This window comes from Peromyscus eremicus, chromosome 8a (assembly GCF_949786415.1).
Source record: "Peromyscus eremicus chromosome 8a, PerEre_H2_v1, whole genome shotgun sequence".
NCBI lineage: Eukaryota > Metazoa > Chordata > Mammalia > Rodentia > Cricetidae > Peromyscus > Peromyscus eremicus.
Window position 1 is genome coordinate 91,324,533 of NC_081423.1, and position 71,753 is coordinate 91,396,285.

General features: G+C 44.7%; 1 protein-coding gene across 1 annotated transcript; it reads left to right on the top strand.

The window, feature by feature from the left end:
* Positions 1-1,318: 1,318 nt before the first annotated feature.
* Positions 1,319-43,263, top strand: Gna13 (G protein subunit alpha 13). Its single transcript, XM_059272028.1, has 4 exons — positions 1,319-1,776; positions 4,009-4,235; positions 34,304-34,354; positions 37,974-43,263. Exons 1-4 carry the CDS (start codon positions 1,494-1,496, stop codon positions 38,544-38,546), a joined length of 1,134 nt encoding a protein of 377 aa, XP_059128011.1. The 5' UTR covers positions 1,319-1,493; the 3' UTR covers positions 38,547-43,263.
* Positions 43,264-71,753: the final 28,490 nt, after the last annotated feature.

The following is a 71,753-nucleotide window of genomic DNA, read 5'->3' on the forward strand; positions in this document are numbered from 1 at the left end:
ACTGACTGACTTAGTGCTGGTTTTGAAATTTAAATGTGTGCACAGGCCTCTCACTGTGCTGACCTCTTACCCCCGGCTCCCTAACACACAGGAAGTTCTCAAGTTGCTCGACCGAGCCCCAAACCAGGAGCAAAACACTGAGACAAAACCAGACAGGCACCAACCGCCTTTCCCTTTTGAAACTGACAAAGAATGAAGAAGTTGGCTTCTGAGGTCCTTGCTACACAGTCACTCAGGCAACCCAGCTGTCATTTGTCACGTGGGTCTTCAGGAGTCTTTTCAGGTGTCCTGGCCTGATCTGCTGTTATGACAGAAAAAAAAAGAGTCTCTTGCCAGTCATATCCTCTGTAATCTGGCAGGAAACCTAAAATGTGCCTGCTGGAGTCCTAGGCTTTTCGCTTATCTGCTTCCTTGGGAAGAATGTGCATCACAGTGTCCGGTTTAGGGGGATTTTCACCATGACCTCACCCTCTCCACCATTCACTGACCTCAGAGGGCATTACCCAAGTCATAAACGGAGCTCGGGTGGGATCTATATTAGTGAGCCAGCCACCAGCGACCTTCCTAGCATATCTCACATAAGCTGCAACTCTCCTCACACCAGGGCAGGTATCAAAAGTGCCCTGAATTGCTAGAGAGGGGGTGTTGTTCTATAAGACATTTGACATCTAGCTATCCTTCTAGACTTAGGATGGTAGAATGGCAAGGGAGTCGCTTCTAATTAAATGCGTGAGCTTGGATTAAAGCGCTTGCCTGGAATCCCAGCAGCAGAGAGGGAGGATTGCCACAAGTTGAAGCCAGCCTTTGTTATAGGGTGAGATCTTGTCTCAAGAGTTTAAAAAAAAAAAAAAATAGGCAAAATGTAACGAAGGAAGAGCGGGAGGAGAAGGCACTGAGGAACCTTCCAGGCTTGCACTGGTCGGTGCGATAATGTCCCAGCCAATGGTCCCCAAATAGGGCGCCTAGAGGTGACAACAGGCGGCGGGCGAGTAACTATGGAAAGGGCAGTGGGAACTGTTGAGTGAAGGAGCCGGTAAAGAGAATGGTGTCGGGATGGGGTTACTCGCCTCGGGGATCCGGGAAGCCGCTGCACTAAAGGGAAACAGAAACTCTGGATCCGCAGGCGCGCGCCCAGCCCGGCCCACGTGACCCCGGGCCCCGCCGCTCTCCGCGCGCGCGCTCCCGGCCGCAGCCTCCCCAGCGCGGCGTGCCTGCGTGCGCGCTCCCGGGCGGGCAGCGGGCGCGCGCATGCCCAGAGGGCCGCCGCCCCTCCCTGGGCCCGCCCTCCTTCCCTCCCTCCCTCCCACCCACCCTCCCCCGGCCAGCGCGGCCCGCCCTGGCGAGTCAGTCCTCGGGTTCCCTCCCTCCCTCCCCGGGCGCGCTCGGGCCGCCGCTGCGCTCCCCGCCCTCCAGCCGCCTTGCCGGAGCCACTCGCTGCCGGAGGAGGAGGTGGAGGAGCCGCAGGGGCCCGCCGAGGCGGCGGCGGCGGCAAGATGGCGGACTTCCTGCCGTCGCGCTCCGTGCTGTCCGTGTGCTTCCCGGGCTGCGTGTTGACGAACGGCGAGGCCGAGCAGCAGCGCAAGTCCAAGGAGATCGACAAATGCCTGTCGCGGGAGAAGACCTACGTGAAGCGGCTGGTGAAGATCCTGCTGCTGGGTGCGGGCGAGAGCGGCAAGTCCACCTTCCTGAAGCAGATGCGGATCATCCACGGCCAGGACTTCGACCAGCGCGCGCGCGAGGAGTTCCGCCCCACCATCTATAGCAACGTGATCAAAGGTGCGGAGCGCGGCCGGGGGGCTCGGGGGACCCCGGGGACCCCGGGGGAGCGGAGCCGGGCACCGCCCTCACCCGCCGGTCCCAAGTCTGAGGAGACCGGACCGGACCAGATCGGACGGGCGAGCGAGCGAGCGAGCGGGTGGGCGCGCCTCGGGCACCGTCCTGTGCGCCGCTGTGCCCTGGTCCCTGAGATCCGGGACGCCCCGCTGTCCCCCGTGCTACCCCAGTGAGGGTCACGGTCGGCCCCGTACCCGCCGCTGGCCTCGCCCCCTCCGAGAGGGAAGTGCGGCGAGCAGGGTGACTCCGGGCAGCAGGGCGACAGACAAGACCACCCATCAGCAGCCCCAGGTCCTTCCCGCATCTTCCTGTCCCTGGTGGGTGACCCTAGTAACCGGGTCGGATGCCCTTCCAGCTCTTGCCTTCCCAGGCCACCTCTTGAGTTAAGCAAGTTCTGGAACCGTCGCAATGAGGAAACTTTTTTTTTTTTCCCTGAGACTCTTGTCAAGGGCATAGAGTGACAGCCTCTGAGGCCTTTGGGGGCAAGAGTATGAAACTCAAGGGTGTCGCGTATACTGAACTGGCATCAGGAAAGCCTATTTTAAAAAATACTAACGCGAGTGGTTTTATCGCCTCAGTGCTACAGGATGTTTGTAATCACAGTTCAACATGTTGCACACTTTTTTTTTTTTTTCAATAACTCGAGACAGGAGGGAAAAAAGGCATCATTTCTAATACTTAAATGAATGTATGTTTAACTACCAAGACTCTGGCTTAAAAGTCATAGGAGACCGTACAGAAGTTAGTGATAGTGAGTATGTGTTGGGTTGGATCATGGACTTTACAAATTCTGTTTGACAGTATTTTAAAATTAAAGTATTGTTCCTCAGTGAAAAACACATGAAGTTTTTTTTCTTAGCATTCAAAGAAGTCGTGGAGGTGGCCTTTATTTTGTCATTTAAAATGTCACCTTTCGTATTTTTTCTTTAGTGTCAAGTGTCTTCTACATAAAAGACATTGTCAGAATTGAGGCACAGTGCCCGATGTTTTGAGTGATTAAGGAGTCACCCTGTTTTATCTGGGACTTTAAGATTGTAGGTCTTTTCAGGTTGTTATGTGGCTTTTTTTTTTTAAAGTGGGTTTTGTTGTTGTTCAGGAAGTGCATAAAACAAACCCCTTCATGGCTCCCCCCTCCTCCTCTTTCAGGATTTCAAATGGGAAAAACTGGAGAGGGGCGCATTGTAGGGCAGTGAGAGTAGAAGGCTAGGCCAAGAGCTCACAGCCCATGGCTCTTAGCCTTGTACCTCTGCAGTTAAACTGTAAAAGATGGTTGTATTTAGTCTGCCTTAATGTTTAGCACAAAACTAATTAAGGTCTCTTCGAAGGCTGTAAACTGTACCTTGCTAGTCCATAATTGAAGGTACCTTTGTATCCTGATGCAGTTGAACTTAAAGAATTATGTTAATGAATAGACTCAAGTATTCACTGAAGGTAAACACCTGGTTTTTGATATACACTGGGCCTAAGAATTACTTTGAGCATTATTGTGTGATCAAGTCTAACTAGGCGTCGTCTTTTCTTGAATTGGTGTGGCCCGAAAATTGAAAGCAAAACAGTTTTTTCACGTATCTAAAGAAATGACTTCCTAATACAGACAGAGTAACAGTTTATTGACAGTGTTGAGTTTGAACTGACCTGTGTCAGCGGGAGCCTCTGGGTATCATTTTGCACTTGTCCTCCTCTTAGGTAACTGTAAAGCCAACGGGGTGCTGCACTGATTTGTGCCATGGGCTCGGGAAGCTTTGAGTCCAAGTGTGTCCTGAAGACAGTGTGGGTAGGAGCTGAAGGACTCTGAACACAGCAAATGCGTGTGCCAGGCTGTCTTCAGCCTGGACTTCAGGCCGGGCAGGATTATTTCTTTTTTCCGTCTCTGGTTTTGACTGACTTCCACTCCAGAAATGATTTTATGAATCGCAGCGTATTGAAACCCTTCTGAGAGAGTGATTTTTGTTACTGATATTTACTTTCCAAGTTTTTAAAACAGAACAATCATTTTTTTAAACCTCTGAGAAGATAATGGTTCTGTTTTGATTTTTTGTCTCCATTTTGGAAGTAGGGGTTCTGTAATAGCTAAAAAAAATTAAGGAACCAATACTGAATGACACTGGGGTGAAAGATTCTGATGGTATATTAATGACTCTTCCTCACATTTTTTTTTTTTCTTTTTCAACAAAGGTATGAGAGTACTGGTAGATGCCCGAGAGAAGCTTCATATTCCCTGGGGAGATAACAAAAACCAGCTCCATGGAGACAAGCTGATGGCATTTGATACCCGGGCCCCCATGGCTGCCCAGGGGATGGTGGAAACTCGAGTATTTTTGCAGTATCTTCCTGCTATAAAGGCCTTGTGGGACGACAGCGGTATACAGAATGCCTACGACCGGCGCCGGGAATTCCAACTGGTAAGACATTCATTCACTTCTCTAAAATGTTGTTTATTTTTGTTTGTTTGTTGTGTTTTTGTTTATGTGGGGGGCATCTGCATACTATAACACATATGTGGATGTCAGAGGACAGTCTGTGGGAGTTGGCTCTCCTCTAGCATGTAGGCATAAAGCGCAGGTCTTCAGGCTTAGTGGCAAGGGCCTTTACCTCCTGAGCCACCCTAGCTCCGAAGGGCACTTTTGTTAAATGACTTTTTGTAATGTCTGGTCTAGCACACTCTTACAGACTTCCACAGTGTAATCTATTAGTTCAGAAACATAGCCTCAGATCCTTGGTTTGCTGTGTGTGTGCTTTTTACTAACCAAGATTAAAAAACAAGGTCAACTCCATAGATTTATGAAGCTAGTTTACTGGTTAGAAAGGAAGGTCGTAATGACTTTCTGATGGCCTTTCTCTTTTTAGAATAAGAATCCAGTGAGTCTGGCGGTTCACATGTGCCAGTTAGCCTTTGAGGCACTTATTTTATGACAGAGATGAGTTTGATAGAGAGAGATTGGAGCCTTTTTTCCTCCTTGCTCTGTAGACCAGGCTGGCCTTAAACTTACAGTGACCCTCATTTCTCTGCCTCCTAAGTGATAGGATTACAGGCATGAGTCCCTATGCCCAGGCGAGAGACTAAACTCTTTAGCAGTAAATACTCTATAAAATATTTTATAAGAAACAAAATACTATTTTTGTGTTCTTGTTTCATATGGGAAATCATTTCATTTGTTTTTCCTCCTTTATCTTAAAACAGATTATAAAATACTTCATAGCCTTTATGCACTACGAAGGGTAGGGAAGAGGGACCCAAGGATAAAGATACACAAGGGGGGCTTGGTGGCTCATGCCTGTACTCTTAGCTCCTTATAAACCAGCAGCAGAAGAATCACAAGTCCCAGGCCAGCCTGGGTGACACAGCAAGGCTCTAACTTAAAAAACAAAATACAAAACCAAGAATTGAGACAGAATTTTTAACCTAATGTTTTGTAATTTAATTGTGAGCACTTTGATTGTGTTTGGTTTTGTTTGCCAAATTCCAGAAAGGGTCCATCAGCAGTGGCAATGTAGCCAGTGTGCAGTTTAGAGATAGTTCAGATCTGAAGTGCTTCCCTGGAATAGAATTAAAGTGACAGTTCAGAGTACAACTGCTTAGGAAATTGTTTGATGATGTCACTAACGTCCAAGTGATCCCCATGGGTGTGGGTGTACAAGGATGTATAGCCACCAGTCTTCCTTGGTACAGTCTGTGGTCAGTAACAGTCTAGACTGTTCTAGAAAAGTTACAAGAAAGGTTTATGATATCTTTTTACAAAACCCATGTCTTATGTCCTTAGTATATCCTATGTCATATGCTGGCTAGTACAGTTCTTTCATGTATGCATCGTTTCAAGTTCTTGTATTGAGCATCTGAATTTAACTTGATACATGACATTCATGGAGTCACCAGATTTCTGGTTAGCTTTGACGTTTGGTCCCTGTTGTGATTGTATTTTCTGCAGACTTGCTCGAGCTCCACATATCCCTTCTCATCCCTTCTCATTGCTGTCTTCTGCCACCCTCCTGTTTAAGGCAGCTTATTCTCTTTCCTGGTTAATTTTCTCAGTAGACACGCTTTCCACTGTTTTCTCAGATGTTTATCTTCCCAAGGCCAGCGAAAAAACAACCCACTACATAGTCAGCAATCAGTACACCCTGAATGAATAAATGAACAACAGTGTGTCTGAAAGTTCCCTGTGGAAGGAAACTTCTCCATTTGTTCTAGGCCTGTCTAGGATGCCACCGACAGATTTTGAGTCCGGACTTTCACATCTTCCTCTCGTATCGGGGTCTGTGTCATTGTTAAGAAGGGTGCATGTATATATTTTGTTTAACCAAGAGCAAACAGGATGAAGACCTGTGTATTCTTGACTTGAGGCAGCTAGTGTTTCAGCAGAAGAATGCTGTCAATGACAGGGAAAGGCGCGTTCCAGAAATAACTTTTTTTTTTTCTGATTAAAAGTAGAGAAAAGAGAATAAAGTGAGATCTACTAGTAAACTAGAGGCAAGGATTTCTCTACCCTGAGTGTATTTCCAGCACTGGCAGTGGTATCTGGCCCATGGTAGGGACTTGGTTATTGTATTTTTGAATGGGCTGTGGTGTTTGGCACTGAGAAAGCACACCGCTTATTTAAACTCTTCCCCAGTCACTGTCAGCGCCTTACCCCCACACAGCAGATCCCAGGTGCTGTCTTTTCTCTTCTGTGACTTTTGATGCACTTGGCTCCTTCTTTCTTTCTGCATTGTTCGGTGTTCCCCTTAGACTCCAGAAGAAATCTTGTTGGAACAGCCTGAGTTACTCAGAGAGACCTGCTAGTTTCCTCTGGCTTTACTTCTTGTTGTGGGGAAAGGCTCCAGCTAGCTTACCCATGATTTCAACAGTATAATTGATAGGCAGCTGGACATACCCTATAACCTCTTAATTCCCATGTGTTCTGATTTTCCACTTCCCTAGCTCTCTTTATATAATTCTTCTGCCAGGGTTTTTCCTTCATTTGGAGCTAATGGTATAATCAGATTTTAAATGTTTTTTAATTAATTAAAAAACATTATTTTATGTTTATTTTGCCTGCATATATGCTTAGTGCCTGTGGAGGTCAGAGGAGGATATTGGATTTCCTAGAACTGGAGTTATGGATGAAAGTTTTTAATTTCAAGCAGTGGTTGATAATATTAGACTTCTTACTGCAAATTAAAATGAGAAAAATCACTGACATTTTTAGAGACGCTTTCATATCTTACATTTTGTCTGAAACGAGTGAGTGCCTTTTGATTTTCAGACAAGGGGTAAGGGTAGCGATATTGTAATTTTGGGTGCTAATATGATTTTTCTTAAAATTCTCACATCAAACATTTCCTTTTCTGGTTAGTTTCCATTGTGGGTTAAATAAGTAGCTTATGTGGAAAAGAAACATTTCAGCATCATATTGCCCAATTATCAGGTGCCTGTCCAGTTGTAAGCTAGCATGTCGAGGGTGATTTGTTGGAAGAAGTGGTCTCTTTTTAGCTACTTACACTTTACCTTGGCTGTCAGTTCCTGGCCACCTACCACTGTGCTTGTGACAGATCTTGTCCTTTGAAAAACTTGTAAGATGACGGTGACTAGGGCGTCTGGTAATGTGGATGACTGCCTAGGTGAGGTTGGCTGTGTGGAGGACTGGCTGGATGGGATACAGCTGGCAATACAGACTGACAACATGCCCGGGAGTCACCGCCTACTAGTCTCTTAGTTCAATTTACAGTTACAGTTAAGCAGTATAAGCAAGACTGGCCACAGAGGACAGGACAGGGTGTGTGACAGGGGACAGCTTCCTAGTTTCTGTAAACAGTTTAACTTGGTCAGCATTAGTACAGCTTCCTGTATGGCCAGTCTGCCTTTGCAGCTCTTGAAATCAAAACTATTCTTGTTCATCATTCATTGTCCCTTCAGTGCGACTTGAGTTTTCCTGCTCAGCTAGGACAGTTTGTGCTTGATGGTAGCTTCACTTCTCTAAGCTGATAGGGTATTGGTGGAGACAGATTCTCCTGCAACCTATGTAGCAAAGTAACTATGATACGGGTATTGGTGGAGACAGATTCTCCTGCAACCTATGTAGCAAAGTAACTATTTTGCTTCATGAGTGGTCTGTAAAAAGGAGCTGAGTGTCAACTAAGTAAAACTAGGAACTTCAGTTTTGAATGGTAAAGTTTTTTGTTTGCACTGCAGCCCATATTGGAAATAGAATACCATTTGAGTCTTTTGATGATTCCTTAACACAAATTTGGGTTCGCTTCAAAAGGTGATTGAGGCCAGGCTGAAGCAGAAGGATCTTGAATTGGAAACCAGCTTGGCTGCGTAGAAGTTCAAGGGCTGTGTTTGAGACTCTGGACAGAGTCAGGGGAAGAGAGCCAGAGACCCCAGGGGATGCCTGAGCACTTGACACTTTAAAGGGGAGTACAGTGCCTTCAATAGTGTCTTTCACCTCTGACAGAAAACAGTTACTGGGAAGTGATTGGTGCTATTGCTAATGTGTTTATTAAATAGGAAAGCAATGGAGCAATAAAGTAGTCTCACTATGACTAGGTTAGTTATAATTGGGCTTTAGTTTCAGAATTCTACTTCGTGTGTGGATCTAATCCAGGACAAAAGTTTATGAGCTCACTTTAAAGAAAACAACAGCCCAAGCACTTCCTGGATGGACTGTTCCCATTCTCCCTTTACAAATAGGCTGCAGCTTAAACAAGTTGGGGGTGTCTGTTATTTTTCTAGAGAGTTAATAGTGCTGATAACTATAGTCCCTGTTTAGTACCCTAATGTTTGGGACAATTGCTTGGTATTTTTCCAATCACTGTTGCATATATTATCCCCTGATTCCTCAGCAGCAAACAGTGACAAGCTACTTGCTGTTGTCCTCAGCTCATAGATGGAAAAAGAATGAGGCCTGGGCACAGGCTTCTTGATACTTTGGTTCCCAGACCTAGTAAATGATAGTAGACTGCAGAGTGGGAGTCCTGTCTGCTCACCCCTGGCCCGTCACTCCTTGCCCTGCCACTGAACCCTTCTGCAAGCATTTAAGCATTATGTCCCTGGAACAATGTCTTTCCTCTCGTTTCCAGCCTTTTTAGATTCCCTTTTCCCCAAATAACTAGCATACCTCTATTGAGTTCTAGTGCATTGCTTTGAGTGTGTGGAAGGTTTTGTTAATGTTTGGCATTGCAGTGATCTTCACATGTCCGTTTTTGCACTCTGAGTGTTCATAATGTTCTGTTTATTCTTTTTTCTTTGTCAACTAACTTACAGCTAGGATAGAAGTACTCTTACCTGACGTAGATAGCAAGCTTGCCTACTTTGAGTGGTTCATTGGGTGCATAGTTTATCTTGGCAGGCTCAGCTTGAGACTTCCCTTCCTCGAAGCTCACTGTGGCAGGAATCCTCATCCAAGGTGCTATCTTCTCTGGAAGTGTCACTGAAGATTACCTACTGCCTGTCTTGTGTCTGTTTCCCAGATTTGCTTTTGCTTTGGAGAGAGGAATATCAGAATGGGCTATTTACTCCTGACATGCTTCTCATGTAGAGACTTTATGTGCCCATACTGTGTGTGCATGAGCATCCCAGATTGCTGCTTGTTACAAATTTGTGTATCGGTCTGAAATGACCTAATTTTAAAAATTGTATTTCTGTTTATCTACAGTCACTTTTATTTCCTTGTTTGAACATACTTCATTCTTAGTTCTGGCCATTGGTACCTTTAAACTCTGTCTATATTATGAGCTTATCTTTTTTACAAGATACTGCTTTTTAAAAGAATTTGTTACAGCCACAGGAGCAGAGCTGTATTAGAGTGGGCTGATAGAGATCAAGGAAATAGTTTTGAGAACTGGACTTTAGTGGACTTGGCTAAAGTTGGTGCTATATCATAGTGACGGTAGTTAATTTTTCACAGTTAATTGCTCTTCTTTTGGAAAACTGCATCCAAATTTTGGTTCGTTTGTTTGGGGTTCCCTGTGATCCTCTTGCTCAGATTCCTGAGTGCAGGGAGTACAGGCTTATTGTACCATGCCCAATTCAAGATTTTAAAATCAGTGCAGTGGGTGAACTTTTTCATCCTTATTGTGTCTGTGATGGACGTAGATCCCTTGGGTAGAATTTCTCTGTTGTTTTATTTTGCTTTATGGTCCAAGTAGTCAGACCTGTGTACTTGGTTATGCTTTTCTTTCCCATACCTGTAAAAAGTTAACCTCTTTCAAAGAATGAGACATTTTTACATAGGTTTTAACGTGATCCCATACTTTTTGAGGTGGTTGCTGGCTGGTGGACTAAAAATAGAGCAAGGTGGCTAGTCAACCAGAGTCTTCCCTGGCTGTCAGTCTAGATGTGAGCTAGGACAAGTCCCTCAGCCTCTCTCAATTGGTTTCAGTGACTATAAAATACAGATGACTATGGGATCTATTGTCTGTTGTGAGGATTACATAGGATGATCCATATATGACATTAGCGTGATGCCTGGCGTTTTCAGTAATATTATTAATATTCCTTATATGCCATGTGCACATAAGTAGCTGTCGAAAGAAGTACTGTAAGCTTTGATTGGATTTACTCTTCTGAACTTAATTGCTAATATAACAGTCCTGAATTCTGAATGAAATAGAATGTCTAACTTACATTCTTGGTACACAGTGTAATTTCCAAGAGGATCACACATCCAGAGGAACTGAAGTGCTCTTTGGTGCATTGGCTCTTGCTGCCTTTTAATAGCACTTTGCTTCATTTTCAGATAAAATATTTATGTGTGCCTGTGTGAGTTTATGTACAAATTGTATGTACAACATACACATAGGTGCCCACAGATATCAGAAGAGGACATTGGATCCCCTGAAACTCAAGTTATAGGCAGTTGTGAACTGCCATTGGGTACATATTTGTGAATGGTTTTAAAAATAAATTCTTTAATCCTAAAGAACCAAATGTAATTCAGGTTGAATATCCCTTTTCTGAAATTCTTGGGATCAGACATGTTTGGTGTTTCAGATTTTCCATCTTTTCAAATATTTGCATACATACAGTAAGGGATGAAACTCAAGCCTACATATGAACGTCACCTATACCTCATACATACTTTGTGTGCATATATAGTGAAGGTAACTGTGTAGTTTTTCAGTGTGCTTGTGTTTTGACTGAGGCTTGTCACATGATGCCAGGCATGGAATTTTCCACTTGTGCCATCATGTCAGTGCTTTAAAAGTTGGTGTTCGGAAGGTTTCACATTTTAGATACTCAACCAGTATTGAAAATAAAGATGACTTAAATAATAAAGCATTGTATAGATATTCGGTGGACTGACACACCATGATCCCATTTTCACAGTGGCATTTCTAGCCAGAGTTATGTAGTTTGGAAACCTTGTTCCTGAAAGCTTTAGCTGTGTAGGGAGAAGGGCTCAAATCCCCGTTCCCTGCTGGAAGTGTGCCGAGGTGGTCTTTGGCACAGGTGCGGGTGGCCATCCCGCTGGATGCTTTCTCTCTCTTCCCCTTTGTCCCTGTCCCCTCTCTATGGCCCGTCCACACACACAGAGTGTACCCTTCCTGCCATGCCATTTCCCTGCCTGTGACTTGGCAGAGGTCCCCTGAGTTCCCAGATTACAGAGGGTAATTAGCCTTTATTTCCAAGGCTAAAAAAAAAAAATTCCTTGCATCCTTAATTTTTTAGTACTCAGTGTTAAAAATAGTTTTATATTGCTTTTTGTGAGATAAACTTAGCATTTTGTACAAAAATAACTAAAAAAACCCAATTAGTTTAATTGAGAATTTCTACTTTGTCTTGATAAAGAAAAACAGATTTCACATTTGTTCTCCCTAAAGAAAAAGAAAACAGCTATTGATTGTAGCATTTAAAAACAGTATTAATAGCTGGCCTGTGTTGGTGCACACCTTTTATCCCAGTACTCAGAAGGCAGAGGCAGGTGGATCTTTGAGTTCAAGGCCAGCCTGGTCTACAGAGTGAGTTCTGGCACAGCCAGGGCTATGAAGAAAAACCTTCTTAAAAAAAAAAACAAAACAAAACCCAACAACAACAAGAACAACAAAAAAACCCCAACAGTACTAATAAACAAAACTCATCCTGTCTTTACATCCCCAAAGGCCTTTGGGTTCTTTGAACCAGAGCAATTATATTTAGTTTGTAATTATATTTAGTTAGAGCATTTCTTTTTTAAGAAGAAAAAGAGCTGAAATGAATAAGTAGAGTAGGGGACTTTTGTTTTTTAACACCCTGGGGTACCGTTTTCTGGTCTTTGAATAACTTTTTTTTTCAAGACAGGCTTTCTCCATGTAGTTTTGGTGCCTTCCTGTATCTCGCTCTGTAGCCCAGGGTGGCTTCGAACTCACAGAGATCCGCCTGCCTCTGCCTCCCTAGTGCTAGGATTAAAGGTGTGCACCACCACTGCCTGGCTGAATAACTTAAAAAACAACAACAACAACAACAACAACAAAAAAGTGTTTATGAGTGTCTTGCCTGCATGTATGTTGGTGCCCACTTATATGCAGTGTACATGAAGGCCAAAATAGGGTATCAGATCTGGGATACAAGTTCTGGATAGTTATTAGTCACCATGTAGGTGCTGAGAATTGAACCTAGGAGAGCAGAGAGTGCTTTTAACCACTAAGCTATCTTTCCTAAGTAACTACAATTTTTCTTCTGTGAATTCCTTCTGTCTCTACCTCCCTGCTCTGTTTGTTTTCACGTAGGACCTTGAACTGTGTAGCCAAGGATGTTCTTGAACTAATCTTCCTGACTCTATGTCTCAAGTGATGGGAATATAGACATGTACCACCACACCTGATATTTATTCATTCATATGGGGGGTTTACCTGCATGTATGTCTTTGTAGCACATGCTTGCCTGGTGCCCTTGGAGGCCAGAAAAGGGTATTAGATCTCCTAAAACTGGAGTTACAGGTGGTTGTGAGCCAACTTGTGTTGATGGGAATCAAACTTGGGTCTTTCGGAAGAGCAGACAATGTTCCTGATTGCTGAGCCGTCTCTCTAGACCTCACCTGTCTGTCTGTCTGTCTGTCTATCTTATCTACCTGCCTACCTACCTACCTCCATCCATCCATCCATCCATCCATCCATCCATCATCTATCTATCGTGGTACTAAGGCTTGAACCTAAGCATTGAGCATAGTGGACAAAGTGCTCTACCCCAAACTACATGCTTGGTGCTTTTTTGTTTGTTTGTTCTGCTTTTTAATTTTTTTTGTTTTTGTTTTTGTTTTTGTTTTTGTTTTTCGAGACAGGGTTTCTTTGTGTAGCTTTGCGCCTTTCCTGGGACTCACTTGGTAGCCCAGGCTGGCCTCGAACTCACAGAGATCCACCTGGCTCTGCCTCCCGAGTGCTGGGATTAAAGGCGTGCGCCGCCGGGCGGTGGTGGCGCACGCCTTTAATCCCAGCACTTGGGAGGCAGAGGCAGGTGGATCTCTGTGAGTTCGAGGCCAGCCTGGGCTACCAAGTGAGTCCCAGGAAAGGCGCAAAGCTACACAGAGAAACCCTGTCTCGAAAAACCAAAAAAAAAAAAAAAAAAAAAAAAAAAAAAAAAAAAAGGCGTGCGCCACCACCGCCCGGCACTGTTTGTTCTGCTTTTTGAGAAAGGGTCTTACTCTGGCTCAGCCTGGCCTAGAACTTGTAAACCTCCCTCAGCTACTGTGCCTGGCTCCCAAGTGCTTTTTATTCTACTTTGAGACAGAATCTCACTACATTTCCTTTTGAGACAGGGTCTTCCTCTGTAGTACAGACTCGACTGGAGCTCGCTATGTAGCCCAGGTTGCCCTTAGATTCACAGCTATCCTCCTACCTCAGTCTCCCCTATGTTGGATTACAGGTGCGGGTCACCACACATGGTACTTAAATTGTTTCCAAGTTTGAACAGTCTTGAACTTAGAGTCCTCCTGCGTCGGTGTCCAGGAACTGGACCTGCAGGTGTGCTCTCCCAACTTAAAAGTGTTTTTATGTTAAGTAGGGTAGAAATTCCGCAGAGAATCTGTCATCTTCTATTATCCTGTGATTTTTTGCTTAGCCTTCAGACTGAAGGATGTGTAGCTTGTTGTCCATTCTCTGTTAAGTAAAAGATTTGTGGACGTTACTAATGACAGCAGCTGCCCACGTTTTCCACATTGCTGGGGGTGGTTTTCTTGTGATTACCCTGCTAACTGCTGTAGTACATCTGATGAGTGAGGTCATGGGCATGGGCGGACTTCAGATAAAAAATATGGGCATGGTGCTTTCCACGTTTCATTTTTTTTATTAATTTTGATAAACCCAAGTAATTAAATTCTATATAAAGGTGCAAGATACTAGTTATCCTAATAAAAATGTTGAAAGATGGGCATTTGCCTGGTATGTGGAAGGCCCTGAGTTCAAAGCCACATACTTACGCAAGTCTGAAGTGGATGATGGGATTTAGCCTATTCAGTTAGAAATTTTGCTACAGAAATGACTTGCTACATTTAACTATTGCTAATTTGCCATGTTCTCAGTAAAACTATTTCCTTTGGCTTTAACTTTAGTATATGATAATCTGATTTAAAAGTTTTATTTTATAGCAATTAAATTTTTATAGGAATATGTTTATGTCTGATTTATGTGTGTTGTTTGTGTGCACGGGTATTAAGATACAGAGTTATTACTTTTAATTGTCTAGTTTCATTATAATCTGTTTTTTTCCCTCGCCTCAGATGTGGAAAATAAAAATCAAATGTGAAAGAAACGATGAGGAGAGGAAAGCCTTGGGTAACAGGAGAGCAGGGTGCAGGTTCCTAACAGTTCTGTGGGCACACCTGGCAGCCATGCGGTCATGTGCCGTTGCACACTCATTGATGGGGCAGGTATCAGTCACATGCCATTGCACACCCATTGTTGAGGCAGGTATCTTTTTGCAGACTTGTTTGTTAGGGAACCAAATAGAAACAATCTCTGTGTTGGTCGCAGATGTTAATTGGAGTTAACTATGGTAAATAGGCAGGCATATATAATTATACATATGATCGGTGCGCCAAATGAAATGATTAAGAAGAATCAAGACACCAAGAATTTGGTTCAAGGAGGTGACATTTATTTAAGACATGCTGGATGAGAAAGTGTCAGCCAGGCAGGGGGGAGGGGGGAAGAGTTCACCAGGCAGAAGGAGCCCGTGTGTGAAGCTGGAAAAACTTGTTGCTTATCAGAAAACTTGTTCAATGTTGTTGAGGGCAGAGCAGGCAGGGGGCCTGACCAGATGGAGGAGGCTGGTGACAGCTGGCTGCTATCCGGCCTGTAGTCCATACTGAGGAGTTGGGGGTTTCTGAATGCGGTGGGAAGCCACCAGAGGACTTCGGGCAAGACTTGGAGGCTGTTGTCTGGAGAGCCTTGCTACCGGGTCTGTCCTGAGTGCAGCAGTCTGGCTGGGAGAGCTGCAGGAGGAGCAGTGCCTCCAGGTGGGTGAGACACTGCGGGCTTTGACCCTGGAGTCTGGATCCAGGATAGAGTTTGGGGCTGGAGGAGAAGTGTGTGAACTCTTGGTTTGCATTGTACGTGATTTCTCGGAGTATAAGGTATACAAACAGAAGGCCGCTCATAGAAGAGTGTTAAGGAACCTTGGCATCTTTGGAGAATGTTCAGAGGCAGAAATCACCATGAAAAGGAGAGGTGCCCTGGAATGTACTGGCGCAGCACTTGGGAGATTGAGGCAGGAGGATTGCTTGTTTGAAGTCACCTAGTTACATAGTAAGACCGTGTCTGAAAACAAGCTAAATACATTTTTTTTAAGAGAAGAAATGCTGCAGGAATGTGGTTAGCAAGGAGCTGGCAGCAGGAAGGTTCTGGCTGGCAGGTGACATGGGGAGGGAGAGGCCAGACTGGAAGTGCCTGAGGAGGGAAGAGCGGTGCGGAAGTGGAGAAGACTCACTGAAGTCAGCCTGATTCCTCTCATTTCCCTTCTGCAGCACTTTCAACCACCTGCCTTAGCAAGTTGTGCTTTTCAGACCTTTTTAAAGTATTTGTATTAACCAATATCTTTGCATTGCACTTAGGAGTTAAAAATGAGTTAATAGGCTAGATAAGGGCTGTGGGTATAGCTTAGTTGGTAAAGGGCTTGCCTAGTATGCTCACAGCCTAGACTTTGACTGCTAGCACCACATCAACTGGGCCTGGTAATGTAATACCTGTAATCTTAGCACTTATGAGTAGTGGCAGGAGGATCAGTTCTCATCCTCAGAGATGTAACCACAAGTTCAAGGCCAGCTTGGGACACATGAGAGAACAAGGTCTCAAAATCATTTTTATGCTAAATAAACACAGAGAAGTTTCTCTCTCTCTCTCTCTCTCTCTCTCTCTCTCTCTCTCTCTCTCTCTCTCTCTCTTTTTTTTTCCAGCTGTCCCTTCATGTCCTTGGGTCTGGTAACCCCCTGGGATAGCATAATCTTAATGTGCAGTCTCTGGTATAAAATGGTGTAATATTTGCATCTAACCTAAGTACAACCTGCCATGTGCTTTAAGTTACCGCTGGCAGACTAATAACGCCTCATACAGTGGCATGCTATGTAAGTAGCTATTGTGCGCTATTGTTTCAGAAATAATGACAAGAAGAAAAGAGTATGTGTTCAGTGCACATGCAGTTCTTGCTTTGCTGTGCAGTCTAGGCTGACCTCTAATGTGTAGTCCTCTGTGTGCCACCGTGCATGGCTCCAGATGGAAACTTGGTTCCCGATATTTTCAGACTGAGGTTGGTTGGAGCTGGAGATGTGGAACCTGTGAATACTGACTGTACTTGAGTGTTTTACATGTGGTCACTTCCATTTAGAGAGGTGAGGGCAGTAATGTGCTCAGTATGTATATACCTGATGCCCTTCAGGTCTTCATCAAGCTTGCAGAGTACTTGCTGTACGTAGTATGCTGTGGGCCCAGAGGAGACCCTAGGAGCTCCAGTGGATTGATGGTTTGCCGGCCTGGTAGTTCTCAGTCCTGGAGGGAGGAGAACAGGCAGTGGCCGTTGGCAGGGTTTGGGCTCCTCTTCTCTGCCCTGTCAGCAGCTGCTTTTTAGCTGAGACAGGACGGCGGGCCTCAGAGAGAGAAAGCAGGGAGTTGTTCATGATTCAGACCCAAGGCTGCTGGGCTCCACAGCCCATGTCTGGCTGGTACTCAGGCCCATGCTTTTCTGCCTCTCATGCTAACAGAATTAGCCAGATCGTGACTTGGAGACAGGAACTGATGTGACCAGATACATTTTGAGCTAATTTGCACATTCGGCAGTATTTGAAATATTTTCAGATGGCCTTGCTTTGCTGTCTGATAGGATTCAGGGATGAGACAAATGACTGACTGGGTGGAACTTCGCTGTTGGCAAGAGAGCTTAGGAATATGGAGTCAACACTAAACTAGGAGTGAAGCCATTTGGATTTGCCTGTCACCTGCTTCTCATTTATTAGTTACTTTTAATTATCCTGCAGTGTTTGAGTTTGGGGGTTTGTAGTATATCATCGAAGAGCCAAACTTCCATCTGCTGTGCACCCGTAGGGCCTGGGGGGTCAGGAAGCCTCTGACCACACTCCCCGTGGAGACCGTGGGAGATTGAACCAGGAGAGGATATGTTTCCCCCCTTTGCCCCTTTCTTCCTGCTTGCCTGCAGTGGAGCTCATTGGTTTTTGGAAAATGAAGAAAAAGAAAAAAGAAAGGTAAAACCAGCCAGGCGGTGGTGGCGCACGCCTTTAATCCCAGCACTCGGGAGGCAGAGCCAGGCGGATCTCTGTGAGTTCGAGGCCAGCCTGGGCTACCAAGTGAGTCCCAGGAAAGGCACAAAGCTACACAGAGAAACCCTGTCTCGAAAAACCAAAAAAAAAAAAAAAAAAAGAAAAGAAAGGTAAAACCAATGCACTACTGAAGATTTCTAGTTGTGGCAAAGCGTGATTTTCTTTTTCTTTTTACTGTGTGTGTGTGTGTGTGTGTGTGTGTGTGTGTGTGTGTGTGTTAGAGAGCATGTACACAAACGTGTGTTTGTGAAAAAGGTGTGTGAGCGTTTGTGAGGAGGGCACGTGTTGTGTTGGAGGTCAGAGGACAACTTGTGGAGTTGAGTCTGTCCTCCCGTGTGGGCGCAGGGGTTGAGCTCTGTTTCTAGGCTGTCACACACAAGTGCTTTTACCCACTGCCCTTCCTTGCTTGTCTGCTGCTGTGATAAAATACTGATCGAAAGCTGCAGGTTATAGCCCATCAGTGAGGGAAGCCAGGGCAGGAACCTGGAGGCAGGAGCTGAAGGAAACAGGCCATGGAGGAATGCTCCTTACTGGCTTGCTCTCTGGTTTGCTCAGTTCGCTCTTCTTCACTCGGGACCACCTTTCCTGGGGTGGCTCTGCCTGGAGTGGGCTGGGCCCTCCTAGATTCGTCAGGAAATGGTTCTACACACTTGTTTACAGGCCATCTGATGACAGTGACTCCTCAGGTCTGGTTCCCTCTTCCCAGGTGGCTCCAGCCTGGGCCAAGTTGACAGAACAAAACACTAACCAACACACTCACTGAGCTGTCCTATCAGACCTTCGATATTCTTTAGATGGTCTTGAGATTGTGTATGATTGGCTCTTTTTTTTTTTTTTTTTTTTTAAAGATTTATTTATTTATTATGTATACACTCTCTTCCTGCAGGCCAGAAGAGGGCGCCAGATCTCATTACTGATGGTTGTGAACCACCATGTGGTTGCTGGGAATTGAACTCAGGACCTCTGGGAGAGCAGCCAGTGCTCTTAACCTCTGAGCCATCTCTCCAGCCCGATTGGCTCTTTTTAAATGAAGCATTTTTCAAGGCTCAGAACTTTAACCTTTATTGTATTAAATGTATTATGAGCAAACTGGAGAGTAGGAACATTGTTAGCTTCTTGGAGGGAATGACTTCGGTTGTATTTTAAGGTTTATTTATTATTTTTTTATTTGGGTGTGACTGAATGTACACATGGTATATCGTGTGTGCACAGGTGCCCAAGGAGGCCAGGGTGTGAGATCCCCTGGAAATGTCATCACAGGCAGTGGTGAGCTGCCCAGTGTGGCATTCTAAGCCATACGTGTTTTCTGGGGGTAAAAAAATCCCACAGTGATGCTCTGTACCATCTGAGACATCTTTGTTGACATTTTGGTTATCCTCCTCCGGTATTTGAATACATGCTGGGTATTGAGATAAACTCCTTTGTACTCTCCGTCCAGCTTCATGTCCGGCTCCTTTATGGTTGCAACATCAGCATTTCCTGAAGGTGACTTTTCTCAGTACCAGCAGATTCCTTAGAAATGGGTGTGCACTTTTTACTTGAGTGCTCTCGCTTTCTTAGGAAGCGGAAGTAGTGGTTCTAAAGAGTACCGTCTGGGATAACCCTGCCATATTGCTGCCCTGTGGGTCAGAGCTGCCCCACTGCTGCAGTGGGGAAGTCCTCCCATGTGAAGTGTGCTTTACTTTCTTGAGCTACTGACAGAATCATCGAGCCTTGATAAGATGCACATTTACAAATGCTTAGTACGGACGCTTGGATCTCTGTTCCTCCAGGATAAAGCTTTTTCATAAAATAAGGTACTTGTTTTATGACTTCTGTAGTAGGAGAATTACTTTTAGTAGGTATGCTACGTGATTAGGATTACTAGCCACAAATTATTCTGGTGATAAATCTAAACTACTTGACATAAAGAAGCCTTTACTGGCTGAGAGTTCTGGCAGTAGGGCGGCAGCCTGCATAATAGAGTGGAGGACCTGGTTCTTTCCCAGGTGTCTCTTCTTTTACACTGGGAGCCTGTTTGTTGTTACAGTGTGCGGGCGAGAAGAAATGGTCTAAGTAAGCCAAAGATAGGATTCCTGAGGAAATTTTTACTTTGATTATCATAAACTATCTTAGATTGGTGTAGAAAGATTTATTTTGAAAAAATAATTTTCAAATACTGAGAGTTAATATAACTGACTAATTTTGGCTCTTAGAATCATTAAGTGTGACATGGAAAATACAAGTAAGAAATTTGAAGTTTCATTAGCTTAGAGTGTAGTTGGTTTTGATGTATTGACAGAACAAAGGAAAAATGGCAGTTTCTTTTGCTATCAGTAAATATTGTTATGCTTCTGTGAACCAAACCAAAAAATGATGTGAGGTGCTTTATATATGCATTTTTTACAGAGATGACAGTACTGCCCTTTTTGAAATGTAGTGTATGTACAACATCAAATACTTTTTCCCCAGAGAAAAATGAAAGAAAAAAAAAGTCAAAGATAAGAATCAATAAAAGAAATCCCTTGAAGCCAGGCAAGCCGAGCTGTTAGACAGGCAGAAATGAAACAGAGGCTGGGGTTCAGTGTGTGCTGCCCTCCCACCTGTCTCTTCTTTTGAGTAGGAGCTTGCTCTGTAGCCCAGGCTATACTTGCTCTGTAGCCCAGGCTATACTCGCTCTGTAGCCCAGGCTATACTCGCTCTGTAGCCCAGACTGGCCTTCAACCTAGAACCCTCCAGTCTCACCTCTCCAGCCTTCTAAGAAGCTGCAATTACAGGCCTATTCCAGTAGGCCCTGCAAAGTGAAAATTGATTGATTGATTGATTGATTGATTACAGACCTATACTGCCATACCCCACAAAGTGAATATTGATAACGGATGGATTTTTGTTTTGAATTTTGATATTTTTGAGTGACTTTATTTTTAACAAAAGACGATTTTAGGTGATGGCAGTAACAACTGAAAGAAGCTCAGTAAATAAAAATGTGACCCTTTAAAAATCTCTTTAATATTTTTCAAAGCAAACTTATTTTCCCACTTAGAAACATACTAATTGCTTTGCATTTAAGTTTTTCACATTTTATGAGATTAAGCAATGATGGTTCATCTGAGTAGGAAGCATTTTATTTGCCCAGTGCTAGGGATCAGGTTTGCCACGGAGTTGAGTCCTAGTGTACAAACAAGCAGATTTCAGTTTGTCTTCCCTGATCATAGTCTATAAAAATAGTTCAGGATGGTGAAGTTATGACATACACAATACATACCACCTACAATTTGACATTTGTCTAATGTCCTTGTGTGAGCATTTAGGATGTCTGCTTGTGGCAAGAGCCTTCCAAAATTCCATATGATCTGTGGCTCCTCCTAATCTCTGCAGATGGAGACCTGGGCTAGGCCCCACCCTGCTTGGCTGTTGGTTAGAAGACAAGTATTCAGAAACCTAAATCTACTTAGAGAAAAAAGCAGTTCTGAAGCTTCGCCATCATCCAGTCCCTTCAGTCCTGTTTGAGGGCCAGTGAGCTGGCTCAGAGGGTAAAGGAAGTGCTTGCTGCCAAGTCTGACAGCATGACTTTAGTCCGGGGACTCATGTTGTGGAAGGAGTTGTTCTCTGACCTCCACACATGTGCCACAACTTGTGCATGTGCACACGCATGCGCTCACACACGTGAATAAATGTGATTTTAAAATTCGACTTGTATATCCTCTTTTTCAGGGCTTATCACTTTTCTCGCATCCCTCTTTGATTGGTAACATTTAATGATTGCCCTCACACTGAAGGGCTTTGAGTTTTGTTTTCATGTCATCTTGATACTGTAACTTTCTATAGTGCTTTTCATGATATCCAGACATGCTGAAAAATAAATGGACTTTATGCCTTGGAAGAACTTAGCCATATTCACTTAAGTTCATCTCTTGTTTTTCTGTTGTTTGTGCTTACATCCTTCTAAGCAGATAGGACTTACTAAGCTGTATGTACTCTAATCATTCCTCTAAAAACCATCATTCCATATGTTACACTCTCAGTGACTGATGGAAACAGGATGTCGGAAAGGGGAAGTTACAATACAAAGGTCCAGCAGATGTTGCCGTAGCTGTTACTATGTACAAGATAACAATCCTCTTCTGCAATACAGAGAGCACGAGTTTGAGTGTAGCTAGGTGTTTCTGTCCAAGACCATATGTCAGAGTAAGGAGCTTTGAGAGGCACAAGTCCTCAGTGCAAACAACAGAAGGGTGTGATTCCTGAGGGCAGGGGCAGCTGGGAGGAACCATAGTCAAAAGAGTGAAAATGAGTATATCTTAAATTCATGTTTCTTCAGTACTGATCTTACTGGGAAAAAAACCCAAGAATTTGAATTCTTGCCCCTAAAATAGTTTTCTTTCAATTTCTACCCCCTAGATTAGTCTTGATAAACCATATAACTTCTGTCCTTCAGACTTTTCAAAATCTGTAAAATGGGCAAGACTAGCTGTTCTGCAGACTGTTCAACGTGGATTCTCGTTGTCTCTGCCTATGAAAAGTAAGGTCCTCAGATGAAGAATGGAAGGAGTTGTGTCAGGCACTGGGGTTGGGTACAGGAGGAAGGAAGGTGCTCAGCTCTTGCAAAAGCCCAGGAAGGTGCCTTTGTTTTGAAGTCAAGCTTTTCTTTTTCCTGAGTTGGCCTGTTAGTGTGTAGTGTAGTCCAGGCTGTCCTTGAACTCATGATGTCCTTTCTGTCTCAGCCTCAGGTGCTGAGGTTTTCAGGCATTTGCCACCATGCCTGACTTTGGGGCTTGTTTTTAAGAGAAAAATAGGGGATAGTATAATCACTTGGGACTAGCTAAGTATTCAAACAAGTAATTCTGGTTCACTGGTTCAGTATTTATCACTGAGAATGATATCTTCCTCCTGTTCTAGGTGAGTCTTAGTAAGCAGGGATTTGGTTAGGTTTGGATTTGTTTTTTTGATGTCGACAAGGTTTTGGTTTATATAGTTCCAGCTTGCCAGCTGGCTCTGAACCCATAGATCCTCCTGCTTCAGACTTTGGAGATTACAGGTATGGCTCACCACAGCTGCCTGGTAGATTTTAACCAAGCAACACAAGTAGATTGGATCTGTGATCCTTCATTATTCCCAGAGTTTTCTCTAAAATCCTTACCTTACGATCCCAATCAAATGAGCTTCCCAATATGAAGCCCATGTCTAACCCTGTCCTCTAGCTCTCCATTCATTTTTTATTCATTCATTCCTTCTTTCATTGTAGACCAGGCTGTCCCTAAACTCAAATGGAGTCTTTGTGACATTTGTGTGTGAATGTACGTACATGTGTGGTTTTTTTGAATTGTGAAGAATATGCAGTATTGCTTAAAACCTACTCTTGCAGTAAAATAAAAGTAAATTTCTAACCCAGTTTCTTAGTAGCTTGGCATTTTCAATCACACTTATTTTTTATTATTTAATTTTATGTATATGTGTATTTTGCCTGCTTGTATGCCTGAATATCACATGTGTGCCTGTTGTACTTGGAGACTGAAAGGGCTTTAGATCCCTTGGGACTAGAATTTCAGATGGTTGTTAACTGCCACATGGATGCTAGGAATTGAACCTGGGTGTTCTGGAAGATAGTGCTCTTAACCCCTGAACCCTCTCTCTAACCTTTACCAGGCTTTTAAAAAGTTAATTTTGTATAATCACAAACAATGAAGTTACTTTTAAAATGCATATTGAGATATGAAGTAATGCCAAGGAAGACTGCTTCAGAATCTCTTCTCTTGCAACTTGCTAAGATTTTGGCATGACAGGTTTTAGTAGACCTGAGAATCTGTGATATTTTAGTATGCATATCAAACAGTTCTAGTCTGTACCAGTTAAGAACCATTGATCTAAGCTGGGTGTGGTTTATGAGGTGTGTAATACTTTGGAGGCTGAGGCAGAAGGATCACTTAAATGCCTGGGCAACATAGCATGACTCACCTCAAAACAAATGTAAGTGTTTAACATGCTACCACACACCTTTAATTCTAGCATTTCTGAGGCAGAGGCAAGCAGGTCTCTGTGAGTTTGAAGCCAGCCTGATCTACATAATGAGTTCTGGGACAGTCAGGGTTACAATATGGATACACCGTGTCTCAAAATAAACAAACTAAAATTTCTAGAACACATTTCCTAAAGGATAAGATAATATAGTTGAGACTTCTCGTGCCAAGACATAAGATGAAGAGCATTACTGTACAATCATACATAAGTATTATAAGAGAATACAAGTTTCGGGCTGGAGAGATGCCTCAGAGGTTAAGAGCACTGACTGCTCTTCCAGAGGTCCTGAGTTCAATTCCCAGCAACCACATGGTGGCTCACAACCATCTGTAATGGGATCTGGTGCCCTCTTCTGGCCTGCAGTCATACATGCTGTATACGTAATAAATAAATAAATCTTAAAGAGAGAGAGAGAGAGAGAGAGAGAGAGAGAGAGAGAGAGAGAGAGAGAATACAAGTTTCTACAAACCTTTTTAGCAGTACAATTCCAAATGCAATACAATTATGTATAGCTTTTTGTAAGAGGCTTTACTGGCCAGAAGAATTAGGTTATTTTGCCTATTCAGGTTCAGTGCTTACTATTACCTTCAAAATTCATTGTAAATATTCGCCCATTAATGATGATGTGAAAAAACATTTTACACACCTGATCCTTGAAAATGTCTTTGGTTAGGGATGTAGCTCAATGGTAGAGTATTTACCTAGCATTGGTGAGGGCCCAGGCTCCATCCTTAGAGCAGCAAAATGCAGATAGACATTGCCACATGAGCATGTGAGCTCATTGAGTGCACTTATTCTTCAGAAAAAGTCTAGGTTTTCCCGCTGTGCTTCTTAGCATGCTGTTGTCTCACACTGACCATTTCTGCTGGGAGAAGCTTTAATTTGCAGTTAAATGGATTTTGTGCATGTATTAGGAGCTGAAGGATGCTTCAGGAATTGTAGTTGGAATTTGGAACTGGATGTACATTGCACATTTATGTGGAAATGAGGATTTACTTCCTTTTGACCACAGGAGAGTGTATAAAAACAGTTTGACGTTGCTAGAGATTCAGTCATAATGCCAGTTGAGATGCATTTACCAGAGTATAAGCGTCTCCAAAATAGACTGTTTTGCCTTATAATTTTAGGTTGAACTCCTTTAAGAATAGAATCTACTCTTCCCAAAGCTAATTTCAAAAACCAGTGTTCAACAGCAGTGGTTAAAGGGTAGTTCTTGTCTAGAAGAAGAAAGTCCATTTCATCCCCATGCTTAGAAAATTCAGTAAAACTCTTGAGCCACTGAACTTGTATTTTGGTTGTGAGCCTAGCCCTTAGTGGCTGAGCCATCTCTCAGCCCAAGGCACTGAACTTTTAAAGGGCACATCAGAATACTCATTTCGTTGTCCTTCCCTCCCTCCCTCCCTCCCCTCCCTCCCTCCCTCCCTCCCTCCCTCCCTCCTCTGTCCTTTCTCTGTTGACACTGGGTCTCGTTTTGTTCATTTTGGCCTCAAACCTGCAGAGGATGATCTTGAACTTCCTGATTCTCCTGCCTCCTTCCAAGTGCTGAGATTACAGGTGTGTGCCACTGCACCTTGGTGCTGAGGGTGAGACCCAGGGTTTCATGCATGCTAGGCAAAGTGATCTACCAACGTAGCTACGTTCCCAGATGCATACTGACTCTTATTTCTGACAAAATTCCTGGACATGGTGATGGCCAAATTCACAGGACTAAATTAAATTCCTCGTTGGCACTGTTAGACTTAATGTGTTTCCCACAAGGTGCCTGTTGAGGAGGAATTCAGTGCTAACTGTCTGTGCTTTGTGTGTTTGCCCCTTCCCTGTCCCACTCAGACTTTGCCCACCCTCAGAGTCCACTGGCAGTTGCACTGATTGAGTGTTGTCTCAGTTCTATGGGTACTTGAAACTTGGCAGACAGCTGACTGAGCACTGTTGGTAATAAATTCAGCAAGAATGGAGGAAAGTCCTAGAAATCATTAGTCTGCCTGTCATTGTTATTAATTGTCTTTTGAGGCAGGGTCTTGCTATGTAGCCCTGGCTGGTGTGGAATTTGATATATAGACAAGATTGGCCTTGAACTCACAGAGACCCATCTAGTGTTTAGGTTGTTCCTTCTGTCTTCAACTCTGAGCAACTGTTCTCACTGAAAGGATAACAGTCTGTCATCTCTGGACAGTCTTGTTTGGCTGCTGCAATCAAACATGACTTAATCAACTCTCTAGCAGTAAATGACATTCCTTGCTTGGATAACAGTGAACCACATGGAAACTTTGGAAATAGGTGGAGTGTTTAGTCTGCAAGTACATAAAGAATACGTTGTGCCGGGCGGTGGTGGCGCACGCCTTTAATTCCAGCACTCGGGAGGCAGAGCCAGGCGGATCTCCGTGAGTTCAAGGCCAGCATGGGCTACCAAGTGAGTTCCAGGAGAGGCGCAAAGCTACACAGGGAAACCCTGTCTCGAAAAACCAAAAAAAAAAAAAAAAAGAAGAAGAAGAAGAAGAAGAAGAAGAAGAAGAAGAAGAAGAAGACGACGACGTTGTATTTTTTGTTAGCTACAGTGTCATTACATAGTAAACACAGTACTTCATCATCTAACGTAATAACAACACAAATACTGATATTTTGATGTATATTAAAAGCATGGCATTCAAAATCCTCTTTTTTCTTTTTACGGTGCATATGAACTTACTAGTGTGTTTGTGCAAGAGGAAAAGGGGGGGGAAGGTGGAGTAGAGTGGCAATATTGGTGCCGTTTGAAGCAGTCTCGACTGCAGACTTGCTCACTGTAACCCTCAGCGCCCTGTGCAGCGGTACAAAGACAGGAGAGTGTTGCACATAGGCCGCCTCCGCTGCCCCCCTCTGCTGCAGGGTATGGAAGCAAGCAGAGATGCTAGACGAGTAAATGAGTGTGGCTGTGCACCACTGTAGCTTTATTTTTAGACCCTGAAATTTGATTTCATACCATTCCACATGTTAAAAATACTCTTTTCATGTTTTCCCCAATCATTTAGAAATGAACCCTAAAGCAAGCAATGGGCTGGATTTGGCCTGTGGGCTACAATCGTTTGTGGGTAGACATCTGATCTTCAGTCTAGAAAAATAAAAATAATCCAGTAGTTCTCTATCAGAAGTACTTTACTATTGTGGTTGAGTTGTTGCACACGTTCTTTTCAGTATTATTCTAATGACAGTCTTTGTTAAAGGCCTTGCTACATATTGCCAAACGCATTCTAGAGTAAAACATTTGTGTGTACTGGCATCATGTATGTGGCAGTTCACACAGAGCCAGAGTGGCATTGGATTCCCCGAAGCTAGAATTAAAGGTGGTTGTGAGCCTCCTAACTTGGGTTCTGGGATCTAAACTTGGGTCCCTGGAAGAGCAACAAGTGCTCTGAACTGCTGAACCCTGGCTAAGGCTTTAGAACCTCTACTTCTCAACTACTTTAAGTAAAGTTGTCTTTTCCCTATTGGCATAAAGCTGTCAGTAATTTTAGTATGTTTTTCTCAAAGAATAGGTGATTTCTTCTCCAGCTGAAATTGGTATCTTTCTTTTTTGTTGTTGTTGTTTTGTTTGTTTGTTTTTGGTTTTTCGAGACAGGGTTTCTCTGTGTAGCTTTGGAGCCTGTCCTGGAACTCACTCTGTAGACCAGGCTGGTCTTGAACTCACAGAGATCCGCCTGCCTCTGCCTCCCAAGTGCTGGGATTACAGGCGTGCGCCACCACCACCCGGCTGAAATTGGTATCTTCAGAGAACAGCACACTGAGTCTTGTCCTTTGGCTGTTTTCAGGGGTGTAGAAGAGCACTTGGAATTAACATCTTTCTCTTGGGCAGTTGGTGTCAAGTGAACTGGGTCTTTCAGTATATTTGCTTTATAGAAAGTACTTTCTCACTTAGGTTCTCAGCTTTTGGATTAACTTTAAACCTAGGACTCCTGGCCCATAATGTCTTTACAAGCAAAGACAGTACATTTATAATAAATGATTCTTGGGTATGGGAAACAGTGTAGCTATTTCCAGCTTAGGTACAACTTGATAAAGCTGATATGAAATAAAGTTTGTAGCGCCTCTCAGAATTTGAGATTTCAAAATGTAACTGAAGCTCACTGATGTACATTGACTTTGCCGACAGGATGTGTGGGGCTAGAATCAGGTCTACAGGCCACAGTGCCATTGTTTACATGGATCCTAAATGTTCACAAGCCAAAAAATACTAGAAGACTTGTGTGCCATGCTGTTCTGGACTGAAGAGTCTACCACAGAAAGTTACCTCACTGCTCTGCCGAGGAAAAAGAATTCGAGGTGACACCGTGAGATTCAAGTCTGAACCAGAAAATTGATTTCTATGTGAAATTTGATTGTATTTCTTTCAGTAGTAGAGAATGGACCAAGAAAAGCTAACCCAGTTTCAGGTTAGGACCAACAAGTTTTAACCTTGTAGTGTTTTTGTGTACTCCATGAAATCCTATATTGTATTTGTAGAGCGACTAAGCTGCATGACTCGGATAAGGAGACACAGAAGCAAAGTTCAGGTTAATAACATGACCTGTACTGAAAGGAGAGTCTAACTTTAAGACTGCTCTCATTGTTTCTCTGGCTAGCTTGGAACTCTCTGTAGATCAGGCTGGCCTTGAACTCATAGAGATCTGCCTGCCTGCTTCTGTTTCTTTCTTTGTCGTCGTCGTCGTCTTCTTTCTCCTCCTCCTCCTCCTCCTCCTCCTCCTCCTCCTCCTCTTCTTCTTTCCTCCTCCTCCTCCTTTTTAAATGGGGGATGGTGGTTCAAGACAGGGTTTCTTTGTGTAGCCTTGGCTGTCTTGAGACTTTATCTGTAGACCAGGCTGGCCTTGAGCTTACAGGGAGTTGCCTACCTCTGCCTCCTGAGTGCTGGTATTGAAGGTGGTCGCCACCACAGCCTGGCATGAGAATCTTAACTTTAAGTGTACTTTGTGCAGTAAAGGAATGATTATTGAGCCGCTGAACTCTTTCCACTATTGGGGAAATTGGGACCTAGGGAAGTTTGGAAACTTGGCCAGATCACTTATTCAGGGGTAAAGAAAGACTCCGATTCCCTTCTTTTCCTTCACACCAGCATTAGAAACTAGAAGACATGAGCACTTCTGAGGTTGTTAAGAAAGTAGTTAGGGGCAGCCTTCTCCCAGCCCTTCATTCTTGGTTCACACATACTCTTGAAGGGGAGGGTGCCAGATGCCAGGCCCCCAGCACTGGACACAAACAGCAGGGACCATCAGAAGCCCTGGGCCCCCAGTACAGAGCTACTGCTGTGTGTCCATGGCCTTCATGGGTAAACTGCAGATTATGAACATTGTTTATTTTTTAGTTTTATTTTATTTATTCATTTATTTTTGAGATCATAAGAAGAGTTTTCTCTGGTTTTTCTCCTCCTCAATAAAATTTAAAAGCTACTGATAAAAATTTCTATAACTCGAGGTGTCAACAAAAGTATCTTGAATTCCATGGCAAGACCTTGTCAAGGAAGAGTGGAGGGGGCAAACTGCCCCACCTCTCCAGCCCCAGCATATCCTTTTTGATTAGAGACAATTTTAGCCAAAATATGCCTTCCACAGGAATCACAGTGAATGTATTATGTCCTTGAGTAGATGTGGCTGAGATGGAAAGGCTGGAAATAGAAGTCCATCGTAAGTTCAAATGTGGGGAATTAAACTGTTTTAGTTTCAGAGTCCTGAATGCACAGGACTCTCCCTTACTCTTGTGTAGTGTCTGTAGAAGCCGAGGTTTGAGAACAGTGCACATGACTTTTCTTTACCCTTCTTAGTTTTGAGATGGGATCTCACTACAGAGCCCTGGCTGACCTGTTTTCTCTGTGGTACCTGCCTTGTCTGTGATCGTTATCACTTGGTTTTCATGGAATTTTGAATTTCTAATAAATTCTAAACTGATTTGACCCACAAGATTTCAGATGAGTCTCCAGTCAGGTGTGGAAGCACTCTGCTGAAATCCCCGCCCTGAGACAGAGGCAGGAAGGTGGTGGAAAGTGTGTGTGTAGTTGTTTTGTTTTTAAGATTTCTTTTCATTGGGGCTAGACAGATGTCTCACAGGTGAAGAGCCCTTGCTGCTCTTTCAGAGGACCCAGGTTCAGTTACCAGTACCCACGTGGTCAGTTTCCAGCACTCATGTGATAGCTGACAACCGTATGTAATTCCAGTTCCAGGGCATTTGACACTTCTGACTTCTGTGGGTACTGCATGCACATGGTGCACTAACATACACACAGGCAAACTCACGTACACATAAAATAAAAATAAATCTTTTGTAAGATTTATTTCTAATTATGCGTGTGGGTATATGCATATGAATGCAGCAAGAGGCTGGAAGAGGGTGTCAGATCCCCTGAAGCTGGAGTTACAAGGGGGTGAGCCACTGCATGTGGCTGTTGACTGGTGCAGGTAGAGCTGGGAATCAAGTGTGGGCCTCTGGAAGAGCAGTATGCACTCTGAACTGTTCAAAGTATTTGTAGTTCTGAAAATAGCATGATTATTTCTTCTCCTCTTCCTCCTCCTCTTCTTTTTCCTCCTCTCCCTCCTCCTCCACCTCCTCTCCCTCCTCCTCCTTTCTCCTTTCTTCTCCCCTTCTCTCGTCTTCCTCTGGGTCTCACTGGATATCCCTGCTTGCTGGGAACTTATCCTGTAAGGAAGGCTGGCCTCAGGCTCGTGGCAGTCTCTGGCCTCGGCCTTTCTGGTGCTAGGGTTATAGGCTCTAGTTACCTCACTGCTGTGGTCACCTTTGCCCATTTTAAGGAGGTAATGTACAGCTGAGCTAAGTCTCACAGATCTTTGAATCAAGATGTGCTGTAGAATTCAGATCTTTTTAATGACAGCAAGGTAAGACCAAGCACATACAGACAGTGGCGACAGCTTTTGTTTATGAAAGCATTTAAATAATTTAACCATATATGATAAGTGACTACAAACCCTGACATTAACAGGGTTGGGCTTTGCCACTGTATGAGTATTGTACCACATTTGGAAGAACAAAAGTTAAAGAATGCCTTGAAGCTCAAGGTTGTAGGCTTTGACTTTATAATCTACTACTTCAGTTTAGCATTTACTAGCAAAATTTCATATGTGGCAGTGATATCAAATAATTATATTTGATAATGTAACATTTTATGTTTAAGTATACCTAGATTCGTTACATTTCTTTCCTAATTCTGTGTGGAACAATAATGTTCCAAATTTTATTGTTGTAATTGGCACTGAATAAATGGCATTTTATAATAATTTATTCCTTTTGGGTGTTTGAGACAGGGTCTCGGGTATCCCGGGCTTGCATCAAACTGACTCCAAAGCCGTTGGTTATTGTGGACTTCTGATCCTCCAGTGTGGGCCATCACTCCAGCTGAAGTGTCCTTTGTGTGCATCCTTTTGTTTGTGCTGAGTAAATTCCTGGGGACAGACCAAAGGCCGTTAAAGGTTTTATGGGGCATAATGTTCCTGACTTTCTCAGAGTTTTGTATGGATTTGTAATGCCACTAGGATATGTACTGTTTTCTGTAAACCCTCTCAAACAATAGAGTGGTGTAAGTATTTACTTGGAAGGGAAGGAAGGATGCTGCTTCAGATAATACTCATGTACTTGTGGTGAGGGTATTCTGACTTTCATATATCTTACCTCCAAAAGATTAGTAGCCCTAATGCTTTTTATGTAGTTGAATTTTCACTGTTGGATGTGGAGATCTTTTCTTTTTCTTTCTTTTTTTGGTTTTGTTTGGTTCTTTGAGGCAGGGCTCACATAACCCAGGCTGACCTTGAACTGTAATGTAACTGAGGATCACCTTGAACTGGTCCTCGGGCTGCCTCCATTTCCCAAGTGCCAGGATCACAGGCTGGGCTTTTATCTTTGTCCGGATTCTCTGTTGAAGAATGAACTCAGTGTTTCACCTGTGTGAAACGAGGAAACCAGGAGAGCTTAGCAGTTAAAACTGTTTAACTCTGCCCAGAAGATGACCGTGGGTATAATTGCAGAGGTACAGAAAGCTGTGTACTTAGAGCTGTTTATCTAACATTGTTACCAAAACTGTCAGGCAGTAGCTCATTCCTGTCATGTCAGAATTCAGCAGGCTGAGAAGTTCTGCTGTAACTTCAAAGCCAGTGAATGAAATTCTGCCTAAAAAAAAAAAAAAAAGAAAGAAAGAAAGAAGAGAGGGAGGAAAAGAAATATTAAAACTGTTAAAAGTGAAGCCCTGGGGGCTGGAGAGATGGCTCAGAGGTTAAGAGCACTGCTTGTTCTTCCAAAGGTCCTGAGTTCAATTCCCAGCAACCACATGGTGGCTCACAACCATCTGTAATGAGATCTGGTGCCCTCTTCTGGCTTGCAGGGATATGTGCAGACAGAACACTGTAGACATAATAAATAAATAAATCTTTAAAAAAAAAAAAAAAAAAAAAAGTGAAGCCCTGCCTCAAGAAGAGGAAGGGTGGAAGGAGGTAGGGGTGGAGCGGGAGGGAGGAAAGAAGGAAGGAAGATGAAAACTGTTTGTTAAAAAGATAGAACCAGACGGTGGTGGCACACACTTGAATCCCAGCACTCGGGAGGCAGAGGCGGTGGACCTCTGAGTTCGAGGACAGCCAGGGCTACACAGAGAAACCCTGTCTCGAAAAAACCAAAGAAAAAGCAGAAAAAAGATAGTTCTCAGGGCTGGAGAGCTGGCTTAGCAGTTAAGGTGCTCACTGCACAACCACGGGGAGCAGTTGGTTTTCCAGCACCTGGGTGACGAGGTGTCCCAGCTCTGAGCGGGGCAGAGACAGGAGGACCTCTGAGGCTTGCTGACTTCCAGCCTAGCTTAGAAAATTCAAGCCTCAGAAAGGACTAGATGGAGTGATAGAGGATACCAGCACGGGGCACAGGCATAAGCACCTGTGCACACATGTGTACATACACTCACAGAGACACAAACTTTTTTCTATTTAGTGCATATGTGTATGTGTGCATGTGATACATATATAGCGTGTGTGTGTGTGTGTGTGTGTGTGTGTGTGTGTGTGTGTTGTATATCATATCTGTGGGTGTGCATAGTTCCTGCAGGTCAGGAGCCAGTGGCACAGTCCTCATTCTTTATACTCTGAAGTATCAGTTTTATAGCCCCTTTGTTTTACCCTTACTAGGTCCTTGGATACAAGTTGCTATGTGTTCCCATTTAGAAATAGAAGAAACAGTAAATAACAGTTACAAATGACACATCTGTATGTATGTTCAATTCCCCACAATTGTGTTCAGTTCAGCTGTGGAAATCTCCTTAAAACTGAAAGGTACCTTCTGGAGGATTCTGTCTTGAAGCAAATAATTCAGGCACTTCAACTGCTCCACCTACTGTGATGCTTACTTAGTTGCTTTGCTGTGTGTTTTGAGAGGTGGAGGGGATTCTAAACCTACAAACAACACAGGTTGCTCGAGGGGATGGATGCTACCCAGTTTGAAAAGGGAAAACTTGGGGGCTGAAGAGATGGCTCAACACTGGCTGCTCTTCCAGAGGACCCAGGTTCAATTGCCAGCACCCCATCAGGCAGCTCACAGCCATCTGTACCTCAGGGAAAGAGCAGCAGATCAGTATGTAAGCCTCAATCCATACTGGTCGTGGTCTTCATCAGCCTGTTTTTGTGGCCATAAGTGTTTGTGCATGTGACACACAGCCCCCAAACCATGACTAGTTTCCCTGAAGACCATCCTAGATTGAACAGTCAAAAGACTCGTGCTCGGTCTTCACTTGGAGTGTCTTTCTGATGACTGTGTGGAGACAGAAACAGGACGGTTGTCTGAAGAAACTGGAGGACCACCAGGCTTCTTCCGAGCTGCTCCAGCCACCCTTCTCAGGCCACCCCACTATTTCAGGAAAATGGGGTTTTGTTGCTAGTCGTACAAAGCTCAAGCATTTAGCTGAGTATAAGAATATAGGAAACCGGAATCTGTCCACCACTGTGAGTGCGACAGCCTCCCACAGACTTGTGATAAGATTGATGCAATTGTTGCAAATATGGTTTTAAATTCTGTATAATAAAACATGCCAATGTTTGATAGCTTTGCATAACTTAGTGATCTGCTGTGTTTCAAATGTCCAGTGTCAGGTGCTACTGAACTGTGGCCAGGTGAAGACCTATTCAGAGTGCAGGACAGACGGGGTCTTCAGTGTGGCAGGACCTGAGAAGCTCTTTGTTAGGGTTTCTAGGCCCACAGGGACCCAGCCTTCAAGAAACCAGGCCTACCAAATTTGGTGTCATAACAAAAGTCCCTACAGTGACCTGAAAACTTGGACAGTGACAATTTTTGTAGTGCTAGACATTGTTTTCCTTTCCTTCAGTCAGGCTAACCCATTGTCACAGGTCAAGTGCAGGAGCACGTGTCTTGCTGTTATCCACTAAGCAATACCACATGTAGCAGCCTCTGGTGGGCTTCTTATCGGCTGTTTGTGCATTTGTTACTGTAGTGCTGAGGACTGACCCAGGGCCTTGTCCTGCCTCAGCTGTACCTTCAGCCCATTAGAAGTGCTTTAAAGTTAGTATTTACCAAAGTTTCTTGGTTTCGTGTTTGCTCTCCTTTTTTTGTTGGAGCCCAGAGTCTCCCTTATGCATCCTGGCCTGGCCTTACACTTGGTAGTCCTCCTGCTTCAGCTTCCCTGGGTGTGACTAAACAAAGGGTGTTTGGACCAAGTGTACAGCCCCACAATACAGCATCAACTGTGGAGCAGCATCTAAGCCCTTGTAACTTTGTTTTCTTCTTGGTTTCAGGGTGAGTCTGTGAAGTATTTCCTGGATAACTTGGATAAACTTGGAGTACCAGTAAGTTTCAAAGCTACATTTCTGGTCATTGATACTTGGAAACAGTAATCGGGATAGCATTGCTTTTATCTGGGGGCAGCTTGTTAGGAAAGTTAGAGAAAATACTAAGCCTGACTTTTCCTCTTCTTCTAGTGGCAGTGGCCTGATAATAGCTACAGACACTGACACATTTCTTAATTTTTTTTCAACATGAAAGAGATTTGTGTTTGAAAATGAGATTGCACATTATCTGTTATTTTTCAATCTTGTTGGCTTTCTGTAACAGAAATAGAGCAGGGCTCTTTTGTATGGGAGTCATGGAAATGGGGCTCTATTCTCGAGGCCTGCTGAAAAGACTGAGGTGAGAGAGAGTGTCATGCTTGGAAGGAGACTCTGGTATCTTCCCAGTGGTTACCCCAGAGCCTGTGACTCAGCTGGGTTGAGGCCTGCTCATGGCTTTCCTGTACTCAAGGCAGGCAGAGAATGCTACTGTCCGCTCCCTGTATTGGCAAACACCCAAGAGTCGTTGGAATTAAGGTTTGCAGTGCTTAGAGCTGTTGCCCTAGAGGTAATTTGTTAGTCACCAAATCTAGTGCAGCTGGCCTTTCTTCCTCTTAGATTTCTGGTGTGTTAAATGAGCTTCTGGGCTCTGAGGCTTCATGTTAGAGTGCTAATGAAAAGCACAGAACTAACCTGCTGCGAGTAGGAAAGTAACATTCTGAGTATTTAGGGCACAGAGGACTGTACTGTTTTCCCCTAGCAGGTTCATTTTCACATTTCCCTTATATTTTTCTAGTTGAATTTGCCTGCTGGGTGTGATGGCACACATCTATAATTCTAGCACTCAGGAAGCTGAGGCAGGAGGATCATAAGTTTAGGCCAGCCTGTTTAAAAAAAAAAAAAAAAAAAAAAAACTATATTTTTAATTGCATTTGTTTGCCTTTAAAGGGATTTTTTTTTAACCTGCTTTCCCCCATAGCTATAAGTATCTCCCAGAACTTGAGTTCTTTATAACTTACTTTGTACACATAATGCATATAACTGGAGAGAAGCATTAGGGAATGTAGAAGTGTATGTAGAAGGGGATACATACCCACGTGTGTATATGCTAGTGGGGTGCCTGGGCTTGGTGCTATGTGTCTTCCTTGGTTGTTTCTTGCCTTGTTTGAAACAGGGTCTCTACATTTGTCTAGACTGGCTGATGAACAGCCCAGGGATCCTCCTGTCCCTACCTCTCCAGCTCTGGGATATAGGTGGTGCTCTGCTAACACCCACCTTTTTGATGTAGGTGCTAGGGATCCAAACTCAGGACCTTAGGTATGTGCTGCATGCATACACTTTACCAACTGAGCTTACCTCCTCAATCCTAATCATTTCTTTAAAAATTGATTTATTTTTATTTTTTGTGTATGAGTGCTTATCTGCATGTGTGTATGTATGTGCACTACCGTGCCTACCTGGTGCCCCAGGAGCCCAGAAAAGGATGTTAGTTTCCCTGGAAGTGGAGTTACATCTGCTATGTGGATGTTGGGAACTAAAGCCGTGTTCTCTTCAAGAGCAGCCTCTCTCCAGACCCTAGACCAGGCTCTGATTTGTTGTTGATTGTTTGTTTGAGACCAGGTCTCATTATGTAGCCGTGGAACCTGCTTTGTAGACCAGGCTGGCCTCAAACTCACTGAGATCTGCCTGGGTCTGCCTCCCACTTGAATTAAAGGCATGCACTAACATGCCTTGTTAATGTTTTTTTTTTTTTGTTTTTTTTTTTTTGTTTTTTTTTTTTGTTTTTTTTTTTTTAAGAGTGCTTTCTTACAGTCTAAACAGAGCTAATTTGATCTGTTTTTTCTGATTTTCAGTTAAGTTTTTCTCTAAGCACACCGTTCATACACATCCTCATTTCATTGTTGCTGGGGTTTTGTTGTTTGTTGGGTGGTATTTTGAGGCAAGGTCTCTTGTAGCTAAGGCTAGACTTGAACTTACTATGTAATCAAAGATGACCTTGAACTCTTTCTGACCTTGGCACCGCAGGCTTGCCTAACACAGCTGTCATCCTCTTCCTGTCTGCATCAGCCATTGCTTCTTTGTTACATATGTCAGAGTTGATAGTTACTTTGTCTTTTTCTATTCTGTCATGAGGACCAGGACTTCCCATCTTGATTGTAAGAGTTAAGTCCCTGGTGCCTAGTGACCGTGCTTCACAAAGTGAAATAGCTTGTAAACAATAGTCTGGCCAGGCCCAGCTGTGTATAGTAGGGGTTTAAACGCTGGGCTGAGAGGAGTTCTGCAGCCCATCTAGAGTACAGAGGAGATAAAGCTGGCTGTGCTGCATTTTATCACCGTTCTGTGAACTTAGGACAAGTCATAGAATCCCATTCGCTTCTCTCCTGTTACAGCTGCAGAAACCCTACTGTGTGTTGAGTCCTTGGAAAGGCATAAAATTCATTCAGCTTGTAAAGTCACAGTTTTCCACCCTCCTTGACTTTGAAAGTGTTTTGACCATGAAGATAAGTATTAAAACTGCTCCTGTTTGAGTATTGCCAAAAAGCCACATGACTTGTGGAAAAGTACTAGCCTGAGAAAGAGAACCACTCAGGGCATGTGAGGAAGTGTGCCACTGGGGTGCAGTTGCTCTCTGCTGCAGCTAGCAGCTGCCTTTGTTCAAGATCTTGTTTCCCTGCTCACAAGGTCTGGAAAGCCACGGGGGCAGGACCTGCAGTCCCAGCATTTGTAAGACTAAGGGAGAAGAATTGTCAACAAATTCCAGATCAGCCAGGACAACATAGCAAGACTCTGCCTTAAACATGAGTGTGCACGCGAGCTTGTGCGCGCGCGCACACACACACACACACACACACACGCACACTCGAGTGTGTGTAAATGTATAATCCTAGCACTAAGGAGGCAGAGGCAGGAAGATCATCACAAGTACAATGCCAGCCTAGTCACTTAGTGGCCACATGAAGAGTTCAGGAAGAGCTAACAGTCTTGGCAGTGAAGCTCTTCCAAGACAAGTGTGCCAGGTGTAAATATCCTCCAGGTGTGAATGTCCTGTTTCTCAGTAGAGGTACTGGTGCTCAGAGTGCATTCTTCATCAGTAAGAACTGCTTGAACTGTTGCTTGGAAACAGACTAGCCTATGGTTCAAAATGCATATTGTTAATCACTTGTGCTAGGTTAAGTGTTTTTCCACATGCATGACATCATGGAGCTTATTCAGCGTCATGAAGGAGGTGTGTATAATGAAGAAGCATTTGTAATGAGAGTAGGTCAGAACCAAGCATGGGAAGTTAGCCTCATGAATTACATTCTCAGATCCTCCTGTTTTTAGAGGGGTAAGGAATAGCATGGAGATGCATGGGGGCAGTGAAATTATTCTGGCTTGACCTAGGAGTAGGTACTAGTTGGCAGTGCAGGAGAGGGAAGTTAGCTGGGAGTTCCACTTACGTGTGAGAAGTGTGCCAGTTGTGGAGTCTCACACCTGTAATTCTATTACCTGGGAGGCTGGGGCAGGAGAATCGAAGGATCTCAGCTAGAGGCCAGCCTGAGCTACTAGTGAGAACTTGTCTTTTTTTTTTAATCATTTAATTTGCACATCCATTATTGCTACTTGTGGACTCCTAAGTATAAACCCTTTTCTCTTCCAGGATTACATTCCATCACAACAAGATATTCTGCTTGCCAGGAGACCCACCAAAGGCATCCATGAGTACGACTTTGAAATTAAAAATGTTCCTTTCAAAATGGTTGATGTAGGTGGCCAGAGATCAGAACGGAAACGTTGGTTTGAATGCTTTGACAGTGTGACATCAATACTTTTCCTTGTGTCTTCAAGTGAATTTGACCAGGTGCTTATGGAGGATCGCCTGACCAATCGCCTTACAGAATCTCTGAACATTTTTGAAACAATTGTCAATAACCGGGTTTTCAGCAATGTGTCTATAATCCTCTTCTTAAACAAGACAGACTTGCTTGAAGAGAAAGTGCAAGTTGTGAGCATCAAAGACTACTTCCTAGAATTTGAAGGGGACCCGCACTGCTTAAGAGACGTCCAAAAGTTTCTGGTGGAATGCTTCCGTGGCAAACGCCGGGACCAGCAGCAGAGGCCATTGTACCACCACTTCACCACCGCCATCAACACAGAGAACATCCGCCTTGTGTTCCGCGACGTGAAGGACACAATCCTCCACGACAACCTCAAGCAGCTCATGCTCCAGTGATGACAAGACTTGCTATTTTAATACCTTGTTGTGGTTTTGATTGTTTTCTGTTTGTCTTGGATTTTGTTTCTTTTTTAAAATAGCAGTTTACAACAGCAGTTAGAGAAATCTCAATTTTGTGTCTAACTTCTTGGAAATCTTAGTCCTTCTGTGGCCTTTAGTTTGTGGCTGAAAGCTGCTGAATTAACACATTGCCAATATCTGCTGGAATTCAGGCTTTGATCGGTTTTACCATGGCTTCCATTCAAGTCCAGTTGTAATTTCCTGACCAGCCTCACACTAGGTGTATTTAAGGCTTTGAATTCTTCTGCTTGCAAACTGAATTCTCCTGCAGTGCCAAGAATAGGCAGTATCCTTAACTACTTGTAGGGACGAGATTAGGAATGTTCAGCTCTAAGATGAGACCCAAGAGAGTGCCTTACACAGCAGTGTCATGCCTAGCTAGAGTGAGCCCCTGTTCTAAAAGGGCTGTTAGAGAAAGTTCAGTCTAAGGATCAGCAGTCTAGATCTTCAGAGGCTTAGCCTTCCTGTGTTTGTAATTGCTTACACACACAGAGTAGTTTTCTTCTCAGTTTCTTTAGTTCCTGAAGATCATGTCTTAGTGTTTAAGTTTACAGTATGGATTTTGGCCTAATGCTGATGTGTTCACAAATGGTACATGTACTGTGTTGATCTAAAATACCCAGTGGCGTGCAGTTTGCCTTTTCCATATTTAAGCATCAGTAACTTAGTGTGCCCCGTTAGAAACATTTTGGCCATAATAATAAACAGCTAGAAAGGGCGAGCACCTTGGTAACAGCAATCAACATGGCTGTTCCTGAGTGCCACGTGTGACTTGTTGGTCCTGTCTCAGTTGGTGTCGCACCTCCTGGAGAGAATCACTGTTGAGTCTTCTTTCTTTTGCCCTCCTGTCTTAATTTCAGCAACTCTGAACTCTAGCGTTTAGGGGGTTCTTTTGTCACCAAGAGCTTGGCGGGCAGTATTTTCCTGTGAAATATTCAAGAAGGCATCCTTTGAGTATCCTGTTCATGCTTAGTGTCCCTGTAGACACAGTTTGTATGTGTTGGTGCTGTAGTTGTGTGTGAGATGACAGCTTTATTGAGGGACAGTTGAATGTCTAAAGAATGTATCTAAGGATAAGTCGTTCTTTTGGTCCATACTTAGGAGGTTTGCCTTACACACACACACACACACACACACCCCACTGCTAAGTTAAACCATGCCCATAAAGTAGCTTTGTGATTAGCTATACCCATAGTGACTGGTGTACTAAAGCATTTGTCATGTTCCAGCTGGCCAGTGAGTTTGCAGAGCCTGAGCACACCCCTGCTTTCCATGGAGAATGCATGAGGACTGTGATGCCTGTCATTTTACTGTGTGACTATTCTCAGGCAAGAAATCGGGCTCCGAAAGGTTGGTCAGCTTTGTGGCTCACAGGCAGTGGTCTTCCTTATTCCTTGCTGGCAGGTGTGAGAGCTGAGCCTCTTAGTGTGCTCACGAGGGGTGTGTTCTTCAGAGACCTGACTTGTCTTTGTGTTTCTAAATTCCAGTGTTTTCTTGCCTTTGGTAATACATGAGCTTAAGACATGTAGTCCAGTATCACAGTGCAGGTGTTGTTACCATAATTTATGTATATTTGAATGGTTCTACATCTAGTCCTTTTTGCGAAAAAGAATAAGTTGTTTAAATGTATGGGGTTAGCATAACTCCAGTGCTGATGAGCATTTGAACATGTGCACAGTAACACTTGGTTTGCTCTGTGTTTGTTCATTTAGCAAACATTTTTGTATATTGGCCAAAACTAACCGCAGTGAAAGTAGAAGTCAGTCCCTCCCTTCAGAGAGCAGTTTACGTCCAGTTACACGTAAGCTCTGTGTGAGAACAGAAACATTGCCTGACGAGCAGAATCCCTGACTTCCTCCATTGTGACTATTACCAAGAAATGACAAGAGCCCCTACCTAGACATGGCATCCTTCTGGGCATCTGCAGCTCTTTCTGATGCATGCAGAATCTCAGAACCAAATGCGGTCTAGAGACATTCTGAAGCAATGGATGACTTACTTGCAGTTTATACAGGATTGTTTAGAATTCAAAGAACTGTGAGGCTCAGCCAAAAAGTTCTAGTCCATGTTTGGAAGGAATCTGATACCTACATCCTGAAAGTCATGTCCTTTTGTGAATTGAAGTATCGTCGTGTGAAGAGGAAGGTGAAATGTAGCCCACAGAATCGCAAAGGGGCTCTGCCCTGCCGGTCCTGGCTCCCCAGTCCCTAGAGTGTAACCAGAGTTGAGGCTCCTTGGGGCATCGAACTTGATGTGTCTTGGGGGTGAGTGGAATGACCCGTGCCTAACTCCAAATTTCTCTGTTCTGAAATCCTGCATCCTTGCTACATACCAACAAATGATCACACAAGTGTCTTGGTTGACTTTGAAATTTTTTATATTTTACAGTGTTGCCTTATAAATGAAAGAACACCACAAATTTAGACCTTAATTTTTTTTAAATGGGGAAAGGGCTTTGTTCCATGGTTTCTTATGATCTTATTTCAAGGTGTGCTTCTGCCACTTAAATATTTTTTAATGTCCTGAAATGTTGCTTTCTGCCAAATGCTGTCTGTATTAAATTGAAGCCTCCATTTCAGTTTTTCTGTCTGGGAAGGGTACTTGATAGCCAGAGGGCAGCTGCAGCCAAACAAGACAGGGTGTCCTGAAGAGGGGCCTGTCACAGCGCATTGGTGGGTCCTTCACCCCTGAGGGGCCTCTGGGAAGTTCTCAAGCCCAGGCTCTACAGGGAAATAAATGCTTGTTCGGTTGGTGGCGGCTTTGAATTAGAGAAAGTATCCACGTTGGTGCCAGAAGTGACCAGAAGAAGTGTTGTTAGATGCAGCAAAAAGCATGTGCCCTCTAAGTAAACCACCTTCCAGTGTAGGCCCGAACGCTTGGGCTGATGGGATGTATTTCTCAGCATTGGTATTCACATCCAGTTATACCTCATTTATATGAAGAATAAAATGCCCAAGTTATGCGGTTATGTCCTGAAACTCAAGCTATTTGGAAATCCCTCAAATTGGTGCTTTCATTATTTAATGATACATTTCAGCTAAACCCCAAACAAACCATTTGAAACGTGACTCTGAGTTGCAATTTGTAGCGATGTTATTTTTCTCATTTGAGAAGACCCAAGTGTCAGTGTTAATCTGAATTTCCTGTATGAACCCATGCACCCTACCTGTAAAGCCCAGTCAAATATTTGTAACAAATTCCAAAATAAACCTAGAGAAAGCCTCTCTGTTACCTTTTCATTTCTTTTGATTTTCTTTGAAAGAGGGAGAGTAAAGTTTTTCAGGTCCTTTCATTTGGAAATCGACCTCTGGTTGTACGTGTACCTCCTTCCTGTGGTTTCAGCACATTAAATTCCATGAGCCAAGTGATCTTTGTGTTACGCTGCTGGGATGAAAGCACTTTCTACTTTCTGCTCTTTTTTCTTTAAAGCTGGGATGGCTTTTCAGTCTAGAAAGCATGAGGCACATGATGCCTATTTTCTTATGGTACGAGGTTAGGGCTTAATCAGTTTACACTAGAGACTGAATTCTGTGTTAAAACCTGATGATGGCTTTTCAGGTACCATCAGCTAGATACTGCTAGCTTTGCCCTGGCAGGTGCTTGCTAGATTCATCAGAGCAGTGTTTGTCCCCTAGCATTCTTCCACGCGCCTGAATGTAGATGAGCATTTGAACGGACCTGTTCATCCCTGGATGTAGCATTCCGGTCTAACCATCCATTTTGAGTGCCAGGGACGGCACAGAGCATTGTTTTGCTTTTGTTTGTTTGTAGGGTTGTGTGTTTTTGAGATGTGGCCTCCCTGTGTATCCTGGGCTGATGGCATTGAGATCCTCATGGCTCATCTTCCCCACTGCAGAGACTGCCACTTGCCTTTTCAAGCACTAGGATGTGGCAGTGTTTTGTGGGCTATAAAGTGACTTTTGTGACCTTTGCTGTGCTAATAGTATTGAAATTTCCAGATGGATTGAATGTACCTGAATCCAGGAAGCATAAATTTTCAATCCTTGACAATCACTGATCATAATAAACCACCTTCTTGGTATGTAATTCTGATTTACAGAAACAGCACTGCTAAAATGAGTGGTGATTTTGACATTAGCCATGCCTGTTTGATGGTACCAGGAGTGACAGGGAGGAAGGAGGCAATGTGTTCTTGTTGGGTGCGTATAGTACTGCAGCAGACTATACTGTGTACCCTCTTTACCTCTTTCTTACTTGAAAGCAGAATCGCAAAATATTCTAGATGGCTTTTCTCTATTAGGTGTGAGCTCACAGGGCACAAGAAGCCTTATCCAAAGCACTCAGTGCAACCCTTACAGATACTGTCCTTAATGAGACATGGTTTATATTACCCTGTATAAGTATTTGTGGCTTAGATTTTTTTTTTTACATACATCTTTTTATAACTTTCCAGGAACTAAGCACATTATCTGATACTGTTGTAAATTTTTCCTTGGCCAGTGCTTTGGTTCCAGGCTAGCAGTAAATTATTTCTGCAGGAGGTTGAAGAGTGGGAGCAATGGTTTCAGTTTATTCAACGAGTTGCTAGTCATTTAGGCTTTTTACTTTTGTACATATTTTGCAAAATTTGTCTCTTTACTATTAATATTTGCTTTGTAAAAATTACTGACATTTAATAAACATTTATAAACGATTTGAGAGCATGCTGTTGTTTTAACTCTTGACACTTGAGTGTGAAGCAGGGGGTGAAGTTTCACATTTGGAAGCAGAAGTTTGCACACCCTGCTGAAGGCACGGAGCTCTACTCCGAATCTCTCCAACTCCGCCTCTGTGGAAACAGTGGCTGACTAAAGATGGGAGAGGTGGCCTTCGTGGAGTCCCCAGGTCTCCACTGTTGTGAAGCAGAAAGAGACGAGTACCTGCTCCCCGCTTCTCTTGTGGGTGCTGGATCTCCGAAGGCTTCTGGGCCCCACTCTCATCCAGTTACAGCAGGACGGCTCTTCAGCCTGTTGAAATCAAATCGATACTTAAAAAACCAACACATCCCCACTCTTTTTTCCCTCCAGTAAACCTTATTTTAGAATACAGAGTGAAGGAGTGTGGTTGCGGGGGAGGGTAGTAAGATTTCCCAGCATTTCACCCTGGAACTGCTTCCCCAGTGAACACCTGGCATTCATTCGGTATATTTGTCACTACTAAGGAACCAATAACGAGCTGAGCTTGTGTTGTCTTACAACTACTAATCTTAGCTCTAGGAAGGCTATGGCAGAAGGATTGACCAGAGTCCCTGGTTAGGCTAACTACAGTCTGATCTAGAGCGTGACTAACAGAGCCAGCACAGAAAGAATATATATGAAAGCCTCAGGTGATTCCCGTTTCCCATGAAGTCCTCTTCTGGAGGCCATGCAGGACCCTACGTTACATTAATCGTGTCTCCTTGAGCTCCAATCAGCTGTTGGACGTCCCTTGTTCGCTAGCCTTTCTTGTTTATGCCCATACTGGCAGTTTGGAGGAATGCCAGCCAGGGATTTTGTAGAATGTTCTCTTAGGACTAGTCTGACTCTTTCTCACTAGACAGCAAGCAGTATGAGGTTTAGAACCACGAAGTCTCCTTTTTGTGTTGTCTATTCCCATAAATACATTTATAAAATCAGATAGCCAGCCCAGAGGCCATAGTAGATGATAGGAGACAACCATTCTCTGGCTGAGGAGATGACTCTGCCTGCTCCTTAAACATGAGGACTTGAGCTTGGCCTCCAAAACTCAGGTAAAAAGCCAGGCATGGTAGTTTGCACCTGTAACATCAGGGTTAGAGATATATCCCTGAAGCTTATTGGCCCGCCAGCCAGACTGGCTGAATCTGTAAGCTTCAGGATTGGTGAGAAACGGTGTCACAAAAAGTTGGAGAGTGATAAAGACCATGAAGTCGACCTCTGACCTACACACACACACACACACACACACACACACACACACACCATGCGCTTCTATGCACCCATGAACCCATACAAGTACATACACAGACCACATACAACATACCACACAGAAGTACCATTCCCTTGAACCGATGTCAAGTATACCTAATGGGCCTGCCTGCCTCCAATTCCAGCAGAAGCAGGCAGATCTCTGTGGATTCAAGGCCAGCCTGAACTACAGAGCAAGTTCAAGGACAGTCGGGACTACATAGTGAGACCATCTTGAAAAACCAAAAAAAATGAAAGTATACCTAAATGGTCATCATTCACCCTCCATTGGTTCTCAGCCTTTCTAAAGCTGTGACCCTTTGACACAGATCCTCATGTTGTGATGACTCCCAACCATAAAATTATTTTGTTGCTACTTCATAACTAATTTTGCTATTGTTAATCATAATGTAAATATCTGTGTTTTCTCATGGTCTTAGACAATCCCTATGAAAGGTTCAGTTGAGCTAGGGGGTCTAGACCCACTGCCTTACCTTTTTATAAGGAACTAAGTTAGAAGTTGTCAACTTTAAAAAAAAAAAAAAGGCCGGGCGGTGGTGGCGCACGCCTTTAATCCCAGCACTCGGGAGGCAGAGCCAGGCGGATCTCTATGAGTTCGAGGCCAGCCTGGGCTACCAAGTGAGTCCCAGGAAAGGCACAAAGCTACACAGAGAAACCCTGTCTCGAAAAACCAAAAAAAAAAAAAAAAAAAAAACTTTTCTTGAGAGAGTCTTATTATGTAGCCGAAGCTGGTCTTGAACTTTGAATCCTCCTGCCTCAGCCTCTTAAGTGTTGGGATTACAACTATGACTCACCACCCCTGTTTAGGCCTTTTACATTAGCATCTGTATGTGTTTGTGACTTATGTGTTCAACTGTATGAATGTATGTGCAAGACCCAGTGTTACCATTGGGTGTAGTGGTTATCGCTCTCCACCTTATTCATGAGGTAGAGTCTCTCAGCTGAACCAGAGCTCACCAAGCTAGCCAGCTTGCTCCGGCCCCTTCCCAGGGCTGGAATTACAGGCGGGCCACCATGCCCACCTGGTGATAGATAACATGGTCTCTGGGGATCCCAGCTCCAGTCCTCATGCTTGGGTGGCAAGTGCTTTATCCTGGAGCCTCTCCCCAGCTCTGAATCTCCCTAAGTGGCATTCACTGAACGCTCCACTGATCTCTCTTCCCCTAAGTGAACGTGGGTTTCCCTCACAGCTGGCCCTGCCCCACAGCTGTAAGTAAATGTCCAGGAGCGATGCTGGCTCCCCAGCCGATTGGCTCCAGTCTCTGGCAAATAAAAATTCTTTTCTAAGGCCTCACTTTCATGTGATATTTAACTCCGGATCCTGAAAAAAAAAATTATGATACAAAATTTGGACTTTATGTAAATGTTGTTGGAAAAACATTAGGATTTGAGAGACAAGTTTTTAAAGACTTTTACAAGGTTCAAAGCTTTGGAAAATGAAACTAATTTGAACATTGGAATTCCCCTCAAAACAAACAAAAAAAAAAAGGGAAAAGAAAGAGAAAGAAAAGGCTTTGGTGGGGAGAAGCCTCGGTGAGTGAAGTGCTTGTAGCACACACCTGAGGACCTGGACTGGGATCCCCAGCACCTAGCAGGTGCAATGGTGCACATCTGTCACCCAGCGTGGGAGGAGGGGACAAGCTGATCCAGAGAGCTCGTTGCCAGTTCACCTCACCGGAACAGCGAGCTCTAGATTCAGTGAGTGATCCTGTCCCCAAAATAAGGTAAAGAGTGATAGAGGAAGATACTTGATGTCTACGATGGTCTGCGGACACACACACACACACACACACACACACACACACACACACACGGGCACATCCCTCCCCATATGCATGAGCTCAACTCCCCCTACCCCAACAAACACACATACCTGATCTCTCTCTCTCCCTCTCTCTCTCTCTCTCTCTCTCTCTCTCTCTCTCTCTCTCTCTCACACACTCTCACACACACACACACACACACACACACACACATACACACATGTATTCCTATACATACACATGCATGGGCACACCTCTCCCCAAATGCATAAGCTCACACACACATTCATGAGCTACCCTTCCCCAACACACACATGCATAGCAACCTACACACACACACACACACACACACACACACACACACACACAGCAGAAGTTTTCTTCTGTTGTTGAAATAAGGGAATTTACTTTTGGGAAAAGAAACAGCTAAGCCCCAAACTCCTGTCTGGGAAGTGCTCTGGCACAATCAGAATTAACTGACATGCTGGTGTAAGATGGGCTCAGTGACCTGAGTCCAGTGTGGGTTGTTGGAAGAGAAAGGAGGCCTTTTATTCCCATGCACATACAAGAAACCATGGTTTACGTGTTAAACCAAAGGTTTGTGTGAATGACTTGGGAAATTGGGCAGGTCCTCCAAAAATGAATGACCTCAGACAGTATCCTAAAATACATGCTGTGATCTTTCCTCAGAAAGGAATGAGGCCCTTGAATCTAGTGCTCTGGAGAAGGGGGCACTGTGAACTAGATTTTGCATTTTTTTAATATTCAAAGAAAAAAAGGGACTCAAACAGATTTTCAATATAAACTAGCTGTTCAGCTAGCTGCGTCATCCTTGTGTGTTCCTCACAAGAGCAATGAGAGAAGTCGTGTCTAGAATTCACATTTACATTAAGGGAAGACCTTCCTTTTCCCCATAAAGATACATGGTAGGAACACAGAAGCAATGAAGTCCTCTTAAAAGTTGGTAATACGAGCCGGGCGGTGGTGGTGCACGCCTTTAATCCCAGCACTTGGGAGGCAGAGGCAGGTGGACCTCTGTGAATTTGAGGCCAGCCTGGTCTACAGAGCTAGTCCCAGGACAGCCAACACTGTTATACAAAGAAACCCTGTCTCAAAAAAAAAAAAAAAAAAAGTTGGTAATATGAGGCTGGGCATGGTGGCACATGCCTTTAATCCTAGCACTCAGGTGGCAGAAGCAGTTGGATTTCTGTGAGTTCGAGGCCAGCCTGGTCTACATAATGAGTTCCAGGCTAGCCGAGACTACATAGAGAAACCCTATCACCAAAAAGAAGAGAGAAAGAAAAATACAGTGGGAGCTGCATATGGTTCCATAGCTAGAGTGATTGCCTTATACGCACGAAGCCCTGGGGTCTGTCTGCAGCAAGGCCTGAGCCCGGAGTGGTTGTGCATGCCTGTAGTCCCAGCACTCGGGAGGCGGACCTGAAGACCTGAAGATCAGTAGTTGGAGGTCATCCTCAGCTACATACTGAGTTCAAGGCCAGCCTGTGCTATATGAGATCTTGTCTAAAACAAAACAAAATACTTGGTAATTCAGGGCAAAGTGTGCACCTCAGTGATGAAGGATCCATGGTGGGGTTTGTTGACTAGCACTACAAAAAAGGTTGATCTGTATCGACTTGTAGCTTTTAACAGTCCCTGTCATGTGAAGAAAGGTCAAGTGTAAAAAGTGAAACCGAAGGCAAATACTGCTGACTAGGAGAAGATCTGGCTGTGTTTGTTCACTTTCCTGTTGTTCTACATGAAGCCCCCAGCGCTGAGGTCCACGGATTTAACTAGTGGGCTCATTTTAACATCAGAGTATGTTCATCAAAAGTGAGTCATCCTGGGAATGGAGAGATGGCACAGCACTTAAGAGACCCTAAGACCACCGGTTCCAGAGGACCTGGGTTTGGTTCCCAGCACCCATGTAGTGGCTCACGCCATCTGTCACTCCAGTTCCAGGGGATCTGATGCCCTCTTTCTGGCTTCCACAGGCACCAGGCATGCAAGTGGTATACAGACATACATGCAGGCAAAACACCCATACAAATACAATAAAGATAAAAATTAGTTGCATTTGCAGGGAGAGTGTGTGAGACAAGAGTCACATTATGTAACCCAGGTTGGCCTGGAATTCAAAATCCTCCTGCCTCAGCCTCCTAGATGTTAGAGTAATAAGTATAAGCCACCATATCCTACAGATTAAGCCTCACATTATTCTTAGATTTAGAATTCCAAGATTTTGTTGTCTTGATTTTCACATCTCAGTTTGGTTTGACTTTTTTTTTTTTTTTAACCTATATAATAGAAAATCTTTGAACAGGGCTGGAGAGATGGCTCAGCAGTTAAGAGTCCTTGCTGCACCATCATTAGGACTGGGGGTCCAGTCCCAGCACCCACATAACAGGCTGGGCCTGCCATATACCCATGCCTATAACCCAAGGGAGACAGAGACAGTATTGCTGGGACTTGCTGGTTTCCAGCCTAGCCCAAGAAAGACAACCCACAGGTAGAGACAGAGACCCTGCCTGCAAAGGAAAAATTCAGTGGAGGGTGATACAGGAGGCCACCAGGAGCCCGCCTCTGCCCTTGGTGTTTGCAGTGGTAGGAGCACCCATACAAATACATAGACACACACTTGCACAGACACACCAATAAAGTACATCTTTAAAAAAAGGAAAGAAAATTTAAGAGAGGCTAGGACAATAAGCCCACACATGCCACTCAGCTTCAAGAGTGTCTCCTGACTGAAGCTGGGCTTGGTGATATGTACGTGCCATCCCAGCACCTGGGAGGCTCAGATAGGAGGGGTGCTGGGAGCTGAAGGCTAGCCTGGGCTACCTAGTGAGTTCTAGCCCTGGCAGAGCTACACAGCAAGAGCCCATTTCAGAAAACCGACCAACCAAACTAAACAACGAAAACTCACTAGTTGACAGCCAATCTTGTTGCCTTCCTGTCCAAATCTTTCCCTACTTCCGGTCTAGACTACCTTGAAGCAAATCCTAGACTTTGTATCATATAATTATCACAGACATTTTTCATTATATGTCTCTAAAAGACTACTTTCCTTAATTAAAAAAAACTATTTTGAAAGAATTTTTTAGTACCTGGTGTTTTAATTTTCTAATTCTCTTATAAACAGTTGTAAATGTAGAATCCACCCAGATCCTTCATTTTAGACAATGACACCAGGAATTAGAAGAGACATGACTGTCACATGTCAGTCATTTTGCTGTCCATCCCCAGAACTTAGTGACTGAAGACAACATCTACTTTATTTGCCTTGGTCCATGAGAAGATGGAGTGGTTCTTTGGTCTGGGCAAGCTGGGCTGCCCCATGATCTCTGGTCAGTTAAGAGCTTGGCTGGGAGCCAGATGGCCAAAGTTGGTGTCATGGGACTGGTGGTTGAGACCTTGGTTCTCATCTCTAGCAGGCTAGGTTATTTTGATCATGTTTGCATATATATATATGTTTGTATATACGTACATATGTATCTGTTGGCTTTAGGGTTCCAGACACAGCAGAGCTGAGGCCCTGATGTATAGGCACCATGCAGGCCTCAGCCTGTACTACATGTTTTAAAAAGTCCAACTGGAGCTGGGGAGATATCTCAATGGGTAAAACATTTGGCTCACAGCACCTACATAAATGTGAGTCCTGCATTCAGGGGGCAGAGACTGGGGATCCTTGGAGAAAGTTGACTGGATGAATCTGTGAGCTCTGAGTTCAAGTGAGAGACTGCCTCTATATCAATAACAAGGTGGAATCCAGTCTTGGAAATCACCATGGTCAACCTTGGCCCTCCACATGAATTTACCATCTTACCTAGGCTACACTCAAACTCATTACCCATCCTTAATGCTGGGATTGCCGGTGTTAGCCGCCGTACCCAGCTTTACCAACTCAGGTTATTTAATTTGATTATGCTTTTTGTTTTGTTTTATTTTTTGAGACAGGGTTTCTCTGTGTAGTTTTGGTTCCTGTCCTGGATCTCGCTCTGTAGACCAGGCTGGCATCGAACTCACAGAGATCCGCCTGCCTCTGCCTCCCAAGTGATGGGATTAAAGGTGTGCACCACCACCACCGCCGCCACCTGGCTTGATTTTGCTTTTTTGAGACAGAGTTTCATGTGGCTTGCCTTGGCCTTGAGCTCATTAAGTATCTGAGGATGACTTTGAACTCCTGAGCCTCTTGTTTCCGTCTCCCAAGTACTGGGGTGATAGACTTGTGCCACGCAGCTGCTGACTGAGATTTTTTTTAATTACCTTTTTATTTATTTATTGTGTGCATACCTGCGTGCATGCATGCATGTCTGTCTGTCTGTCTTGTCTGTCTATCGTGTGTGTGTGTGTGTGTGTGTGTGTGTGTGTGTGTGTGCGCGCGCGCGCGCGCGCGAGAGAGAGAGAGAGAGAGAGAGAGAGAGAGAGAGAGAGAGAGAGAGAGAGAGGGAGGGAGCGAGGGAGGGAGGGAGGGAGGGAGGGGACAGCTTGCAGGAGTCGGCTCCTGCATGGCTCTCAAAGACTGAACTCTGACTGTTGGGCTAGGGAACAGGCGCCTCTGTCTGCTGAGTCATCTCACCAGCCCTGAGATTTCCTTTTTTCCAGATCTCTCTGTAGACTAGGTTGGCCTTGAACTCACTGAGATCTGCCTTCCTCTGCTCCTCTGAGTGCTGGGATGAAAGGCCTGTGCCACCACACTGAGATTGTTTATTTTTAAAAAGATTTATTTTGCTTTCAGTTATGTGTGTATGTGTGTCTGTCTAAATGTATGTCACTTGTGTGGGGGTGCCTGTGGAAGCCAGAGGCACCGTATCCCCTGGAGCTGGGGTCATAGGTAGGTGGTTGTGAGCTGCCTGACATGGGTTCTAAGAGACAAATTCCCAAACTGCTGAGCCCCCTCTCTAGCTGAGATTTACTTATTTTTATTTTATGTGTATGAATGTTTTGTTTATGTGTATGTATGCATGTGTGTGCCTGATGCTGTCTGAGTCAGAAGAGGATATCAGAGCCTCTGGAACTAGAATTACATATGGTTGTAAGATGCCATGTGGGTGTTGGGAACTGAACCTGGGTCTTCTGCAAGGTCTTACTAAATCCTCAGTAAGTGATCTTAGCCACTGAGCCATCCCTCCAGCCCATCTGAGATTCTCAGCAGGAACCACTTTCCGTCTGTGATCTATCTGTCATTTTGTATTCGTCCAGTCACGTCCAAAGCCAACATTAGAGTTCGGCGCTATTTTCACAACCCTATAGTGCCTGAGAAGTATGAGCCTTAAAAGGTAAATCAACTCCCTGGCTCAGATGCCAGAGGAGTGATGTGCTTTGAGCCAAGAAAACAATTTCCCTATTAGGGTCACAGGCGGGCTGGGCGTCCAGTGACATTCTCTGGCAGTGTAGGGCTTATATCTAATGATGTCCTTGGGATTGTTTACAAAACCCAGCTCAAGATCATCAGTGAACTGGGTGTCAGGAAGGTCACTTGGCCTCTGAAACACAGGCTTCACTTCCTGAAAGCTGATCCTCGCTTTAGCGCTGTCCTCAAGCAACCAAGATTTGTGCAGTCATGAATTCATAGAAGCTGAGCTTTCAGCCAGGCGTGGCAGCTTATGCCTTTGATCCCAGCACTGGGGATGCAGAAGCAGGTAGATCTCTATGAGTTTCAGGTTAACCTGGTCTACATAGTGTATTCCAAGCCAGGTAAGAATATACAGTGAGACGCTGTCTTTAAAAAAAAAAAAGAGTTTGAGCTTTCAGATGGATCACATGTCCATAATCTCAGCCAAAGTTTACAAAGCAAAAACAGAGGCTGGTGAGATGGCTCAGTGCGTAAAAGGACTTGCTGAGAGGATGGAGGACCTGGGTTTGATCCCTGGGACCCAAATGGTAGAGAGAGCTGACTCCCACAGATTGCCCTGTGGCCTCTACATGTGTACCGTGGTACATGTAAACACACACACACACACACACACACACACACACACACAATCGGAGGATTCTATTGAATTCTATTGATGTGGAGAGCCCATCCCAATGTGGGTGGTGCCACCCCTAGGCTGCTGATTCTGGGTAGGATGCTCATCCTCCTTAGCCATCAAGGCTATGCAAATCCGTACAACAAGAAGCCACTCCATACCTACTAGGATGACTATAATCAGAGGCATGGGTGGGTGTAAGCACTGGCAAGTATGGGAAGAAGACAGCCCTCACACTCCACTGGAGAGGCTGTAAAATGGCGTGACTCTTTGGAAAACAATTTGGTAGATCCTCAAAATATTTCCATTACTGGCTAATGTTTATGTCAACTTGACACTGGCTAGGGTCATCTGGGAAGAGCGAACCTCAATTGAGAAAATGCCTCCATCAGACTGGCCAATCTGTGGTGTCATTTCTTAATTGATTGGTATAGGAGAGTCCAGTCCAGTGTGGGTGGTGCCACCCATAGGCTGGTGGTCCTGAGTGGTATAAGAAAGCAGGCTGAGCAAGCCATGAGGAGCAAGCTAGTAATCAGCACTCTTCCATGGCATCAGTCCCTGCCTCCAGGTTCCTGCCTTGAGTTCCTGCCCTGACTTCTCTCAGTGATGGACTGTGACCTGAGAGTTGTAAGATGAAACAAACCCCTTCCTCCTCAAGTGGCTTTTGGTCATGGAGTTTTATCACAGCAATAGAAACCATAACCATGACAGTTAACCTATGTGGTAGCCACTTTAACCCCAGATGTAGTCCCAAGAGAAATGTAAACAGTCACACAAAAATTTGTGCACGAGTGTTCATAAGAGCATAATTTACAGTAGTCACAAAGTACCAGGAACCAATCGTTTATGGATGGCTAAACAAGATACGGTGTATCCATACAATGGACTGCATTCAGGATGGAAAGCGATCAAGTACTTAGAGATGCTTCAGCATGGGTGGAAATGCAAAAGCGCTATGCAAAGTGCTTGAAGCCTGTTATGAAATGATTCAGCCTTATAATCCGACCACCAGGTCGTATTATTAGGAAATGTCCAGAATATGCAAATATCTAGGCGGCAGTGGAAACAGGATGAACAGCGGTGGAGGGAGTTTTGAGGCAGACAGAGTCACACTGTCATCACGGTTGCACAACTCTGTATACTAAAAGATAGAGTGGAGTTGATAGTGTGTGAGTAATATGTCAGTAAGGTTACTTAAAGAAAGAGAATTTGAAAACTGGGCTAACCTCCGCGGTAGAGTGTTTGCTTAGCATGTACAGGGTCCTGGGTCCAGTCTGTTCCCCCTCACTGGACCGGGATGGAGAGAAGAAGGGAAAGAAAGGTGGAGGGGAAGAGAAAGGAAAGAGAGGAGAGGAAAACAGAGGAAAGGAGGGGGAAGAAAAGCAAACAGAGAAGGAAGGAGGAGGCGTGATGGGGGGAGAGGAGGTATAATTCTTTTCCAGTCAACTTCTAGATCAGGTTTTCAGATCTCAAAGGGCAGAGACTGCTAATTCTGTCTCAACCAACCCCTGAATCCTCAGAATCTAACAGCTTGCTGAATATGCATAAGAGCTCAAAAGTCTGTAGCATGTAACAGAATTTACTGAGTGTTTGCTATGTCGTTTACGTGGCGGATACCATGAGTGATAAAGTGATGTGCCAGGCATGCGGTGCACGCCTTTAATCCCAGTACTTCAGAGGCAGCAGTAGGCAGATCTCTGTGAGTTCAAGGCCAGCCAGCCAGGGCTACATAGTGAGACCCTGTCTCAAACAAACAAAACAACCAAAAAGATCTACTTGTGGAATGGAATTTAAGGTGCTCATAGCCAGGCTAGAGAAAAAAAAAAAAAAGGCAGACGTCCACATCATTAAACTGAGATGGGCAGTGATTCCTAAGCGGCATCGGTGTGGACCAGAAAGCATTTGCTTCCACCTGGGTGGGTCCAGGGACACTGGATGGAAGAGGAAGCATTGGTGCTAGGCTTTAAGGATGCTTTTAAAGGTACCTGGTCATGCCAGATGTGGCCAGTCACGCCGCTAAAGCCTGAGGTAAGAAGGTTGCCACAAATTCAAAGCCGGCTGGGCTTCAAGAGCGAAAACCTGTCTCAAAACCCACAGCAGCATCAAACAACCGCAACAAAAGTGGCCAGGACGTGAGGAACAGAACAGGATGCACGCCCGCTAGACGGGCCAGCACATCAAGGAGGAAGCTGAGCGCTTACCCATGTGTGGAGCTTTGCCGGGGCAGGCACCTTTGTTGGAGCAACCTTCTGCAAGGCACCAAGAGTGCAGAGGATGGCCCCAGCCTCACCAGGGAAGTCCACTAGGTAGCCACAAAAGAAAAAAACATGGCTGGCTGTGACAAGAGAAGAGACACAGGCAGGGAAGGGAGTTCTACGGAGAGGGAACAGCACGTGCGAGGGTACTGAGGCTCAGGGGAGCTCATGAGAGGTCACAGCAAGATCTCTAACTGGTTTTTGGAAAATAGGAAGATGTAGTATTTTTCTCACGGCTGTGATTATATCTGACAAAGGTAACTTCAGGGAGGAAGGGTCAGTTTAAGAAGGGACACGGTCCACTGTGGTGGGGAGGACGCGGTGGCAGGAATAGGAGGGGACTGGTTACTTTATGTCCACGTAATGTAACACAGAGGGGAGAAAGGAAGCAGATCTGGGTCACCAAACCTCGAGGCCCCTCCCCCAGTGGCTCGCTTCTCCCCGTGAGGATCCACCCTCCCCCCATAGGTTTTCAGCCTTCCAAAGGAGTGCCACCAGGTGGGGACCAAGTATTTAAATAGGGGAATTTATGGTGGGCATTCCACATTCAACCCAGAATAGGAGGTTATGGGAGTGTGACAATATGGGGAGCTGGGAAGTGAGCAAGGGGCATGTCCTTGTTCACCTTGTAATACAAAATGCATTGAGTCTGATCTCTGAGAGCACCCCAAATCTTAGCAATCCAAAGTCTAGGGCAGTCCCTCACTGTGAGCCCTCCCCATATATGTTGGCACAGTAAACATTCCATTCCACGTGGGAGGAACAGGATATCAAAGAAGCTCAGACTAGAAGCTGGGGCAATGGTTCAGTGATTAAGAACACTTGCTCTTCTAGAGGACCTGACTTTGGTTTCCAGCACCCAGGTCATGGAGTTCATCACAGCAATAGAAATACCAAGACACCAAAGCAAGGCCAAATCCAGCAGGGAAAACACCACACCCTATAGTTCCATGTTCGTCATCCAGGGCTCTTGGTGGCATCTGCTGGGCTCCAGTGGGCTTGGCCGTCTATCCACCCTAACTCTAGTTTCCTCGTCTTAAGCACACATCGCCTCTGTCTTGGGCTGGCTCCACTCCATGACTGCTTTTTTTTTTTTCTCAGCAGATGCCCTCATGGTCCTGGATCTCCAACACTGTGGGATCTCTGTGCATCTCAGGTCTTACTTTCGTAGCGTCACACAGTGACTTCACACGGTCTCCTTGGAATAAATCCAGTACTGCCACACATCACCAGGCTGCAGGGGCTTTCCAGAACCTGGTACAAGTTCAATGACCCTCTAATTCTTGCATTTTCATGCCTTGCAAATTCAGTATCATGTGGATGGATGTTGGTGCTGCTAGCTCAAGTCAGAGCCCGCCCCCATTTACCACAGCTGCGATGATCTCTGGGTGTCTGGGTTGAGGCTGAGAAAATGTTTCCCTAGGAGATTTTTTTCAGAACAGGGATTCTTTAAACCCATTTTCCTTTCAAATAAATTTCTATGCCCTGGAGTCATGAATGGATGGGGTATTGCCCCCAAAGTTTTACTGCTTTAGTGTGGAGTATATTTATTATTTTTAATAATTATCTTTGCTTTGTCCATAGTCTTTGTTCACAGACTTCAAACTGGCCTACACTACTCTCCAGGCCAGGCTTCACATTAAAAAAAATTTTTTTTCTACTCTGTCTTACTGTATATCTGGCTAAGGGCAGTGAGCTGTAACCATACAATAGCTGGATTCTATGCTGTCTTGAATTCCTTCTGCCAAGCAGCTTAGCCCAGTATTTTTGGGCTCAGTCTCACTCAGCCTTGAGGATGCAGGCTCAACAGGTTCTTTACCAGAATATATCATACATGACTTCTAGTCCAATTCCTGATGGACTACTTGTTCTCCTCGGAGACCTAATGAGTTCAGTTCCCACTGTCAGTGTGTGTGTGTGTGTGTGTGTGTGTGTGTGTGTGTGTGTGTGTGTGCATGTGTGTATATCTGTGTGTACATGGGTGTGCTTTCCCATGCAGGGCGCTTATGGAGGCTAGAAGTTGGTGGGATGTTGTCTAAGTTGCTTTTTTACTGTTTGTTTTTATAGATAGGATTGTTCACAGAACTTTGCAGTTTTGGCTAGACCAGCTAGCCAGAGAGTCCCTGAGTACACTTGTCTCTGCCCCCAAGCACTGTGATTACAGGTGTGTGTGTGTGTGTGTGTGTGTGTGTGTGTGTGTGTGTTTGTGTGTTCATTTCTGGCTTTTACATAGCTTCAGGAGAACCAAACTCAGATCCACATGTTTGAACATCTCTCCACCTCCCACTATGTGCATTTCTGTCAGCATTCTAGTCCTCAAAACCCCCAACAGAGTGGCCCATTAAGCAGTTTGTAGCATTTGAGGACCTCCCTAGTCATACCCCCAAACATCTATCTCCCTTCCACAAGCTGTCTCCAATGGCCTGCAAAACACAGGGTCAGGTTCATTACAGCCATAGCCACACTTCTCAGTAGCATTTTTAAAGGGGCTGTGTGTTCTTAAAAAAAAAAAAAAAGTCTTATCATGTAGCCTTGGCTGGCCTGGAGCTTACTGTGTTGATCAGGTTGGCCTGGAACTCATAAAGACCTGCCTGCCTCTGCCTCCTGAATGCTGGGATTAAAGGCGTGTGCCACTATGCCCTGCCTCTGTAGCAGTTTTCAAAGTTAGTTGCTTCTGTCATCTCTGTGACCAAATTCCTGACAAGAGAAACTTTAGCCCTTGAGTATAATAGTGGCATGAATGTTAGGGGGGTAACCAACTGCTTTTCTAAAAATTGGATTTGAATCCCACCCCACAGGAGGAAACACATATCTGCATATGTCTGACACCACAAATCTGGCTAAGAATCCCTGGTCAGAAAGAAAGCTCACAAGTCCCAGGGGTAAACCTGCTAGTATTGTTTTGCCAAATATAAGAGCATCAGAATGATTTTCAATTCATCTCTCTCCACTCACAGATTAATAAAGCTCTCAAGACTCATCGAAGAAGTTTCGCTGCACAGTAGACAGTGGTTGACACAGGACCTCAGAACTGTCCAAAATGTAGAGCGTAAGTGTCTTTTGAGCGCACAGCCACAGATGTGACAGTTATATCACACCCCCAACCCCCAAGGCTCATAGACCATCCAGCAAAGATCGCAGGAGCCAGAGGTTGAGGAGTGCCAGCGTGAAACAGTGTCGTCTGGACACGGCAGAGCTGCTGAACCCATGAAGTCACAGCAGTCGTGATTGCTCGTACCAGATCTGCACCAGATCAAGCCAGTCAACCTTCCAGCGCCAGTGTGGAATGGAAAGGATGCGTGAACTCCCACCTCTGGCTGAGGAACAATTGACAGTTGGTGGCTTCTAGGGGGAGAGAGAGTCCATTTTCTTTAAGGGTGTGGCCCCTGCGAGGTTGGCTGATGGCCCCGAACCCAGAAGTGTGTGAACAGCACAAATTGGAGTTAATGGGATACAAGTTTTTAAAAAGAAAAGGAGAAACTGTAGGGAGGGACGGTTTATTTGGGCTCACCATTCACGGGCATACACCCCATCATGGTGGGGAGGCATGGTGAGTGGCGCAGCTCCTGCTCTACCAACATGAGGCAATTTGCTCACATCTCAGCGGACCTGGAAGGAGAGAAAGCAGAATGTTGGGTGTCCCGGCCAGGGATTGTTGTTGTCATAGTTTTGAGACAGATTTTTCTTAATATATCTCATGCTAGTCTGTATTCACTGCATAGCCCAGCCTGGCCTCGGACTTGAGATCCTCCTGACTCAGCCTTTTGAGTGCCAGGATTATGGACCGCAGTGCTGGGCATTGCAATGTCCTGTCTCTTGAAGAGTCTCTCAGCACCATCTTCTCCATGTGCCCAGTTTCTCCATGCTCCCTCTGATAGGATACCTGTACAGTGTGTCCACGTAGCCACCCATGGTTATTTTCCCCATCTCAAGCTTTGACTTAATCACACACACACACACACACACACACACACACACACACACTCCCTTTCTTTTATCGTATGTGATTAATATCCACAGGTTCTGGGGATGAGGATGTAAGATGTATACGTGAGGTGGGTGACTGGTCTTTTCCACCCATTCACATCAGCTCTAGAGAGAATACCCCATTGGCTGCGCTTCTTAACAGTATTGCGTGTTTGCTGTGGAGACTTGTCCTCATGTCTCCAAAATTCCCTAACATCAAACACGTCACCTTCCCCCTCTTGGCTCAGCAAATCTCCACTTCCTTTTTTTTTTTTTTTTTTGTCCAGACAGACACATCATTTTCTCCACAGCCCCCTTCAGGGCTATCTTTGACCTTACAAGCTCCTTCCTTTCCCTGACACCACCCACCCACTCACCCACCCACCCTTCACATGAGTCACCAAATCTCAGTCTCACAGTCCCAGAGCAGAAGGGAAACTTCTCATTTCCCTCCTCACTTCCCAGGGATGAGGCTAAGCCGTAGAGAGGCAGAGATGTGCCCTGGCTACCCAGGGCAAGGCAGGACAATAGTTCGGACCCCTGCAACCTACTCCTACCGCGCTGGCCATGCAGGTGGCTGAGGACGACGTTCCCTCCATCCTTAGTTCTGTCTCTACTGCTCTCTTCACAACCTTGCCTTGGGCTTCTCTCAGGAAACCACAGAAGCCTCCCAGCGGACTATCCGGTCTTCCTTTTGGCCCACTCTCCTTCAGCTCCCTGCTTCCGTTGTGACTACTTCCGTGACCAAGAGACAAGACTACCTATTGGTGAACCTTTATCAAATATCTGTGCTGTGCTAACTGTTGGGAGATGAGCCAGATGCAGACCTGGCCTTCAGCCACAACCTGCTGCATATTCTGCTGAGGCCTGGCATTCATGCTCCCTCCCCACTGCTTTTCCTGCCACCCACACAAACCCTCTGCAGCCCCACAAGGCCTGTGTCCACCACAACTAGATGTCTGCACCTTTAGGGTGCTGTCCCTGGTAGTCAGAATGCCCCGCCCTTCCTATCCCCTTGAATCCTGTGCAGTCTTTACTGTCTGTCCCCGCCTGTGAGGCCTGCCCTGCCGCCTCCCTAGGCCCTGTATTGAACTCCTCCTTGTGTGGCCATTGTGTGGCCCCCAGTCCTCTATGGCAGGGTGATAAGTCCTGTTTTCTGTCCTGGATTGACTGACTGAAGGAAACCTCAGCAGCTGCCTTTCATACTTCTGGTGTGTGTGTGTGTGTGTGTGTGTGTGTGTGTGTGTGTGTGTGTGTGTAAACCGCCACTCCCCTCTCCCTCCACCTTACACTAACTTTTTTTTTCTCTGCCACTGCCCATATTTTCTGGTTTTAGCTCCAACCAGCAAGGCCTTCTAGAAATGTACATTTACTTATTTTTAATATTTGTATTAGTTATTTGAGAACTTCATACACCATCCCCTCCCCTACTCACGCCACTTTTCTTCTTCTTCTCCTTTTATTTAACCCACCAAGACCAGTTTGTGCCTTCCATTGGAACACGGTCCACTCACCAAGGGCCTTGTGTTTGCCCAACTTTGCTGCTGGGGTCACCAGGCCCTGCTCTGGACAGGGGGCATGTTTGCTTTTTGTGGAGGGTACTTTTTATATGTGGAATTATCTTGCTTATTGCCTTAGTTAGCTCTAAAGGTTTTTTATTGTTTTATTTTTTTAATTTTATTTATTTTTATTTCATGTACATTTGTGCTTTGCCTGCATGTATGTTTGTGTGAAGGTGTTGGATCCCCTGAAACTGAAGTTACAGGGCAGTTGTGAGCTGCCATGTGGGTGCTGGGAATTGAACCTGGGTCCTCTGAAAGAGCAGCCAGTGCTCTTGACTGCTGAGTCATCTCTCCAGCCCCATACTATTTTTAAATCATGTGAGTATTATGCAAGTGTGTGTGTGTGTGTGTGTGTGTGTGTGTGTGTGTGTGTGTGTGTGTAGGTACCTGACGAGGTCAGAGGCATCAGAGTCCCTGGATTACAGACATCTGAGAGTCACCTGACATGGGTGTTTGGAGACAGTGTGGGCCCTCTGGAAGAGCAACACATGTTCTTAACTGCTGAGCCATCTCTCCAGACCCCTGTCCTCCTTAGCTTCAGTTGTCAACTTGACACTGTCTAAAGTCAGCTGAGAGGAAAGCCCGAATTGAGTAATTGCCTAGATCAGATTGGCCTGTGGGTATGTCTGGGAGAGACTGTCTTGGTTGTTAATCGATTGACACACGAGGGTCCAGCCTGCTGTAGGCAACACCATCTCTAGGTGAGTGGTCCTGGGCTATAGAAGAAAGCTAGCTGAGGCTGAGTGAGGGAGTGAGCCAATGAGCAGTGATGAGCTCTGCCTTCAAGTTCCTGCCCCGCCTTCCCTCAGTGAGGGGCTATGTGACTTGGAAGTGTGAATCAAATAAATCCTTTCCTCCCTTGGTTGCTTTCGGCCAGAGTGTCTTATCATAATGACGGCAAGGGAAGGTGAACACTGAGCTTGTCAGAGCTGTATACAGGTTATGTTGCATCCATAGGGCCATCACCACCTCTGAGAATTTGGAAAAAGGAAATAAGACTTTCCCGGAAAATAAGGTTATCATATTTAGCAAGTAAAAGCACGGGACACTAGGTTGAGAAGTAGCCCAGCACTACAGCATCACCTTAGCGTGCACAGTGTCCTGGTTCCTTTGCTAGTGCCACCAAAATGGGAAACACATGAAAAGTTTATTCACTTAGAATTTCAGGTGGACAAAATTATTTTTGTTTTTAGGGCAAGTATACCCTGTGAAATATTTGGAACATGTTTATACCAAGAAATCTTTAATTATTTATCTGGAATTCAAATGTAGTGGAGAATGCTGTGTTGTACCTGGAAACACTTTAGAAAACCCAACTTTAAAATTATTAACACACGTGGGTCAGAACAAGGAAGTGGAAGTTACCTGAAGTCAAAATAAGCCCTTCAGCAAGGTTTCATTGTATTTGGAGTATATGAAGAGTATATTTACAAAAACACTTCTAATTTCCTTTTGGATCTTAAGAATGTGCCAATCTGGGTTGGTCAGCAACAGAAATGGAAAGTCAAAGAGACAAACTGATCCTGGAATAATGGATTCCAGGGTTGACTTAGCTCGGACCAGAGTCTTACTGATCCCAGAATAATGGATTCCAGGGCTGACTCAGCTCGGACCAGAGTCTTACTGATCCCAGAATAATGGATCCCAGGGCTGACTCAGCTCGGACCAGAGTCTCACTGTGTTTCAGTTGCTATCACAGACATCCTTTGACAGTGTACTCCACAAGCTTTTATGACTCACTGTAGAGGCTGGAAGTCCAAGATTGGGGTGTCAGCATGGTTATGCTCTGGTGAAGGCCCTCTTCCTCAATGCCAGATGGCCAACTTCTTGCTGTTTTCTTATATAGTGAGTGTATTGGTTTGGGTTTCTGTTACTGTGAAGAGACACCATGACCGTGGCAACGTTGTTTTGGTTTGGTTTGGTTTGGTTTGGTTTTTCAAGACAGGGTTTCTCTATATAACAGTCCTTGCTGTCCTAGAACTCGATTTGTAGACCAGGCTGGCCTTGAACTCATAGATATCGACCTTCCTCTGCCTCCCGAGTGCTGAGATTAAAGGTGTGCACTACTAACGCCTGACATTCATGGCAAACAACTCTTATAAAGGAAAACTTTTTTTTAGATTTATTTATTTATTTATTTTATGTATATGAGTGCTCTATCTGCATGTATGACTTTATGCCAGAAGAGGGCATCAGATCGCACTAGAGATGGTTGTGAGCCACCATGTGGTTGCTGGGAATTGAACTCAGGACCTCTGGAAAAACAGCGGGTGTTCTTAACTGTCGAGCCCTCTCTCCAGCCCCTAAAGGAAAACTTTTAATTGGGGCTGTCTTACAGTTTCAGAGGTTTAGTCCATTATTGTCATGGTAAGAAGCATGGCAGTGTGCTGGCAGACATGGTGCTGGAGAAGGAGCTGAGAGTTCTACATCTTGATCTCCAGGCAGCAGCAGGAGACTGTGTACCACACTGGGCTTAGCTTGAGCATATGAGAGTCAAAGCCTGGTCCCACAGTGACACATTTCCTTCGACAAGGCCACACACCTACTTCAACAAGACCACCCCTCCTAAAGGTGACACTCCCTATGGGCCAAATATTCAAACCACCATAGTGAGGAAAAAGAAAGAGAAAGAAAATAAACTAGACTGAATGTTGAGGGCTGTAAGGACTATCCAGCAAATCCACAGCCTTTACACAGAGTGCTTGCTGCAATGTGCCTTCCCATGCCTCCTGGGAACATGTGCTCTGTCCTGGTATGTGTGTGTGGTGGGGTAAAGGGGGAACAGATGGCATTAAAGTCTCTTTAACACCGTTTTCTCTGGGATCTTGGGTGATTAAGATGAGATTAGTCCATTCCTGCTGTGCTGGGTCACTGATGGTTACACTCAAAGTCAGAAAGTCAGTTTCATCCCAACTAGTACACTTGGAGCTGTGTGTGGTGGTGTGCACCTTTAGTCCCAGCATTGGGAAGCAGAAGCATGGGGATCTCCATGAGTTTGAGGTCAGTCTGGTCTACATGGCGAGTGCCATCCCATCAGAGATACATAGTGAGACCCTGTCTTAAAAGAAAAGGAAAAAAAGAAGTCACAGCTTGCTAGTACATTTGCATTTTCGTATCTCTGTTTCAACAAATGGCATAACCCACTTCTTTAGGGTGTAAGTGCACAGTACAATTTTATGTAGCACTTCTTGGGGGCTTCCTCTACCTAATGCAATGCCCATAGCAGCATTCTGTCCCAGCTCCAGAGGTAAAGACACAGACTTAGGTTTCTTAACCACGTTCTCCCACACAGCCAGGAGGGGACACAGTTGAGACTCTGCTGTACCTAAGGCCTGCTTCTGCTCTCCAACCCCCAGGCCATGGAGGCAAGCTAGAAGAGCTTGAAATGTCAACAAATACTTTGACAGTAAATAAGCTTGAGGATACTCCAGATAAGAAATCCAAATACCGAGGAGGAAGAACATGACGTCATTACCCCTCTCCCACTCATATCTTTGTATAGAAACCTAATCAGGACCAAAGCCACCTTACAGCCATGGCTGCCCATGTAAAACAGAATGTTCTCTCATTTGCATTTTGTAGTTATCTGAGTTACCATTTAAAATATTTTCCCCAGGCTACAGGAGGTGTGTTTTGTTTAAGTGAAATGAGATCTAAATGGGAGCGAATGTAGGTGGAGCTGCAGGGAAGGAGGAGGGAAGTGATTTTTTTGCCACCTGCTGTTAGAGCAGCAGGGCTTTCTGGACTGTAACTGAAAACTCCCTGGGTGCTTTTGTCTCATTCAAATGTGAATATCTCAGCTGCTGCCAGGGAACACCCCAGGCCGGAGGGCTGACCACCCCAATGACTCATGTCAACAGGCCCTTCTGTCAAAGAGTACTTCTCCAATTAGGCTTTGTGACCAATGTGTCCAGCCACGAGGCTGTGTCATGAGGCCTTGTGGCTACTGCTAGCTTCTTAGCTAAAAAGGCCCTGCTGACTGCCAGGGCACCGGCTTCTGCCACGCTGCTGTTATTACCATGGTTGGACCATCGCTAATCCACAGGTGTGATGTACTGTTCTCAGGATTTACCGACCTCTCCATCCCCTTGTTCCCCAGAGCTTCTTATTGTTCATCCTCATTTGGGAACAAGGACACCAAGTGGCCCAGAGGTAAATAGCTTGTTTGAAATGAGCCACTAAGGACCTGGAAGGGTCTCAGCTTGAACCCAAGCAAACCTCTCACAGGTTCCGTGTCCCATCCATAGGCAGTGCTGAGGCCTGAATCTCAGGAACACAAGGAAATAGGCCGGTTTCCTCCTCACAGCGCCCCACCCAACAAAACCATGGGGAACCTGCACCTTACTCCCTCAGGGCCCCTGTAGGTACCTGACTGGCTGGCTGGGGACAGCAGTGACCCAGAAAATCCAAAGGCATAGTGTCCAATGGCAGAGCCAATGTGCCAGCAAAGGATCCAAGCTGTACTGTGACTTCATGTGTTGGGCACCTGCTTGTTTCCTCCAGTTGCTGCTGCCCTGGGCCAGTCTGTGCTCTTCCACAACTTAGCCCCAAATAGTAGTCTTTTCTCACCAACATGGAAATATCATTATTGCTTAAAATACAAGAAATAACCAGCATTATATATGTACATACATAAAATTTGTTGCAAATTAATATTATAATTTTTTGTGAAATTATGTAATTTATTACTTTTTTCCTTTTTTTTTTTTTTTTTTTTGGTTTTTCAAGTCAGGGTTTCTATGTGTATCTCTGGCTGTCCTGGAACTTGCTCTGTAGACCAGGCTAGCCTCAAATTCAGGGATCTGCCTGCCTCTGCCTCTTGAGTGCTGGGATTAAAAGTATGTGCCACAACTGCCTGGTGTAACTTCTTTTTTTATTTACAGTGCTGAAGATCAAACCCAGCAAGGATGCAACAGGATCCTGGCAGTGGGACCCTCATGAATAGGATCAGTGTCACCATAAGAGACCCTAGAGGGGCTGGAGAGATTGGCTGGCTTGAAGGTTAAAAGCATGTGATACAGAAGACTCAAGTTTGGTTCCCAGCTGCCCATGTAAGGTGGCTTCCAACTGCCTGTAACTCTAGTGCCAGGAGACAGGACACCTCTAAATGCCTCCATTGGCATCTGCACTCACATACACCTAACCCCCATATACATAGTTAAAAACAGAGACCTTAACATTTTTTATTTAAATGAAAGACCCCAGACAGTTAGGCATTACCTATGAACCAGAAAGTGGAACATGACCAGACACCAGATACCAAATCCCAACACTTGCCAGGCAAGCCCTTTACAACTGAGCTACATGCTCAGCCCCCAAATATGTATATTTATATAGAAAAATGTAAAATAGGAAAAGTGTCATAACATGTATGTATTTTGTAGCCCTCATTCACATTCACTATATAATGGCTATACTTCATATCAATAAGAAGAGGTTTATATAATTTTAAAAAAAATTTTTATGTGCACTGGTGTTTTGCCTGCATGTATATCTGTATGAGGGTGTCAAGTACCCTGGAACTGGAGTTACAGACAATTGTGAGCTGCCATGTGGGTGCTGGGAATTGAACCCGGGTCCTCTGGAAGAACAGCCAGTGCTCTTAACTGCTGAGCCATCTCTCCAAGCTCCCTATATAATTTTTTAAAGTGTATAGGTTTTTAAAAATATAAAACTAGCCGGGCGGTGGTGGCGCACGCCTTTAATCCCAGCACTTGGGAGGCAGAGCCAGGCGGATCTCTGTGAGTTCGAGGCCAGCCTGGGCTACCAAGTGAGTTCCAAGTAAGGCGCAAAGCTACACAGAGAAACCCTGTCTCGAAAAACCAAAAAAAAAATAAAAAAATAAAAAAAAAAATAAAACTAATGAATGCTAACTGCAGAAGAAATATAAAATAATAAAATATAAATGAATAGCACAGAAAGATATTTTAGCAAATATGCATATATATCCATGTTTTTATATAAATAGCACCAAAGTTATATATTGTTTTGAAATTTAAATTTTTTTTCAAGCCAGGCATGGTGACATATACTTGTAATCCCCTCCTTCAGGGAGGCTGAAGCCAGAGGGTCCTAAACTTATGCCAGCCAGGCTACATAGCAAGATGCCATCTCAAAAAGCCAAACCAGAACAAAACAGACATTGGAGACCTTGGGGACAGTCTTCTGTTTCTAATGGCTACAGAACTTTCTGTGACATTATGACTTGATTGAATTTGTTTACCATGTGATCATTGTCTATTTCTCAGAATTATAAACAGGGCTGCAGGGAACATCCTTCAACTCAAGAGCATTGTTCTCTCTGGAGTAAGAAGTAAACTGAAAAACTAGAATGTGTGATTTGCAAGGTCCCATATTGTCCCAATTTTGTTGAGAAAGAAAAAAAAAAGCCAACATTTTCTGGGCAGCAGTACCAGGATGGATTTTGATTGTGTTTTAGCTTTCTCCTGCCCCTTCCTGGCGTGCCTTCCTGTCTTCCTTCATGTTGTCGGCTGAAGTAGAATTTTCTACATTGCACAAGAAATATGCTTTCAAACCATGCTAATGTCACATCTGGTGACACACCTTCTGGTTTCCTCTTCATCACATTTGTTTCCATTCCCGGCCCCAGAGTGCTCAGAACCTGCAGGCCAGTGTCTGATTTAGCAAAGGAGAGACACCCCACACACACACACCGCCACACACAGAGGCATTCAATGGGGAGTGTTGAAGACTGTCTAAAGAGTGAGCTGGAGGCAGGGTGTGGTGGCTCATGGCATTAAGGCAGCTTCCTCAGACCGTACAGCTTGCAAGGCAGTCCCTGGTACCACATCCCTGGGGCTAGGTGGTTTTCAGCTCGTGTAGGAGAAGGTTTGGGGTGTGCCCGGGGCTAGGAAGAGGAGAAGCCCTGCCTTCTGCTTCCGGCAGGTGCTACTGTCTGGATTGGCTCTGTACCAGCCTGGCCAAAAGGAAGCTGGCTGCTGCTGCTGGGCAGCAGGCTTTACCCGCCCCCAGAGAGTCCAAAAGGACACGGAGGACGTGTTGTGCGGTGTTTCCATAGAGGTCACAGAGAGAGTGGGTGGCTACTTTGTGCTTGCTGAGTGCCGACACTTCCTCTTTCATCTGAGCACCTCGTTCAGGCCGATACCTTCCCACCCCACCTTAGAGACAGAAAAAAGGGGAACATAAATAAAAAAACTGAACATTCAGAGGAGTTGAGTAGCAGGGGACACTGTGCCGTCACTCTGAGCCACAGCTGGGGAAGTCATTGGGGGAATCGTGGACATCCTCCAGTGGTCACAGGGGCCACTGCCCCGCAGCTCACTACACCCACCCACCCACACACCAAACCATGAACTTTTTCTTTGATTCTGTTTGTTTTGTTTCAGGGGATGGGTTCTTGTTACACAGCCCTAGGCTAGCCTGGAACTTGCTGTGTAGCTCAGGCTAACCTCAAGCTCCTCCTGCCTCAGTCTAGGAGGTGACATTCTTTAAAGTAAAAACTAAAGGGTGCCCTCATTCAATCTGGGTGGCTGTATTCATATACAGTTTCCAAATTTATATATAGATTACAGACATGTGCATGTATATGTGTGCGTCCACACACATACATCGGCTTGTGTATGGCAGGTTTTAGAACCGGTCAGAGGCACAGAAAATAGCTTGCCTCACGCGGCAGCAGAGGATGACAGGAGACCACAGCACCCAAGGGCTCCCTGACGGCTCAGCAATCTGAGCTTGCCCTCAGATAAGCATCTATTTTCCTCCAGTAAACAAAAGCCGAAGAAGAACCAGAACACTTGTTCCAGGAAACGGTAACTGCAGCCACAAGTCATCAATAATAAAGGAGAGAAAAATCCTCTTTTAACTTAATGGACTAAAAGATATCTTGCTTTTCATTTTTGCTAATGGCCCTTGTCCCTGGGCGCTCCCAGAGCTGGCCCATTATGGAAGAATATGGCCTCGGTTTGGAAGCAGGGCACGATCTAAGGCATTAGCTGTAAGTTAGCTGTTTGGGGCAAAAACTGTGTTGTGCTGGATTGTATGGTTCCTCTGCACGATGCTGTGTGGCCCCTGTGAGGTCGGAATTCTAGGCCTAAGAAGACAGGTTCTCAGCAGTGGAGGGAGAAGATAGGTCAACCCCTGTTCCTTTATACACAGCCTTCACTTGGAGCATAATAAAAAAGATAGGTTAAGATTCCTTTTTGCCAAGTAATTATTTTCTATCTTTTTGCCTCCCGGTTGGTATAGGGTGCCAGGGTCCTCTTTCCTGCATTGCGACACCCTCCTCTTATCTGCTGTACCCCCTCTAGGCTGTTGCCCTGCTTGGGTAGGCTGTAACCCTAAATTACCTACCTGTTCCTGCTTCCTAACCAAGCAAACTTTCATTTCCTTGGGGCAGTGGATATCAGTAGCTGAGAAAAAGAAAAACAGCAGGCATGAATTCCCACTAGGGGGTAAATGGTTAAGAACCTCTTAACCCTCATAGTGTATTCTCATGTTAGAAGAGGTTAGCTAGCTGGCTGTGGTGGTTCATGCCTTTAACTCCAGGACAAGGGGGGCATAGCAGGAGAAGTGCCTTGAGTGTGAGGCCCCTCTGGGCGTTCTAGTAAGTTCCAGGTCAGTCTGAGATTCAGAATAAGAGTCTAACTTAAAGAATAACAAAAAATAAAAGCCATAAAATACGTTGGTTGTGAGACTTGAAAGCTGTGCGGCAGAATGGGAATGAGAAGTAGGGAGGTAGGGGGTGGCTGGAGAGATGGCTCAGCAGTTCAGAGTGTGTACTGTTCTCACCAAAGACATGAGTTTGGTTCCCAGTACCTACATCTATGGGTTCACAACCACTCCGTGGGATTGGATGCCCAGTTCTGGCATCCACAGGCACCTGCACTCATGTGCATATACCTACTCACCGACACACGCATACACATAACTGGAAAAAAACAAAACCAAAGCAAAACTAGGGATTTCAGACTCAGACTTCTGGGCCAGTGAGGTGGCTCAGTGGGTAAGAGTACTTGCTGTGTATGTCTGCAGACCGGAGTTTGATCCCTGGAACCCACCATGGAAAGAGAGAACACTTCTCCGGGCCTCCATCCATGTGCCATTGCATGAGCACCCACCCACGTACCAGCAGTAACAATTTTTAAACAAGTTTTTAAAAAAAGATTCAGATGGAGTCACTCACATCTGTAATTCCAACACTCAGGAGGCAGATGCAAGAGGATGGCCAGCCAACCTGAGCAACATAGTGAGTTCCAGGCCAGCCTGGGCTACAGAAAAAAAACACATGAAAAAGATATCTCAGTGGGTAAGAGCACTCAATATCAAGGCTTAGAACCTGAGTTTGAGCCCAGAGCCTGCATGATGGAAGGAGAGACCTGACTCTCTGAAGTTTGACCTCTGACATTCATATGTATGTCGTAGCACACACTCACGCACGCATGTGAGTACACATACTAAACAAATACATTTTTTTTACAAGTTAATATTTTTGAAATTCAAAAAAAAAAAGAAAGAAAAAAAATTCAGACTTCGTTCACATTTGTGGAACTCTCAGGCGGTTAACTGCGTGCTGTATTTTTACATCACAGTCAGCTGGGAAATTACCCTTTCCTGGGAAACCCAGGATGGCCACGGGAAAGACATTCCCACATTCACACTCCGGAGCCTCCTCTCAGGGGAGGAGTTGGCCCTCTGCCAGCTTGCCTCTGAGAACCAAGGCATGGTATGTCATCCTGCACACGGAGTCCCCCACCAGCCGTTTCTACCACCAAATGATTCCTTAATAGGTTGACAAGCTTCTTCACATGCCTATAAGAAGTTAGAACAGGAAGAAAAAGACATACGTATGGCAGAACAAAATTTGAAAGGCCGTGTGGTTCCTATTCAAAGAGAGATAAGACGATTAACCTGTGAAAGGAGACAGGGTGTGTCTTTGTGTGTTGGAGCTACCGTAAGGAAATACCATGGGCTGGGTGTTCCTCATGGTTCTGGAATTTGGGGAACTCGAGATCAACATGCTGGCATGTGTTGTCTGTGGGCTCCATTTTCTGGCTCTCTGGTGTCTCTCTTCCAGTGTCACAAATCCAGCTCATGAGGGCTCCCCTGCCATCATCTGGTCACCTGTACTACTCATGTCTCTGACAGCTGTGACCAAAGGTCTGACAAGTGGAACTTAAGGCCAAATTTATTCTGGCTAATAGTTTCAGGGGACACAATCCATATTGTGGTGGGGGAGGCATGGCAGCTTGAGCCAGAGGCAACTGGTCACATTGTGTCCATAACCAGGAAGCAGAGAGCTATGAGTGCTGGTGTTTGGCTTGGCTTTATTCAGTCCAGGACCCCTGATCATGTCATGGTACTACCCACAGTTAAGTCAGGTTTTCCTACCTGACTTAACCTAATCAAGAAACTCCCTCACAGATGTGCCCAGAGGTCTGTTTCAAAGGTGATTCTAAAGCTTGTCAAGTTGACAATCAAGACCAACTATCAGCTTGGTGGAATTCTACCTGACTGCCTCCTGGAGTGCTGAATTTAAAAGTGTGCGCACCATCACACCTGGCCAAATGCAACTTTTCAATAGCCATATTGACACAGCATGCAACAACAACAACAACAACAAGATTAGCAAATTTAAAGATGGTGTGATGACACTTACCTGTGATCTTACCATCCAAGAGGCTGAGGCAGGGGGATTGTTGCGAGTCTGGGGCCAGCCTAGACTACATAGTAAGTCCCAGGCCAGAAGTGGTGCTAGCCCGAGTAGGGAAGAATTCCCTCAGCTGATGTCAACCGCATAGTATACTTTGTGTCGTCTGGCTATAAGGAACCATGAATAATTTCTGAACACTTATTGGCAGGACTGTTTGTCTGCAATGGTATGGATTAGTTATTCTGAAATTACTCTCTGTGTGTCTTGTACCACAAAGCAGTTAAATGCAGAATCAAATTATGAATAATGGGAGGCAGACTTTTCATTACTAGGGAAGGGAGTAGTACATATGGAAAAAGGAAAACCAGCAGGAACACTATGGTCTTCAGAGAGATTGGTAGGAATTCCCAGTGTAGGTGTCTTATGGCTAAATTTGCTCGTTTAGAAATACACTCTGGAGTATTTAGAAGTAAAGGGGCATCATGTCTACAGCTGATTCGAAAATGGCTTAGGAGGAAACAAAATCTGGTCATTGGGGAGGGATTTGGTGGGAGGGGGGAGAGGCTCAGAGAGGCTCACAGGGAAATATGACCAAAGTACATTCTGTAAGTCTGAAAAACTAGACTTTTTTTTTTCTTAGAGGAGCTAAAGAGAGATGCAATGAAAACGTTCCCAACTGGGAACTCTAGAGGCCAAGGTTACCTCAAGACATTTAAAAGCTGCTATTCTTGCCAGTCTTCTGCGAATCTAAATTTTCATTTTAAGACTAGGCCTTGTGTAGCCCAGGCTGGCCTGGTTCTTGTTGTATAGACCAGACTGGCCTTTGCTTTCTAAGAGCTGGGATAACAGATGCGTGCTGCTACACTGAACCTTTAAAAACAAAGTTTTGGGTGGGCCTGATAGTTCATAACTGTAATTCCAAAGCTCTGAAGTGGGAGAAACGAGCCCATGGTCACCTGCTACATAGTGACCTGGCTGGCTTTATATGACACCCTCCCCAAATAAGTGCTTTGTCAGCTTGGTGAGGACAGTTTGGTTGAATAAGGAC

Excerpts from the sequence above, each read along its gene's own strand:
- Gna13 (XM_059272028.1), top strand. The coding sequence starts at position 1,494 with ATGGCGGACTTCCTGCCGTCGCGCTCCGTGCTGTCCGTGTGCTTCCCG. Across the intron at positions 1,777-4,008 it reads CTATAGCAACGTGATCAAAG|GTATGAGAGTACTGGTAGAT; the intron begins GTGCGGAGCGCG and ends TTTTCAACAAAG. Across the intron at positions 34,355-37,973 it reads TGGATAAACTTGGAGTACCA|GATTACATTCCATCACAACA; the intron begins GTAAGTTTCAAA and ends TTTCTCTTCCAG.